The sequence below is a fragment of the Netta rufina genome (assembly GCF_964035555.1).
Source record: "Netta rufina genome assembly, chromosome: 2".
In the NCBI taxonomy this organism is placed as follows: Eukaryota; Metazoa; Chordata; class Aves; order Anseriformes; family Anatidae; genus Netta; species Netta rufina.
In genome coordinates, this window is record NC_140124.1 from 79,815,163 (window position 1) to 79,886,741 (window position 71,579).

A 71,579-nucleotide genomic window follows, 5' to 3' on the forward strand; every position below is an offset into this window, starting at 1 on the left:
GGGCAGGAAAACACCATCCTAATAAAGTTATGTGGCTGCTCACGAGTAGGAAAACAACTTTAGCAAAGCTTTCAGTTCCCAAGGTACATTGAGAAGGTTCACCACTGGCAAGGTGCCCTTTGCAGCAGCAATATCTTATGCACTACAACTAGTTTTGCAAGAACTCCCACATCTTGTTCCTTAGCACAGGAGTCCCTGTGCCAGCTACCTTCCTATAACATAAGCCTATGTTAAATACTGATGGACAGTAGGTCAGAATAAAGGTCTCAGAAGGCAGTTTATGCTTAGGGGACAGACCTTGGGACTGAGTCTTACTCAGTGTTGAGGAGGAAGCCCTGGAAATACAATCAGCTCCTATCTTTGTATTCAGGGTGATAATATCAACAGAACAGGGAGATAAAGAATAAAATAAAGGGCAAAGGTAGAATTACACAGAATTTTTCAGTCAGAGGTGAGAGTGGATATGGACAGGACATCAAAGACAGACAACAACACAACTGCGCAAAGAGTCAGAGAAGGAGATGTTCTAGTAGCCAGGGCAAGAAGAAAAAGAGTATCTGACAGAATATAAATTTTCTGGAATTGAAAGTAAGGAATACATCTCTTAGGTGTTATATAGGTCAAACAGCAGCTTTCAGATTAGAACAAGGAAACTGAGACAGAAGAAAAGAGAAGTCTAATCTAAAACCCACATCATGTTCTAGTTACATTGCCAGTGATAAGAAAACCAACAGTCTGATGCTTGTTTCTCAACCTTCAGTGTCTCACAGTGAAAATACTTCCCTGGTTGTACAATTTTATAATTCTCCAAGGTTAACAAAATTCCTTTTGCTAAAATAAAAACCCACCAGAAGTGACAAATACTTTATCAGTAGGAAACGGACAATAGAAAAACCTCACAAATATGATGTCATTGTCTGTTCCTCAGAATTTTTTTCTATTAGAGGAATCATAAAAGCAGGTCAGCTACTGATTATTTTTTTTTTATCCTCCAAATTGCAAAAGAAATGTTGTTTCAAGTAGTGATGGTTCAAGTTGCTACTAGCCTGTTGCCACAAAAATGTTTATAGAAATATTTCTGCAGTTGGTTTTGTAAGGTCTTTCTGTGGTATCATTCTCACCATCACTTCACATCCTACTCTGAGATGATTCAGTTCTTCCATAGGGATGTGGCCTTCAGGGCAAAATAAATTGCATACTTATGAGTCATAAGAACCTTTGCAGAACTGGCCAGGCAGAGTATAAATTCAGCCTACCCTTCGTGTGAACTGCAGAAACATTGGAGACACCCAGAGCAGCAGTCTTCCTCCCTGCACAAAACAAGGTAACTGTCATTATTTCTAGAGATTATTTATTTCATGTGCTCTTGGATGATGTTAATTTGTTGACAAATGCGTAGAGAAAAGGCAACAGGGATCTGAATGGGAAACAACAAATGCTTGGGAAAATATTTTACTAAGATGGTACAGGTATGGTCTAGAAGGGGCAAAGTCTTAGAAATATACAGGAAGATAAATTTATTTTACATAGTTGTGTAATTTCTAGAGCTTACTGGCTAGCATATATGTCATAGCAAAGTGAGAACTACTGTGTTTGCTTAAATTGGCTAATTTATACCTGTGCTCTTCAGTTCTCATGTACATGAGGACAGCTCCTGGTTTGCAAACTGCTGAGGTCAAGAACAATTTATTCTGTGGCCATCCTATACCAACCAGAATAGCTCCTAGTCCATGCCTAGGGCTTTCAGCTACGACCACAATGCAGACAGTAAATAGCAGCACATGTGGTTTACTGATTAAGGAAACCTTGTCATGCTGAAGACTGAGAAGTTAGGACCTGGTCTAGCACCATAAGACAGAGTTTCAGGAAATTACTGAAAGTCAAAAGGGAATTTAGGATTCTTACCATGCAGAAGTTGGGGTGGTGCAACAGTGTAACCATGCCGATTCAATGAGTTTTCATTTGTTCCTCCCGATTGTCTTTTGCGTGGATATCTGTCTCTCCACGTGAACTTCTGCTGAATGAAGGAGTGTTCATACACTATGAATAGCAAAGTTGGCAGAAACGAATAGTGTAGCAGCACTGACAGGCCAGCACACTTTCACTCAGTTCCCTGAGGTCATAGGAGAGATGAAGAAAATACCTGGCACAGTCTGGATTTTGCCTTTGGTCTAATTTGCATACACTACCAGTGAATCTCAGTCATGCAGGGGATCACTGTGCTGCACTAGCAATCTTATAAAGGACACAAATTTTGAAAATACTTTTAGAAAGCTTTCAAATCACCCAAAAATAAAAATAAATATATATATATTAAAAAAAAAAAGTGAAAAGAAATCTGTAGATACATAGCAGTCACAACTAATGCTTACCTAATAGCATCTTTTCTCCCTTTCTGTGCAGGTTCAGAATAATGGAAGCTTTAAATAAAGCAAACACAAACTTTGCTCTTGACTTTTTCAAACATCAGTGTCAAGAAGATGGCAACAAGAATATTTTGTTTGCCCCTTTGAGTATTTCATCTGTCCTGGCTACCGTGTATTTGGGAGCGAAAGGTAACACTGCAGATCAGATGGCAAAGGTGAGTCTGGGCCACGAAAGGTCTGAGAGGGTTGATCTCTTGGAATAGCATCCTCTATTGTGCAGGTCAAAAGATAGAGCCTACCGTAGCTTCCTCAACCAGAGGCCCCCAACAAATGGGAGCTGGTGAGTTTGCAACTGCTAAGGCAAAAGAAGTTGTCCCACCTGCTAAGGCAGCAGCTAACTACTGAGCTACAGGACAAAAGAGGGGCAGCATGGTCTCAAAGAAAGGAGAGATCTCCTGTTAGGAAGCAGGGAAAACAGAACAAAACAAAAAGGCATGTGTCTTCTGAGAAGTGCTCCAAGTTTAGATGTACCCCTTTGCAGCCAGAGTAAGGTCCATGTGCCCAGAGCAAGGTACTCAGGGCACGAATCTGCCCCCAGTGTCTTCTTGCTTTCTGATATGTAGCAGCTCTCCATTTAGACTTTGCTTTGCTAGTCCCTATCTGGAGATAACTGCCTCTTCCCAGTCATTGTCTTGTCAGCCCAGGGGCTAACTCAAAGCAGGCAAATTCCTCTAGAAATGCCAGGCACATGAGAGTTTTGCCCTGCAACCCTCAGCTTAGTGAGTTCAAGCCATTTTGAAAGCATGGGCCTCAAGCCTAACCAAATTCCATATTCAGTCAGGACCGGATGCAAGGGTAAAATCTGAATTTGGCTCTTTTCATCACCAATCCTATGACATCACTGAAATATTTTACTGAAACAGCAAAATTTCTGTTGTTGCATTTATTATTGTGATTTCCACTATAGGTACTTCACTTTAATGAAGTTGAAGGAGCCAGAAATGTCACCACAACCATAAGAATGCAAGTCTTTTCCAGAACAGAAGAACATCTATCAAATCGACGTGCCTGTTTCCAGAAGGTATCTCACCAAATCTAGCTATCATGCTATGGGCATTGTAACATTTTGTTTTCCTTCCATGTTTTCATTTGCATGTGTTTGCCTTCCTCAAATGCAGAGTACACAATTAATTGGTACAGCATCCTATGGTACCTTCACCTAATGCAATACTTACGACATACTTCCCATTTTTAGGTAGAATTGCAAAATCTAACCTCAAATTTGCTAAATTTAAAATCTAACGTGGCTGTTCCCTGTCAATAGATCTCTTGATCTTTTTGAAAAGGCATGGTCCCTGTCTGAGAGAACAAATCACAATAACAGAGCTAGTCTCCCACGTGTTTGATTGCAGCATCAACATAACAAAAAATAAAATAAAATAAAATAAAATAAAATAAAATAAAATAAAATAAATAAAATAAAATAAAATAAAATAAAGTAAAATGAAATAAAATAAAAAGAATTAATTTTTATAGGCTACCTATGCTTGATACACTTCAGAAATTAGTCTCCATTTCATTCAATAAGTTAGCAAAATAAATTGGCATATTGGAATTTCCCAAGGTAGACCAATAATTGCCATAAATCTTAGAGAAATGGAAACTGACATATTCCCGAGACATTTCTTTGATAGAATAGCAGGCATCTTTTATCAAATTAACTATAATTTAAGAAAATGGAAAAATCTGGAAATCAAGCATAATTCCTCTGAGTCAGTAAAAGCAGTTTTTCCTCACTGACAATTCAGCCATGGTGGTCTAAAGTTCTCCCTGCTATTTCCCGTCATACTTATTCTTCATGGAGTGAGCCATTTCCCTGAAGTCTGCCCACAAAACCCTAGTGGCAGTGAGTTTTGATGAATGGGAACTTGAATCTGCATCCCACACTCAAATCCCACAGTGGGAAGTCTTATTCTGGGGCCTATGTCAACAACCTATTTATTCTACATGTACAGGAGAGGGAGGGATTGTTCCTCATGATTAATGCTCATCCAAACTGTAAAAAATAGGGAGCACTGGAGGCAGGGCAAAGGGACCATTCTAACAGCTTAGAAATTTAAATGTCTGTTCATGCCTCTTACTCTAATGTAATGACAAGATGAATAGAGTACAGACTCAGAGGTTTAGTTTACTATTTCACAGCTTGATTTCCTTGAGGTGGTTTGAGAGTTTGAGTCCACATTCATTTAATCCTGTTATTTCCATATAAACAATTTACCACAATTGCTACAACATAAAGAACTTACAAAATATTAACATTTAGAGGAAGGCTAAGAAAGGTAGGGGCAAACTTCCCATGCAACTCGACTTTCATAAATCTTATCAGGAGTCATACAGCCAAATCTGCATGCATAGTTTAGCAATTACATTCTGTCTCTCACTCTCTGCATATACTTAGTTTTGCAACCTCCATTTAGAAACCCTTTAATGTTTTACATAGTTCAGGCTCTTACCACTTGCATTCCAAGGCTCTTACAGAGCCTATAGCATACCTAAAACTTTTAGTAATTTCAAATGATTCTTTTCATAGCTGTCCAATTTAGTACACCTTTTGCATTGCAGTACAGGCAATACTTTATACCGAGCTGCATGAGGAGAGAAATTAGAAATCTGAACAGCTTTACCGAACAAATGAATAACATTTTTTTCCCTTCTCTCAAAGACAGAAATTGGCAAATCAGGCAATATCCACACTGGGTTTAAAGCACTCAACTTGGAAATCAACAAACCCAATAAAAATTACATGCTTAAAAGTGTCAATCAGTTATATGGAGAAAAATCACTGCCTTTCAGTAAGGTATGTACGCCATTTATTCATAATATAAAGTGCTAATCAACGTTTATGTTCTCTCTATGACAACAAACCATAAAGAATATAATTTTAAATATTTTCATTACGTATGCCAATTGCATTATTATCGGTAACACACATACTTCCTGTGAGACTCTTCCTGAGAATTCAGACACTATAATTTTACTTTTATGGGGTGTGTATCTAATTTCAATATGATTCACAGATGTGGTTAGGTGAAAACACTTAAATTGCATTTTTCCACTAAAAAGAATAATTTGTTCTTTTGACAAAATGCTGTTGCTTGTAGCCCATGTCATTTTTATGGTGTTTTCACTTGGCTAGTTATTTATTGGCATTCACATTGGCAGGCAACAAACAGATGTCTCTCTTGCAATGCAGGAATACTTACAGTTAGCCAAGAAATACTACAATGCAGAGCCACAAGCAGTTGACTTCATGGGAGCAGCAAATGAAATCAGAAGAGAGATCAACTCCAGGGTTGAAGAGCAGACTGAAGGTAAGCTCCAGCCTCTCCTCTCCTAGTCCTAAAGGAGGCAATTTCACTATTGAACAATGTGTCTGTACCCCAGGGGCCCAAGGCAGATAAACAACTCATCTCAGAAATGTAAATCAATCACTACTTTTCCTAAAGTAGTCATCTGCTGGAAAGCCCTTACTAAAATTCTTCCTCTATCTGAAAGGGAGAGGAACGAGGCTTACTCTTCTTTATAAATCAAGGTTAGCGTGTATTTACAAATAATCTCAAGTTAAAAGCATGCCATATCAGCAATTATAATTTCCCTGGCTTACATCTGCAGAAATTGTTCCAACATTTACTCTGAAACAGTAAAGCTGCATAAACATGTAAATGTCTTTTGGTTTTCTCTAGGTAAAATTCAAAATCTGTTGCCTCCTGGATCCATGGATTCACTCACCAGGCTAGTCCTGGTAAATGCACTCTACTTCAAAGGAACTTGGGCAACAAAGTTTGAAGCTGAAGCTACCAGGCAAAGGCCTTTCAGAATAAACACGGTATGTGAATATAATGCCTTATATATTAGACTGCATGTGGAAAAAACAGTGAAAAAGATGGAGGAAAGAATTTCCTGTCATTCTTTAAATTCAAAGAGCATTAAAATTAGTTCTTTTAAATCATATGGTATAATTTCCTTACTACATCTTCAGTACAAAGACTGCACACACATACTAGCACCAGAAGCACAAGTATAATTGTCAGAAGCTGACTTGGAACAAACTTCCATTCTCCTCTTAAGGCAGGAAAAACAAGGTGAACAAAACCGTACAGACTAGTTCTATACATTTTCATTTTTAACTATACAATAAATCAGAGTGGAACACAACTTCCTATAAACATGTGTCATCCTAGACAGCTCAGGTAGCCTGCTTAGCCTCCAAGCACCTTCCCAGAAGACCAGGGGCTATCTGTAGATCCTGTGTCCCACCTCCAAGAGCTACAAGGATGTACCTTCACTGTGCTATTTCAACTTAGTGCTTTGCTGTTCAGAGTACAAATGTCAAACATTTCATTTGATTTGTTGCAGCATACAACTAAACCAGTGCCAATGATGTTCCTGAGTGGTAAATTTAATTTTACCTACATAGAATCAGTCCAGACTGATGTTGTTGAGCTTCCATATGTCAATAATGACCTCAGCATGTTTATCCTCCTACCGCGCGACATCGCTGGCCTACAAAAGGTAAGGGGCAGAGAACTCAAACAATGTGAGAAACAAGAATGCCATTATTTACTTATTTTATGCACATCCAAGGTAAAAGATTGGGCTGCAGTCTTATTTATAAGAAGGAGGGCACTGGTCAGACTCAAGGAAAAGCAAACCCCAAACTTTGCCCAACACTGTGAAATTGGACCTCTTGGAGATCTTTTTAGCTCTTGGCATTTGTGTGGTTCCTAACGTTGCTCATGGCCTCTGGAAAGAGGCAGCCCAAACCCAACAAGACTGGCTCTAATTCCAGATGAAGAGCAATGAGGACAGAAAGCCAGCCGGGCTGAGATTCACTGTCTGTACCAATTCAGACCTGTGATTTCATTCAAAAAGAAAAGCCCAAACTGAACAGCCTCCATTACTTTTAAGTATGTCCAGAGCTAACATATATATACACTGCCACCTTCTGTAAAGACACTGATCCTGCCTCCAGATAGTAAACTCATTAAATTCTCATTTATGTTAGTGGGTGTTCATAGAGTGGAAAAAAAAATGTTTTCAGTAAATTCTAAGCTGTACAAAAGACAGAAATGTGAGCTGTAAATCAACCAGGCTATTGTTAACACTGTTGTTTTATAAACATATAACCCTGCTATATTCCCTGACAATTACTGAGAACTGTTCAAATATTGCGTTGACCTACTATAAAGCAATATACTCCCTTCTAGTAGAAAAGATCTCACAGTTGGTATTTCACTACTGTTTTCTATATTCTTGTAACAGCTTGAAAAGCTCTCAATTTAAGAAAAAAAAAAAAAAAAAAAAAAAGAAGAAATAAGCTTTAGGGCCCAGTTTTTTGAACACTGTCTAATTTTCTGATTCTCTTCTTAACTAACTGCAGCTAATAAGAGAATTGACTTTTGAAAACTTGTCTGAGTGGACCAGCCCGGAATTAATGGAGAAAATGAAAGTGGAGCTGTATCTGCCCAGGTTCACTGTAGAAGAGAAATATAACCTCAAATCTGCTTTGAGCAAAATGGGGATACAAGATGCCTTCATTGAAGGTCAAGCTGATTTCACAGGAATGTCAGAGAAAGATGATCTGGTTTTGTCACAAGTTTTTCACAAGTGTTATGTGGAAGTCAATGAAGAAGGTACAGAGGCAGCAGCTGCCAGTTCAGCAGCTCTGACATCACGAAGCCTTGGTGCTGCTATTATTTTTGTAGCAGATCACCCTTTCCTTTTCTTTATCAGACACAACAGCACCAAGTGCATCCTCTTCTTGGGAAGGTTCTGCTCCCCCTAAAAGACTGACTGTTACTAAACCAGCTCCTGCAACAACAATAACAAACACAATCCACAGCATGAAGAGCTTCTCAACAGCCTGTGCACTTTACCATTTTCCTGTACTGTTGACAACCTCTGTTAGAAGAGAGCACATATTAAAAATAACTTAAATTAAAGCCTCTGGCTCACTTTCCTGGACAAAGAACCCCAAAATTGTAGAATGGTACTCTAAGCACCAAAATGTGGCAGAACAACATTGATGTGTCTTTTCAGTGCTTTCCAAACCAGAATTGTCACTATGCACAACAGACCAGGTTGATCTAAAAGAGTACTTCCCAACACACTTGCTTTGGCACGTAAGAAGAAAAGAAACAGGAAAAACTCCTTCCTGCAGAAAGCTGCTACATCTCTGCTAAGCTGGTTGTCCCAGGAGGGTCACCTCAACCACAGCCCTTCTCCTCCTCAGTTTTGTAAGAACTTCACAGCCTAGCACAGCTGGTAATGAAATAAAACTGCAAATTCCTCTGTGTTCCTGATACTGGTGATTTGTTCTTGTGTGCTAAGGGGCTAACACATGGACTTTCTAATCTCTGCCCTACATCAATTGGCAAATACTGAAACAACAACACAGAACTGGAGGAAAATAAAACATGTGCCTTGAAAACCTCTCCTTTGTCATAACCTTTCCTTCACTCAGCGGTTGCCAGCCCAGCACGGCACTGCTTTATTTTCTTTTTCCTTTGGCACTTATTTCACTGTTTGCAGGCAAGATCAAACTGGAGAATTCAGTCTGTAATGCTAACTCTCTAAGCACCTTCTGGAAGATTACACGCAAATCCCCCTCTAGGTGTTCACTGTTGTCATAGCTCTTTCTCCTAAAAAGGAAAGCATCCTAAACAGTCTTGCACATCTGTAGAGGATACTCCTAGCTCTCTGAATTTAGAACAGAGAGGGAAGGACTGGGTCTTGTTACAGCACATGCACATACCAACAGGATCTCACTAGAAATATCTCTTCTTGGGAAGGCAGGACCCCATTTTCCTTGCAGAGATTAGACTGGCGGCTGTCAGCGAGTCCTTTCTGCTTTCTTCTGGCTCTGCTTCCCAAATGGGAAGGAGCACAGGGACAGTGTTGTAAAGCAAGTGCTTTATTCCATCCCCATCAAGCCTCACAAGTGCTGCATTCTGTCTCAGCTGTGAAACATGTCACAGGATCTCTGTGTGTCATTTCCAAAATGTTGTGCTTTGCCCAATGGAATGGCTTCATGTCTCCATGGACAAGCCTCTCAAGCACTTTCTGGTGTTCCTCGGGAACATATAAAAGCCAAGTCTAGGACGCCAAGGAGAAACAAAACATTGACAACATGCATCCAAACTCAGGCACAGGCCTTTAAAGTCATTGGAAATATCAGTCACCTTTTCTATTTTAAGCACAGTTGCAAAGATGACAGAGTTAATGTCCTCTTGGCGGTGCTGGATCCTTACCAAGGGCAAATGGCAACAAAACTTGGAGGGTGAGTTGCATGCTGAGGAACAACATTTTCCCCTGGTGAGCAGCACAGCACTGGAGCAGGTTGCCCAGGAAAGCTGGGGAAACTCCACCCTTGGAAGGACTGTGGCTGACCTTATCTACTGATGGGTCTGCTCTCAGTGGGAGTTGGCCTCTGGAAATCCCTGTCAACCAACCTGTGTGATTCTCTCTCTTGTTCCTTTGCTGTCAACACCCCTTTTGCCTTCTCATCTCCATTTCTCATCCTCTCTGGCATTCTTGTGTCTTGACTAGCAGAGGGAGCCAGCTTGCTTGCTGTCAGCATACTTCTTTGGAACTTGGAGTCTCTCCAGCGTGGCCTTTCTCACCACCTAACCATTCAGTGAGCCTTTATCTTTTCCTGATTTCTTGATGACTCTGCTCATCGTACTAAAACCACCACTTGTTTAATTTCTGGCATTTCTTCATTGCCTTGCACAACACTGATTTCTGCTACTTTTCAGAAGGCTTGACCCATTCTGTTCCTGTAATCAGGCTTGCAGCAAAATGCTTAGCACACAGTATGGTTTCCTTCCCTTCCTCCATTCCCCTTCCCCTATCCCCCAGACTCTTACAGATGTTGCCACCACCTTCCTCTTCTCCCACCACCCAACACCAGCCCTGCTCTCTCCTGGGACAGCAGAGTGATGACCACTATGCCATGTTTGCCCCTCTTGTATTCTTTCACTCCATCTTTGCTCGAGACCTGCCACTGGGGTTGTTTCAGTCCTTGTTCTTCAAGGACATGCAACTACGGCGCACCAGCTCAATGTTTTGCAGTGTTTCTCATAGGTGTTTCCCAGCCAAGAAGGCAACAAGATTTCTTCACCAACACAAGAAGCAGGGGTGCCCAGCCTTACCTCTTTCACGGCTTTGCCTCTGCCTGTGCTCCTAATGATCTTGACTCTGAAGCTGGACTCTCAGAGTCTAATTCAGTCACTGATCTCTTGCCATTTAATGCTGATGTACCTTATTCAAAACCCAAGAGTAACAGCTGGGCAAAGCTGGAGAGGTGAATCAGGCCTACCATAACTTCTTACATTCAGAAACTAAAATCATATATTCTGGTTCCATAACCCTTTTACTAGGTTCATTTATTTTAAAAATAGACAGGCTGTCTACACAACATCAGGAGACCATTGGAGTAGATGAACAGTTTTGCTATCCTATCAGTAGACTACTGCCGTGGAATAGCAAAACTGAGATTATAATCTACATTGTCCGTTTGAAATGCCTAAAATTAAAATGTGACAAGGTCAACAAGGAGGACAAAACTGCATGACATCTTTTGGGGGTTCAGTAGAGAGCAGCTTTGTGTAGGCGGGAACAGCCTGGATGTAGGGGAGAAGGAAAGGGAGGTGCAAGCCATACCGTGTTTCTAAATTTATTCATTGCTTAACACACGGGCACAGAACCTGGCTGAGGACAAGGCTTAAGTCTTCTCTCTCACAGGATCACAGGTAAATATTTAAACCAATTTAAGTAACTTTTCTGATGCTTTTAAAAGGTGGTCTGTACCTTGTATGGCTGTATAAGTAAATTGTAACATACCAGTGTTATACTGCAATCGTTGCTCTTGATATATGCTTTTCTAGGTGTCAAGTTTTAGAGAAAATTAACTTGTCTGGCTAAGGAAAAGAGTTAGTTGAGGGCAGAATTAATCACAAGAAGGAAGATTTTCTCAGGGCAGTAACTGTCTTATTAATTAAAATCTTTAGTTTGATAAAGGAGTCCCATACTTCAGGTGAAGTAAAGGCCATTTTCATTCTGCAACAGCACAGCACTGTGCATTATCAGGCCAGGGACTCAGAGTAGTATACATTAGAGATAAGCAGAGAGATTTCTATCCTGATGCTTATTTGGCCAAGTTCTCAAAGGAAATCACACTGTGGTACACATTTGGTATAGATTTCACAGTGACTGCCAGAAGAGCTGTAGTGGTTTAGTAAGCAACCACTCCATAATTACCTGTAGACTTGAGATATTTCTGCAGTGCCATTCTACAGGTATCAATCTTTCTTTACATAATGATGACAACAATAACAACAACGACATTTTCTGGTCTCTTGATTGGAAAACATGAAGCAGGTACTACTGGGCGAATATCCCAAAGTCTGGAATACTTCTAGCTTCAAGGAATCCACCAGTTTCTGGGGAAAATAAAATTGTCAGAACATACAGAAGAGGTGTCAGTTAGACTTCATGAATAAAATACTGCAATCTAAAAGCAAATAACAACTTAGCCATACATGATACTAGTTGAAATGGGTAGCTAGACAGGGAAAGCCGATAAGCCTAAGAATTATGCATAAATACGTTCTCAGTATCAGCTCTTAATTCTATATAGATCAAAAATGAGGTAGCAGGAAGCTTAGATGTGTTATGACTCCATGTACTAAAACCACAGAGATATTTAGATTCCCCTGAGAACATTGCTTTGATAAATAATTTAAGAATGAAACAAAACAAAAATATGCAGCTTAAAAATCTGTACCCTTTTGAAAACCAAAGGCAGAAAGAAACACAAAGAAAAACGCAGCTCGGTAAAAGAGGACATATCTATAATTATAGAGAATTATCAGCTGAATAACAAAAACCTAACAAATTTCTGCTCCTAACAGGTGGCAAACAGTATCTGCATGGAAGATAAAACATATTACTAGGCTATTAGTTTTAGTAGGTGCCCACGCATTGTGTGGCACATGTAACATGTCTCACTAACATGCATTGCATGCATCATTTTAAACATTCAAACAGTAAAATTCCTTCTGTTGCCTCTTTCCAGATTGTAGCAATGGAACAGGTCTCAGAAGCAGTTGGCAAGTTTACAATTGATCTTTTCAAGAAGCTGAATGAGACCAACAAGGACAAAAACATTTTCTTTTCCCCCTGGAGTATATCATCTGCTCTGGCCCTGACATACCTGGGTGCAAAAGGCAATACAGCGAGAGAGATAGGAGAGGTAGGTTGCTGTGGTGCCCAGCATTGCCCAGCACTCCTGTTCAGACTCGGGGAAATGCCCAGTGTTCCTCTTTGGGGAAAACCATTGGGCTTTACACAAATGCATTGCTACTGCTGAGTGCAACTGCTGTGGAAGGGAGTTCAGCTTTGTGGCATGCCTGCATGAACGCTGATGTTCTGGGAGGGGAGCAGTGCTGTCCTTTGTTACTCTGTGGGATTTACACATACTACAACTTCAGCATCCCTTTGATTAGTCACCCAAGCAGAATGAATTATCGTAAGGAGTAAAACAAAACAACCATTTTATCTCCATTAAGCTTTAGGTCATGCAAGTCCCTTCATGCCTGTTTCTTACCTTCGGAAACTCTGTCTGCAGGTTCTTCATTTCACTAAAGCTGCGGGAGCTGCTGGGTCATCTTCTGTGGCCAGACCTTCTCGGGGGAGACCAAAAAGAAGAAAAATGGTATCTATTAGAGATAATAGATAAGATAAAGAATCTCCAGAATCAAAATGTCCAGATATAGCTTTGGCAGTCCAGTATTTCTCACCTGTATCTCTCATTATATTTGAAGTACAAAACCCAACATGCTTCACAACACATTCAAGTTCAGTTCTCTTCACTCAGACTCAAAAGAAGGACAAGCCGCTGGGATATTTTGGAAGGTTTACTGTATGGTAAATCAGTCATTAACAGAGCCCTGCAAACTGCAGTGGTGGTAAATTTGGAGAGAGAAAATATAAGAGAGAGGAACACAAATCTCTCCCCACATGCATCACTTAAAATTTCATTAAAAATGTAATTGTTAAATGTATGGTTTCTCTTTCCAAGGACCCTGAGCATGAGCAAGCTGAAAATATCCACTCTGGCTTCAAGGAGCTCCTGGCTGCCATGAACAAACCCAGAAACACCTACTCACTGAGAAGTGCCAACCGTATCTATGTGGAAAAAACCTACCCATTGCTGCCTGTAAGTTGAACAGTTTTATCTCACAGAGGATTAAGAAAAGCTGTGAAAAAAAAAAAAAGTTTTTCATTGTATTTACTTGTCATTAATAGAACAGGTTTGAAGCTGTCCCCCAGTACTTCACATAAAGAGCCCTGACTTCCAGTGATAAGCTTCACTGGAAAATACCAGTTGCCTTCTCCCAGTATATAAGGATCTTCTGACAGTAATGCAGGATTTCTTTTCATGCAGTATGGCTTTATTATTAGGAAATTTATTATTAGGATTTGCAACACATGCAATTGTAAATGGGACATTAAAATAAGCACATCCATGGGATATGCACTGTCTTTCTCCCTTCTCCAAATTAAACTGGGAAGAAGAGCAGGGAATTTTCTGTCCTTATTTCTTAACTGTTAACTCACAGCCCAATAGAGGGCAAAAAGCTAGATCCCACAGCCCTCTATGCACAAGAAGTTAACATGAAGTCCAAGAGCTAACAACTTCCTTTTTGGGGCTGAAAATATACAGTACATTATAGAACTTCTTTCTTTTTTTTCTTTTTATTGTCAATTTCCAGACATACATACAGCTCAGCAAGAAATACTACAAGGCAGAGCCACAAAAGGTTAACTTTAAAACAGCACCTGAACAATGCAGGAAGGAAATCAACACCTGGGTGGAAAAGGAAACTGAGGGTAAGTTGAGCTTGACCCCAACATCTTCCCTCTGCTAATAAGCCAGCCTGACGCTCCCTTTGGGCAGGTGCCCTTGAATGGGCAGCAAGCAGAGATGCAGTGGGAGGGCAGAGCAAGAGCAGCACTGGGACAGCCCGAAATACCTGATGCAGACCTCAGTGAGGTCTTTGGGGAACTTCCTCCAAGGCAGGTGGGGATGGATGCCTGCCTAGAGGAACTTTCCTGCACTGCCCAGAGGTGTGAGCCTCCTTGTGCCTGGCCTAACCTGCTGGCAGAGGCAGCACGCAGCTTTCTGCTCCCTGCTGCTTGCCATGAAGCTGTGGCAGCTTTGGAAACAGCAAACAGACTCGTTGATTTGTGCCAGGGAAGCGAATTAGGGGGTAGGGAACTGAGGCATGGACTTTTTCACTACGGAGCTGAACTGAAGGAAAGACAAACAAAACGCCCTCACCATGCTACACTGGAATAAAACCTGACTTTTCTGATTTCAAAAGGTAAAATCAAGAATTTGCTGAATTCACAAGATGTGCAAAGCTACACCAAGCTGATCCTGGTAAATGCCATCTACTTCAAGGCAGAATGGGAAGAGAAATTTAATGGAGGAATAACAAACACGCAACCCTTCCGACTGAGCAAGGTGAGCTCCTCTTTGCCTTCCTTGCAGCGAACAGCCTGGTGACAGCACCTCCTGCTGCACTATCTCCATTCATCAGTCCTTACGTATCCCTGCACTAAACAGACTCTATGAAAAGCTGGTTACAGCAAAACGTGGCAGTGGTCAGCTCACCAACATTTATGCAACGTCAAGACACTGCTCAGGCAAAGGATAACGATCCAGATAGATTATGCAGTTTCCAAAAACTAACTAGAGTCACGTAAGGCCTTTTTGCAAAACAGGGTTAAAATTCCCCTCATCATGAGCCCTTTGGCACAGAAACGAGTGTTGTCTTCTAAGGGTTGTGATGTGAAGAAAAACTGCACAACACTTGCTCTCTTAAACCATATTTTGTTTCTCTGCTGTAGTGTTGGGTGGCTGTATGCCATGCCTGCTCTGTCCCCCTTAATCTTTGCAGACATTTCTCTCTTCCTCCTTCTGTGGGCTGCTGTGTATGTTCTGGGGCAAAGAGAAAATCAGGCAACTCAGTCCCCAGAAAAATGCTCTGGGGCAAATGCCAAGATCTACAATATTTCCCAGTCAAGAAGAGCTGTGGAAAAATTATGACAAATTGCTGTTATAAGTCATCTTCATTCTTCTTTTCAAGGCATAATTTGTAACCCATAAATAAATACTTTACAGAACAAGTCTAAGCCTGTGAAGATGATGTATATGAGACATGTATTTCCAGTTCTTATCATGGAAACAATGAACTTCAAAATGATTGAGCTACCGTACGTGAAACGTGAACTCAGTATGTTCATCCTACTTCCTGATGACATCAAAGATGGTACTACAGGTCTGGAACAGGTAAAAAAAAAAAAAGCTATATCCGTTTTGTATCACAACCCAGATGTTAAAACAAAAAGGACAGGCCAGTGACCATATCTCCCCCTCTGAGGACATGCCGTTTGATCTCCCCCGTTAACTGAATTAATTCCTTTTAATACCTATCTCATCCTGCTCTTGACATCTGTACGTAACTGGACCAAGCCATTTGGCACACAGCTGGGAATCTCCTAGCAACTTCTTTCATGTGATGACTGAAATAAAAGAGAGGACAGAAGTACCTCAGAGGATGGCAGCTGCAGGCGTTGGGTGCCCTGTCTTTTTTCTGCAATGAATTTGACAGAGGTGGTGCTCAAAAACTTGCAACGCTGTGTCCCTTGTTTGCTTTACACTCTGTCTCTGATCATCAGTGAAACCAATTTGTATTTCGTGCTTTCACCTAAATGTTAAGTTTGCCACTTAAAAACTCATTCAGTTGGTGAAAAAATTATTTTATAATCAATTGCTTTTCCCTTGCAATTATCAAATTTCTCCTCTTTCTTGAACAACAGCTAGAAAGAGAACTGACATATGAGAAGCTGTCTGAGTGGGCTGATTCAAAGAAGATGACAAATACTCTTGTGGATCTGCAGCTGCCTAAGTTCAAGCTGGAGGAGAAATGCGACCTCAGTGATTATCTGAGCATCATGGGAATGCGCCTTGCCTTCACCAGCAACGCTGATTTCAGTGGAATGGGTGCTAAGAAGGATTTGGCTATCTCCAAAGTTATTCACCAGTCTTTTGTTGCAGTTGATGAGGAAGGCACTGAGGCAGCTGCCGCTACTGCTGTTATCATAGCCACAACTTCACTTATCAGCAATGTTCTGGCATTCAAGGCTGATCACCCTTTCCACTTTTTCATCAGACACAACAAATCCAAGAGCATCCTCTTTTTTGGCAGATTCTGCTCCCCTTAGAATGAGTTATTCCTTGCTCCCAGGCAGCATCTAAAGTTCACTTATCAATAGAAAAATGTGAACTGCAGCATTCAAAGCTCAGCCTTAAGCCATATAGCCATAGGTACTGAAAGTTTATGTCCTTTTTCTTTCCACACACCCCCAACTAAGGCAGCACCCAGAGACCACCCTGTGCCTCAAAGACTGTCATTCCGCAGCTGCTTTCCATTGTGCTAATGAGACAGCTTTTCACAGAAAGCAGAATGCTGAATTTTGCTCCCTTGCATCAAACCTGCTTTTCTGGCTTTGTTGTTCAAGAGTAAGGAGGAGTCATAAAGGCTTTTTGCATGCAGCCCATCATCTAGCCCCGTGCCTGGTGCTGACTTCAAGGGAAATGCAGCCTATACTTTTAGACCTCTCAAAGAGGAAAAAATCCCCTAAGGAAGAGAAATAACAATAATAATAATAATAAGTATTTAGAAATCTATACACTATACTCTCTTTTCCTTACTGGGAAACCTGCATTTGCATTAAAATAGTTTCCTTATCTTCACTGTTTTAAAGATTGTTGGAAGTTAATGAAATACTTAATACAAAACCAAATTCATCTCAAAATGCCCCTTATCTCCCCATCTCACCACATATACACAGGTACATCACACGCATTCTCTATATCACCCTTGCAGCTTCATGAAAAAATGAGGCAGTGAGGGAAAACAGTCCAGCCTTTAACATTTAATTGCCGACTTCTGTTCGTTTTGCAGTACATCCTAATTTCTCTAAACTTTGAAGGATAAGGTTGCTAAGAGTTCCAACCAGCATAAAGGCTAAGAAAACTACAAGCAACATGTCTTATTGCTTGCTGCCTCTTATTGATATGCAATCAAAAAACTCCAGAATCCAAATCTGCTTCCTCTTTTTAATTTAATGTAATTATACCTGTTTTCTTGGTAATACCTGCACAGTTTCCTGATATCAGATATCATGCATTGATAAATGTACAATTTGTAAGTTAAGAGTGCGTTTCAGCCAAGATCGTTCTGGTTCTGAGAGAAACACCAGTGAGAATTTGATTGATGCTTTACTTCATAATTTTGCCGTGATCTGCATTTAATCAATAAATGAACTCGGAGTTGTGTTTGTGCTACTCAAGGTACTGACTTACCCGGCTCTCTTAGAGCATCCTTTACAATGCATGGCTGACACACATTTCTACCCATGCCATTCCAAACCAACCACCACATCACCCCAAAAGACAAAGAGCTGGGTCAGTGTCTTAATACACCAGTGTCTTAATTCCTCTAGGCATCAAACAGCACTGAAAATGTTATTTTACACATACACAGTGTAAAATGTTATTTTACACTGAACATATTATTCTACACATTTACTAGACACAACAAATCAAATCAAACTCTGGTGAGCAATTTTTTGCTCAGAGACTCAAAGCATCTGAATTTTGTTTCATGGTAAGCATTCCTTTTCCCTTTTTGACCACAGCTTATTGCACTACCTGCCTCCATTTGAACCTACCGAGAAGGCTCATCTGCCTGTCACAATACACTAGAAATAAGAAGTCCAACCTTAGCCTATAGCCCTCAAAAGCAGCTTCCAAATATCTCTTTCTGTGCTTTCCTATGCCTATAAGGAACTGCACAAAGCTTTGTAGCCATTATAGTACAAAGCAACCACACATCAGAGAACATTATATCAGGCAACCAGGTTTGAGGAGGAAAGTACTGTAAAAACATACACTCTCAGCAAAATTCCACCTATAATTACAGCTCACCCTCCACCTCGACAAAAGGCAGTCTGTTTGGAAATATGCCTCCACCCAACAAAGTACACCTGCATCATCTTCCCTGTACAAAGTGCTGCTTCTAAAATCAGTGCCCTCCCTTACCTGTAACCCCCAGAACAGGGTTCAGCTGTCTGTCATCATGGACCTGCCGTGGTGCAGCCCAACTGCATACTATTGACTCAGCTTTATTAAGAAACGTATCATTAAGGTGTCAAAAAGCTTGTAAGTAATGGCCACACACACTAAGTCAAGTAAAACCACAAATAGAGGAGCTATTGTCAGGATTGAATAGTTAGCATAGCAAGGATTTAAAAGGAGAAACACTAACACAAAGAGGTTTTGAAACCTCAATTAAAAAAATTCAGTAATTGGAAGGTAACAACCTGCACCATCAAGGCTCGGCGTCTTCTGGGGAGCAACAAAGACCTCCCTCTATTGAGTAATGCCTGGCCAGCAAAGGCTCCTCAGAGTGGTAAGCATATTAATTCTTGGCCTTATGGCATATTAGTTCAAGGTCTATGCTGTGTGTATTCAACAATAAAAAGTTACTGGGAAAGACTAAACTTATCTTAGACTAACCCTGTTTGCAGAGTCATGCTGTGTAATAGCAGAAGTTGCCCAAAGAAAGATGGGAAGAGTCCCATGCCAAACCCAATAAAAGGTCCTTCCATGCTGAATGTTGTGCATCCCCTCACTCATACCACAAGTAAAGGGGAAAAGGGGAGTTGGAAGAGTTTTTTTTGTGACTCTCTGTACTGCTTTCATGGTAACCAGGGTCTGGCCCTCAGTTGAGGCTAACCCTTACAGAATCGTTCAGGCTAGAAGTGACCACCTGAGGTCATCTGGTCCAACTCCCCTGCTCAGGTGGGGTCAGGACTGTGTCCAGTTGGGTTTTGAGTATCTCCACCAGTTGAATGGGATTTCCCACAGTGTTAAAACAACAACAACAACAACAAAACATAACCAGACTTAGTCTAGGACTGATTTTAAATTGTGCTGCTTTTAAACAGATGCAACCACAAGAGAACTGATTGTAAAAAAAAAAAAAAAAAAAAAAAAAAAATGCCCAAAGAGTCCACTCAAATTACTGAGTAAGCCAATTACAGGTAGAAAGATGCAACCTCACATCCACATTGAGCAAGCTGGGGATGAAAGATGGCTTCAAAAAGTCCAAAATCACTTCATCGGATTGCCTGAGGAAAATGACTAGTTTTATCAGAAGACTTCTTATGACCATTTGTCAGAGGCCGATGTATTTGCAGACAACAGGTCAGGAGTTTGATACTGCAAAACACTGTTTCCAGCATTGTTTGCAGCAAGTCACTATTTCCTCTACGTGGCATGGCAAAACCAAGAGCACCTCCTCTTTCATGTGTTTGCTCCCCTTGGAAACTCTGCTCTCTCTTACTTAACAGGATCTTGCAGTGGATACCACAAAGGGTGTCTACACAATTTGGGCAACCTTTCTTAATCTTCCTGTATTTTTGACCAATCTTTGTAGCGTGTAGTACAGTAATTATCATCACTAACAGGTTTTTGTTTTTTTTTTTCCTTCTCCTATACATTTAGCTAAAAAATAGGTAACAGCAGTTTCAGATATGTAGCAAGAACATTTCTTAAGCACATAACTAAACATAATAGTGTCTGCTATATTTCTGAAGAAAGAAAACAAGATGGATATTCCTATGAAAAATGCAGACACTTAGAAATAAAATATAAAAAAAAGAGAGGCACATGTATCGCTCCTGAAACCTTGTATGGCATACATATCAGTCAGATTCAAAGTGGATATAAACACAAAATTGTATTTCTAGTTCTAAATATGCGTTTGAACTCTTTATACTGATGATTTTTCCATACAGGTTGACCGCATGCTGGTAATCTGTTTGTTCTGCATTTGTCATACTTGTGGGCAGGGAGCACTCCTAAGTAACCACACATGTAGCACAACAGATAAATAACAATCGCGAAGGAAATGGATCAATGCAGTTAATCTAAGCCACACAGATAAGAGCAGAGGAAAACTGGAATTGCTAATTACGTTGGTTAAAGTAAAATATTTGTATACAGATAACTGCCTTGTATTACATCTCTACTGATCTCTGACTTTACACATTTTGCTGTTTTCACTCTCTACTCCAATACAACAAACAGCTTCAGTAAAACAAGTCATTACAAGCAGAGCTTCCAAGCAGTTTTTTGTGGATGATCCAAACACCCTTCATTTGTAACAGAGGAATAAGGAGCTTGGTATGGTGCAGGGCCTTTAGTTATCTAAACCACCTTCACCTCCTCTTCTAGGAGCCACGTTCTGTTAAAGCACCATCCAACAGTTCAAGTGACCCCAGTGTTCACTTACACCTCATCATTTATTTTAGGTGACTGTGGTAGCACTTTCTGAGCTCCCTTGAGGATCTGATTTCTGAGACATAAGAGGACAAGTGTAAAACATCACAAAATAAGGGTTTTATGTGACCTGACAGACACAAGTATTCAAACCTTTCTCCTCTGAAATTTGACAACAGTCACACTTTGCCATCTGACAACAGCAATAACAACCTACTTCAGTACTCCATTTCAGTCAAATCTTTTAGATTAGTTTATATTAATTTCACAATTTCGCAGAGTAAGAAGAAAAGGAAGCTATAAAATTATTTCAGCGTGTCCCTTATCAATGCAGTGTGTCTCTATTCCCTTCTGCAATTCCCATAGTTTTGCAGGCCAGACACCACTGGGAGAAAGGCATACTGGCCTTCATGTTTCAGGATGCAAATCAAGTAACAGTGGTTTTGAACCTCACCCTCCTTCTGTCCTTCTCTGTAAATTCTGCAAGCTGGTGATGGAGAGAAGAAACGGGAATAAATGAGGGAACGGGCACGTTAATACAAGAGGAGGATGTAGGGAAGAAAAGGGAGGTGCAACCATTTCTACATTTCCAAAAGTATTCATTGCCTCACATACCACCAACAGATCCTGACTGAAGACATCTTAACTCTTCCCTCTCTCACAGGATTCAGGTAGTGTAAACATTCGTATCTATATAACCAGCTTTATTTTGGAAGTCTTAAAAATTTGTATAAATTCTTTGGAACTGAGCAGTTAAATGATGGCATAAATGTCATGCAGGGGTAGGGGCTGTTCGTTTTTTAGTACAAACTGCAGCGCTTTGGAAAACACCATGCAAAGGGCGCAGTGATCAGGATGCAAACCCAGACTGTGCAAAACCTGTGCAGCCTGAGAGGGCAGAAAGTTTCCTCACAGTAGGCAGGGTGCCTACCTTAATCACCAGGCTATGAGTTGGTTTAGGATCAGGGGAGTATAGACTGAAGGACAGAATGCTCTCTTAGAGACACATGACAGCATGACTCTGTAACACAGTATTGGGTGTATTGGCTCAAGCCTCTGCTTCATTCATATAAAAAAAGCTACTGGATCAGGCATCCAGATTTTTTCTTTCCCAGATGACCAAACTGTCTAGTAGATTGATGAACTTCACACAAACCTGCACTTGTTCTCTCTCTCAAGCCTGAGAAATGTCTGATTGCTGCATGCACATTCAGTTCAGGCACACACTGGAAATAGCAGAGAGATTGGTTTGAAATTCTTCAGGCAAAAACATTCATCCCAGCCCTGTTCCCTAGATATGCTCTGAGAGTATCTAGTTGATCAGCTCCTCCAGGCACAGCGGTAAGAGATATCTCAGCATTTTTAGGACAAGGTATGAGCAAGGCTGCAGGGTGTCCACCTCTGAAGCACTCCTGAGAAGGCTTGGAAGCTGTTTTGGAGCCTTGGGAAGCTTTGAAATCCAAATTCAAGGATCCTGGAGGCTCCAGGTATCTCTAACACTGCATGGCAACTGTCTTTAAGGACTGCTGGTTTTGATTTAAGCATGTAAATTGTGGGTGAAGATGGACTAAAATGTTCCATTGTTTTTGTTGATCTAATGCTTAGTCTTGCACCTGATGCAACTGTGCACTGTCTTTGGTATGAGCAGTCCTCATACTGTTGAAGACAATGGAAATTTCTGAATTTCTGGGATTGTAAGATACAGGAGTTTACTTGAAAAATAGTAATTAACAAATCCAGCTACAGGTACCAAACATAGATCTATCTCTACAAAGAACATTTAACAATGTACAGATCTCTAGAAGCCTTTTAGATACGAGTAAGGAATTGCATGAATTCACTACGTTTCTTTCAGTGGAAAATAACAGTTAAGGAAGTTTAAAGAAATAAGGAGAAGAGCTCAAAGAAGCACAGTGGGAAATGCTTCTGTTTCACAACATCAGAACCAAAGAATAATTATATGAAACTTAAGCAAATGCTTTCTTATTATTTTTTTAATATTTTCGGTTGTGAAAACATTCCTAGCTAAAATAGTGCTTATCTGATGATGGCTAAGTAAAAGGGTTGAAACAAGACTATAAATATTTAGGAGTGACGGGAAAGGGAGAAATAATGCAGGTCTTGAAAAGAGACCTGCTCTCTGACTGTATTTGGTATCTGTGCAGTATTTTGACCATTAACTTTTTATTATTTTTTGTGTTTATTTTTTATTTTCTTCTTATTATTATTTTTAATCATAAAGAAGCAGTCATCACCTCTGTCTGCCAATCATTTACCTTAGGCTGTATCGATGGAGTCTTTCTCAGCGTCAACCAACAGCTTTGCTCTGGACCTTTACAAAAAGCTGAATGAAACTTCCAAAGGCCAGAATATTTTCTTTGCTCCTTGGAGTATTGCAACTGCTCTTGCCATGGTCTATCTGGGTGCAAAAGGTGACACTGCAGCACAGATGGCTAAGGTAAGCTGTGAAATTAGCAGTATTAAAGCTGGTTCCCACATGAATTGCATTACCCACCTGCCTATGTGAAACAGAAAGGAGCAACATGGGGAAAACAGTGATTTGTCATCGTGTTGGGTACAAGAAATAATCTCATTCACGCTGCCTGCAGTCCTGCAGGTCATTTGTCTTCCAGTTTATTTCCAAGAGCTCCCTGCTCTACTACTACTCCTACATTTAGCTTACACTTAACAGTTGCCAGAGGGAAGTTATTGACATTAGAGACTACTGCAGTCTTGTTGGGAAATCTACCTTCTATTTAAATTGCCCTTGAAGAGAATAATTCACCTGACGTTGTGCTCAAGTAGTAATAAAGAGACATCTTTATTAACAAAATTAATATGCAACTAAGACACTACAGAGAAAGGAAAGCCAGAGATACTATCACTGCTTCTAGACCCCAGGTGTTCCTGAAAGTGGTGTATCTGTGTTCTCATTCTGCACACCCAAACCAGCGAGCTCTCCTGATTCCAAGCCTGACTGCACAGGAGCAGTACAAATGTCTTTGCTTGTAACACGGTTAGCCCACAAATCAGGTAATGTTTCTCCCATGCATAATGGGGACACACTAGCAGCGAAAAAATGATCTCATGATCACTTTTACAGAACTTGTTGGTCTTGTACTGTTTTATTTATGTACATACATTATTTTATTTATGTACATACGTTAACTTTAGAGTTTTACATTGGCATCCCAGTAGTAAGACTCTGAACTGCACTATGTTGTTTGTTCTGCTTAGTCACGATCTGAAAATAAATTCCACATAACTAAGCAAGAATTGACCATTGTTCCAAATAAATTCATGTCTGAGCCATGATATTGCTCTGTTATTAAGTAGTAAATATGACTAAAATAGATATAATTATGATATAATTATAGAGTATAATCGAGAGTAAGGTCTTGTCCTCATTAACTTCAGTAGACTAACTAATATTGTGCATGACCGGTGAATTTTCCTAAGTAGAAAATTAATACAAATACATATACTTGAGCACATTTATCTTCTTAAAACAAGCTGTCTTTATGAAAATTTGTCATTGTCACAGGTGCTTCATTTTAACCAGACTGGAAGAGAAGAAGATTCTTCTGAGACAACAAGGCCTTCTCTGGGGAGACCAAAGAACAGAGAAATGGTATGTATTACAACAAAAGACTCAGAGGAATAAATATCATTCTCCTTTTAGCTGGCCCAGGATGAATCCTCAGGATAAATCATTATGTCTGCATTCATTTTAGTAATTCACTGACTTTCTAAGTTGTAGCAAGGTCTGCCTGATGCGGTCCTCCAGACATCTCTCTCTGTTACCTCTTCAGCCTGTCCCCATTCCTTTGCAAAACTCAACCTCTTCTATCCTCTGATCACCAAGTTCTTTTCCGTGTGTCCTTCCTAGAAGCCCATGTCTCAGCACGAGTGAAAGAAGACCAGAGCAAGGAATGCCGCCTCACCAACCTAAGGTTAAGTCACCGTGCACCAGTTGCATAGATTCCCATTGTCAAAAGCTCAAAAAGCTCAAAAGCTGCAAGGCTGCCTTAACGGTCCTCGTGATACTCAAAATTAGGCCTATGACTGAAAACAGATGATCCAACCTCCTGGCTGCACCATCAGCAGATGACCCCAAAGGTCTAGGCAGCTCTGCAGAATCAAACCTTCACCCCACAGACAGAAACAATTTGTCCAGTTGTATGTAGTGCTGCAAATATGCTAGATACTCAAAAAAGAGCTCCAGCCCTTGGCATTCCTTTTAAATTAAAATGACCTGAGGCTTTTCAAATGACCACGGAAGGTGCAATGCTCCAGAGAGAAAAAATATTTCCATACTAATTGATGTCTCTTTCCAAGGGTCCTGAGCATGAGGAAGCTGAAGACATCCATGCAGGCTTCAAAGAGCTCCTGTCTGCCATCAAGAAGCCCAGAAACACCTACTTGCTGAAAAGTGCCAACCAACTGTTTGAAGAGAAGACCTACCCATTACTGCCGGTGAGTTGAACATTTTTGCTTAACAAATATTCTGAGTTTAAAAGGTATTAATAATAAAGGAAATCAAAATTTTCCAAACGATAGCACTGCGGTTCTAGTAAGAAGGTGAGGACAGCCATACTGGGCTAGTCTTACATGGACAAGAGGTCCACCTTGTCTCTTTTCAGCCTGCTTCTTGTTAGCATCGCTGTTGGTTTGTTTTTCCTCTAAAGGAAGCTTCTCTGTATCCCTGGTCATCCTTGTTCCCCTTGTCAGTGGTACTTATACTCCAGCATTTCTGAGATGGGGAGGCCAGAACTGCACAGAGAATTCAAACCATAGGCACACCATGGCTTTACAGAGCAGCATATTAATGTTTGTCCTTTTATTACTTCTTTCTTTCTAAGTCTTCAAGTTATATTTGCCTTTTTGACCATTACTAGGCAAGTATTTTTCACATAACTGTCCATTACAGCTTCAACACCTCATTCCTGAAGTGTAATCATGCTCTATATACTACCCTCCACTGCATGATTTACAGATGTTTCAATGTGTATATTGGAATGCAAATATTTAAATCTATGTTCTATAAATTAAATATTTTAGCACAGATCTCATCACTTATCCCTATAGAGCTCCAATAGCAATATTCATTTACCATGAACACTATTTCCTCCTCCTGTTGGTTTCCATTCTTTTAAATGGATGAGATCTTTCTCTGTAGTCCCATGGATACTCAGCTTCTTCAAAAGCCTTTGGTGGGAAGTCTTCTGAAATGCTTTTTTTTAATCCAATTAGGCTGTCATGGCTTAACCTTCTTACCCACAGGCTTTCTGACACCTTCAAAAAAACTCCAACAGATTTGTAATGTAGAACTTCCCATTACAAAATGCTGATCCGATACATCATGCTTATCCACATGCCCGCTAAACCTATTTATTCATGTGCCCTGTGGGCTCATGAGTTTGCAGTTCCCTGTATCTTTGACATCCTTTTAAGAACTGACATTGCATTAATCATCATCCAGTTTCTTGGAAGGTGGTTTTAAATGAGATTACGGTTCTTTGATCTTGGAGTTTGCTTCCACCTCCTGAGTAATTAGCAATTACTCAGTCATTAAACTAAATAAATCCTGATGAATGCATATTGCTCATTTTCTCCACAATCTCATGTATCTACCCTTTAAGACTAATTAGAGAATTTCCTGCTGGGAATCTCCCTGAACTGTCTCAGAAAAGACAGCAATGTAAAAGTCAATTCTAGTTTTCTGCCACAATGTTATCCTACCAGAACATTCCTTTTATGCCTGACCCTCTATTGTCCTCACAAACTCTTGGCAGGTTCCTTGAGTCTGAAGTAAATCTAAAAATGTTGTTTTAACTTTGTATGAGGCTACTCTTCCCTCTTGTACTGAACTCTACATCACAAAGCAGAAAATACTTCAATGATATGAAAAGGTCATTCTGAGAAATAACAATGATAAAAAAGGTGAAGAATGTTTATTTCATTTGACATTTCAAAATTACAAATTTCCATTTTGAATTTCAAGTACAAAAACATGACTTATCACTCTCCATGAGACAGAAGTACTGAATTTTGATCCATCCTTAATTAATATTTAGCACAGAATGTATCAGACCTTATTTTAAGGGTTATCTAATTTCAAATTAAACATATTTTCACCAACTGTGTATTAGCAGATTGTATAACCTGTTGAAGTGATTATTTCCACAACTTTTGTAGCTTAAATTTTACTACATAAGTATTCATTTTCCAATTTTATCTTTCAGAAATACTTAGAACTCATCACAAGGTATTACAAAGTAAAACCACAAGCTGTAAACTTTAAGACAGCTGCGGAACAAGCCAGAGCACAGATCAATTCCTGGGTTGAAAATGAAACAGAGAGTAAGTTAAGTACCACTCTAATGGCTTTTTCTTTTCCCATTTTCAAACTATTTGCATTTCCACTTGTATTTCTCCTGCAGCCAGGGATCCATAAGAGATGGAAACTCAGGGGAGGTGACAAGCAAAGTGCAGTTAAATGGCTTGAAGAATGGCTCCCTCCAAACCTAACTGCTGCTCTTTACAAGATCCTTCCTTTCATCCTTCCAGCCATGGCCACCTCTGAATTATTTCTGTTCATTGGAGGCAGAAATAGATACTGAATGGCTCCACCCTGATTAATGAAGTCTTCTCTTCTGAATGTTTTAAGCTGCATGCAACCAGCTTCACAGAATGTCCAAACTTTAACCAATTTCCAATGTCAGCTACTATAAAAACTGCTGTTAATAGATTTAAAAATAAGATACTTTTTACCATATGTGTACTATGAAAAATGTACAGGAAAAAAGTCTCCCAGGTGCACTTTTGTTAAATACATAGGCACAGAGAAAGCACAACTAAAACTGGTAATTCACACTGTCATACTGAAATAACAGTCGTATTTGTCTGATTTTGAAGGGAAGATCCAGAATCTGCTGCCTGCAGGATCTCTTGATTCTCACACCATACTGGTCTTAGTAAATGCCATTTATTTCAAAGGAAACTGGGAAAAGAGATTTCCTGAAAAAGATACTTCTGAGACACCATTCAGATTAAGCAAGGTAAATTCCTTCAATCTATCTATTACTGAAGAGCGACAAACCTCTAAATATTTCACCTGCATTTCATACGCCACTGCAACTCTACCTGTAGATAGGCACATGGTATAAATGCAGTGAGAAGAGCAATTGTAAAAAGAAGTCAGAATTATTTACAGAGATGCATGAGAATAAGATTTTCTCTCTAATCAGTAGCTCCTTGCTGCCAAAACACTATAGTTAAGTAACTTAAGCATAAGAAGAAATTTCTGTTAAGTGTTGAGGTGCCATTTTCAAAAGGGACTGAGCTACTTCGGAGAGCAGTGTTTAGACACCTAGGTCTCTTTTATGCTTTTGAGACAGATAGTCTGTAATCTGAGTTCAAGCAATCTGAACCAACTGTTCTTTCCTAATGTACCCTTGCGGTTGCGCAAAACCTGATGTGGAAGTTTCATGAGGGTTCAACATTTTAGCCAAGCGTGTGTGGACGATGTGTTTGGTATACGCTGAGGATATGATTGAGCTAACTGTTTAAACATTCATGCACTGACAATTCACGGTAGCTCATGCATGAGTATTTCTGGATTATGTCAAAGGTGAGCAAAAGGATTTGTCAGTCGAAACACATACCTTGTTTGACATAGATTATGAGTGCAAATATCTTTTGTATACCAGGTGATTTGAAGCAATCGTGTCGATACTGTGGCTGTGTATCTGATAGCTACTACACTACACATGTGGTTTTAGGATTACTCATGGTACACAGCGCACAGAGGGTTTAATTCACAGCGTATCTGATAGAAAAGCCTGCAAACAGATGAACTTTTGCACTTGTGTAACAATGGAAAGGAGAGAGTGGATGTATCAGCAAAGGTCTGTGAACATAATCACAGCTTGGGAATGCAGAAAATTGCTGGGTAATTTTATTCCATTTGCTAATCAAACCCTCTGTGGTTTGAGGAAGAGGAATATCCAGCACAGATCACAGATATAGTTTAGAGGCAAATTAAGAAAATCAGTATTGTTTGGGAGTATGCAAAAGAGTTGATGGCATCCAAGGAAAGGAAGTCAGCATTTCACCCCTTACCCTCAATCAACATATTCACTCCAACAGTGTACAGTCTGTGAGGAAACCTGAAATACAGAGTAATTATTTGCTTATCAAAGCTCACTCCTTGTTTTTAGAGTGAGAAATACATTACATGTAATTAAGTTAGCAGGTTGGTAGTATATGTGTCTATATGGATTTTTTTTCAAAGATTCCATTGATTTTGGAACAGGGGTGTATGTGATACTGTGTGAAGGAAACGGTACTGGAAAAATATTCAGATGTTGCTGAGTCTTACACTTGTTTCCAAATCTTTGCTTTCAGTTCAAAGAAGCAAGTAATCTTCATTACTTCTAAGGAATGAAGTAGTACTCCTGATTTTTTATGTCTTAATTGTTTCACAGACCAGGACTAAGCCAGTACAGATGATGTTTCTGAGAGATACATTTTTAATCTTTCAAGAGACAACCATGAAATTCCAAGTCATTGAGCTGCCGTATGTGGAAAATGAAGTCAGCATGTTCATTCTCCTACCAGATGACATCAGTGACAACACTACTGGTCTGGAGCTGGTAAAATTGACATACTGTTGCATCACATACACTATGAGACATTAATGGAAACAGATGAAAATAGCGAGGAAGAATGAGCTTCAAAATTATGGCAGAAAGGGATTTGCTGTGTATATAATTTGTTTCATAAGCTATAATACAATGATTTCTCAGCCTAGGATTCAGGGCATCTGTTAATGATGTGAACATAATATTATACTTGATACACCTAAAAAAGTATGTCCACACTACTGTCTTAGCCTATTTTGTATCCTCTTTTCTATTGCCAGAATAGCAGAACAAGGAAAGGGAAAAACAGATCTGAAACATCATGCCATAGAATTAATCTTCTTCTGAAAACTGCATTAATCATTTTATGTCATTTGCAGTCCGGATTTGCACCTGATACTTTGTGGTGAGGATTCTCAAACTAAGCACTGACCATCCTGACCCACTAGGTATCAGCAGCCACTCATGGTCATGCCAGGATCGGTTTCAGACTCTAAAGAGATCAGAGCAAACATTTTTATTTGTACCCAAGGTCCCATGCATCCTACTTACTTAGCACCAAGAGAATATACCAAGAGCCTATTAGTATCACCATGACATCGTAAAAAAGTAGTGCTTTTCACATCCGTAAAAAATAAGGAACTATTCTGCAGGTTCACTGCTACACCTTACCACCTTTAAGGAAACAGACAAGACTGTACGTCACGCAGCACTTTGCAGGATCACGTCCTAAGAATACAGAGAGCATCCCAGCTGCGTACACAGCTGGTAGCTGGACTTTATTTTACATCTTGATGAGTGTTACACCCTGGTGTGCATGTCTTCTCTTTGTCCTTTGCATTATGACTATTTTCTTCCCAAATTCATTGCAGGTGGAAAGAGAGCTGACCTACGAGAAACTGGCTGAATGGTCCAACTCAGACTATATGATGAAAGCTGAAGTAGAACTGTACCTGCCCAAACTGAAGCTGGAAGAAAATTATGATCTTAAATCCACTTTGAGCAGCATGGGCATACGAAACGCTTTTGATCCAGTTCAGGCTGATTTCACAGGGATGTCAGTGAAGAAGGACCTCTTCATCTCAAAAGTTATTCACAAAGCTTTCGTGGAGGTCAATGAAGAAGGTACTGAGGCAGCAGCTGCCACAGGTGTCCTGGTGATGAGAACAAGAACACCTAAAGCAACTTTTAAAGCTGACCACCCCTTCCTCTTCTTTATTAGACACAACAAGTCCCAAACCATCCTCTTCTTTGGCAGATTCTGCTCACCCTAGTCAGCATTACTCCCTGCCCTGCAGAGCAGCAGATAGTGGTTTGCCAACTCGGGGTAAAACCTGATACTTCTGCTGCAGCTGGAGGGATACCTGGACCTGGACTTCCTCTACCAGACCACGCACCCCACAGCCTGAAGCAAAGCTTCTCCTTTTGCTTCTCCTACACCAAAATGATAGCCATGACAGTGTCTAGGGGAGCACGCAATGCCTCGTGTTGACCGAGCAACCCTGGTTAGCACTCAGATTAGCCTGCTGGGGTAGCTCTGTCCCTCAGCCACTATCAGCCGTGGCATTGCCATCCCCCTTTCCCTCACTGTAGTGCATGCAAACGTGAGGCCCAGTCCTCGCCCTCATGACTACATCCTGATTCAGATGTGGTCTGCACTTACTTCCACCTTGCTATAATTAGCCCATTGAGCCCTTGATTAGGTCCCTGCATTGCAGCTATGGGCACCCCTCCCCCCAAAAAGCTAGCCGCCCCTCTTGTTTCTTACACACACCCCCAGACTTAAGTCTTCGTCATCTCTGAATTTTGCATCAACACATTCTTCCACAGATTGCCTCGAAAAATAATTACAAAAAACCACACCCCTGTAAGGGCTGTTTGCCTCACTTAGAGCTATGGGCGTGCCAGAACCACGCTCAGCCTCTGGCTACAGCAACAGCACGCCTTTGTTATTATTAATAATAATAATAATATCGCATAATGCTCATAGCCTGATGGTGTTTTCTGTCAGTTATACGAGGAGAAGGGGAAGAGAAGGTAGGAAATAAGTAGCAAGGCAAAGCCTGCGGAGATGTAGGGGGTCTGCGGCCAAAATGGCCGCCGCCCGCCCGCGGCCATAGCGGGGAAGGGGCGCAGCGGCGCAGCCCCCAGCAGCAACCATGAAGGTGGCCATGAAGGGGGCCATGGAGGCAGCCATGGAGGGGCCAAGCCCCAGCCCCAGCCCCTTTCCCCGGCGATGGGCGGCCCGTGGCCGGGCAAGGCTTCCGGGGGAAGGGCGGAGCGGAGGCTGGGGAAACGCCGGTGGCCGGCCGGCTGGGTGAGTGGGGCGGCTGCTGCGCTGTACTGCTTGCTACGGGCAGCGTGCGTTGGATTGTTTTTTTGAGGGGAAAAGGGGATTTTTTGGCGCCTCCACGAAGCTCCTTTCCCCTCATGGATGCCTGTGTCAGCCGGGGAGCTGCGGCTGGGCGGCCGGCTGTGTACCGGTGGCCGTGCCGTGGTGTCGCCGGGGTGCGGCCACAGGGCGGTGGCCGGGCCAGAGCCGCAGCTTGCTGGGGCTGGGCGCCCTGGGGAGCCCTGTCAGCTCAGAGCAGCCTTTCCCAAAGCGCAGGAGACACGATTTGGGGTTAGGACACCCCAAAATCGCTGCTGCCGGCACGGTGCTGTGTGCCCAGCCGCCTGTCAATGGTATGGTGTGTGAGGGGGTTTGTGGCAGGCTGGTGGAAATAGGCAGTGCGCGCTTGTCTCTTGGGTGTTCTTGTGCCTTACCCTGTCTGCATCGTCTCCAAAAGCCCTTTGTTGGGTTATGTTACAGTTCCTGAGCTGTGGGGAGAGTGTGGATAACTAAAGCTTGCCCTGCTGTTGCACAAACTGCAAGGAACAGCTGTTGCGCTGTTCCTTGCAGTTTGGATAAAAGCACAGATTTTGAGGCAAAGGGTGTGAGATGCAGCCTTTTGTCTGTAAAGGGTTGCCTGTCGTGGAAAGCCTGCACAAACTTCTGGTGCCTGCAGGCTGAAAACTTCATTGCTGGCAGTCTGACAGCGAAACTTCTGGTCCCTGGAATAACCAATGTGAACTGAAAATGCAGAGTGCCTCCTACACGCTGTAAAGCGCATGTGGTTACATCACTTCTGTTTCAGGCAGAATCAGAGGATTGTTTCAATCCAAGTTGTTTTTTTCCTTTTTTTTTTTTTTTTTTTTTCATTTGTGGGAGAAGAGAGAGACCAGAAAGTTCCTGTTGTTTTCTGTAGTAAAGCTGCTAGCAAGGATATTTTTATAGAAGGAAAAGAATGCATACACAAACTTGTCCTATTTATTTGATTCGACGAATCAGGAGTATGGATTAGGTGTTGGTTTTGTATTTTGTAGCAACATACCAACACTAGGCACTGCCTCAATAACAATAAAAACACACATATGCACATGCAAATTACTATCAGTTGATACCTTACAAAGTCTGGTGATACTTACTGTGGTTAACCCAGACTTCTGGCATTTAATGCTCCTTCTATAGGTGTGTGATCTAATGTCAGTTATCAGTCTGTGCAGCTGATGTACGTAAAGTCTGACATGTATTGAGTTGCATGTGTTGGAGCATGCAGGTACCATCAAGTTCTCTATGACCAGTCTATTTTATCGCACGTATTTCCGTGTTGTAGACAATAAAAGCCAAGCTGCAGTGGACTTTGATTTTTTTTTCTTTGTACTGCAGCAGGAAATTGCAGTAATCTGTCATGCTGAGCAGATAAATTTCATTTGAATCTTGTAGGTCAAGTCAGTCAGCTGACTTCTGCCAGGCTTGCTGTTAGGTATAGAATACAGCTTTTGCACAAACAAGTACGCTAAAGGTATTACTGAAGATACACAGACTTGGAGAAGGTAAGTTTGGAATTCTGCCATTTTAATGTCATTTTGCATTGGTTATTCTGTAAAGCAAATAATTGTCATTGCAGAGTCAAAGGAGAGTTGTTCTAACAAATGCTAAACAAATTACTGTCATGAATGCATATCTCAAAAGTAGTATGTATGTAGTATTATTTAGCCAGAGAATAAGCCCAATTATGCCAATGAGAATTGTTCCCTCTACTACAAGTGCTGGATTGAAATATAAAAGCAATAAATCCACCTAGTGCCTAGTATGGGATTTAAGACGTTTATTCCACCAAACCAGTTTTTCATAATATTATACCCTAACCAAGATATTTTGTGAATCGTTTATATTGGGAAACGTAAAACACAGAAATAGATTATCAGTTTGCATTCAAATAAATTTGAGCCGTTCTTTTCTTTTTGTGTTTTATCTACTAGGCTCTGAATCATGGATAGCCTCAGTGCAGCAAATACCACTTTTGCGTTGGACCTCTTAAGACAGCTGAGTGAGAAAAACGGCGCACAGAATCTATTCTTTTCTCCTTTTAGTATTTCTTCTGCTTTGTCTATGATTTTGCTGGGTTCAAAAGGTAACACTGAAGCCCAAATAGCAAAGGTATGTCTCTATAAACTTAGTGCACTGAATTTGATGAACAATACAGACATATGAACAATAAACCTGTATTATAGTCTGTGGCCTCCACTTACGTTAAATTGTTATAATCATTCTGGTCTTGGAGAGCAGAGGTCATCCTTTGGTATGTATGTAATCAGTACATGTGTTTTATTGTGCTTGTGTACTAGGGGGGCAGATTAAGAGGTTCCTGTTCTTATGTTGTGTGGGGGGTTTTGTTTTGGAGATAGAAATCTTCCTTAATATGTCATTAAGAGGTATCTGGGATTTTTTTTTCTTGTAGGTTTATATTTGTATAGCTAAAGGTGAATCTCCAGCTACATAAAATATTTTTTTCCTCTATCATCTTTTTTTCGGGCTTATTATCAGACTATCAGACTGTACATGTTTCAAACATGTAGCCAGGCACTTAAAAAAAAAAAAAAAAAAAAAAAAGTTTTGCTTTGTTTTAACTTCAGGTTCATTTGGTCTCTGGATTTTAACAGAGTTTTTGCTAGGTTTTCTAGGATAGGGATTATAAATACCCATTTTTCCAAGAAGAACTTTGTGCAGCATTAAGGAAAAGGCAGGATGTATCTAGACTCAGACTTCTTTGGGGACTGGGTGGATTCCTTAGAAAGCAGGGAGGTTGGACCAGATGGCCTCCAGAGGTCCCTTCCAACCTCAACCACTCAGTGGTCTTCTAATGCTCGGATGGAGTGAAGGAACCTAATGCTGCCCTCTTTTCTGCAACCTTATTTATTACTTGCACAACTTTTGAGTGGGTACATCATATGTGACTTGAATGATGAACTCCAAATAGGAGATACGATGAAAAACCTGTTTTCAAGTCACAGTGTTTAAGCCCAAAACTCATTTAAAAAAAACAACAACAAAAAACACACCACAACGCAGTTGTGGTGAAGAAATTGCTTCAAAGAAGACATGGACTATACTGAGGATATTTGTCTTTCTACAGGTGCTTTCTCTGAACAAAGCTGAGGATGCTCACAATGGATATCAGTCACTTCTCTCTGAAATTAACGATCCAGACACCAAATATATCCTCAGAACTGCTAACCGACTTTATGGAGAGAAGACATTTGAGTTTCTCTCAGTAAGTAAACATTAAATTAAAGTTTTTCTAGGTTGAGACCTACCAACCTGAAAGTTAATGCAGAAGACTGGGTTCTGAACTAGGTGGAGCAGATCCTTTTAGGTGACCCTGTGATCTGAATGCATAACTGATGCAAAGCACTATAAAATCCAGCAGACTCTAAATCTTCTGGATTTCATCATCCATTCTTTTTGGGGGTGCTATGGGCCAAATGGTTTATGAATCTCTTTTCCTTTGATCATATGTAAATATGGTGAAAAATAATTGTTACTGCTGTCCAGCATGGAAAGTATTTGGACTTTCTTTTCTCTGATAAGTAAGTCATCCAGAGAACATACTAAAAGGGGTACATGACTTAATATTTTCCTTATCAGAATATGTAAATAAGAATAATAGGTACTGTTATGTATGGTTCTTTAGGTGCTTTCCTAGAAATAAAGGTATTCATCTAGGGTTTTTTTGTTTGTTTTTTTTTTCTGGGAGTTACGAAGTTCTATGTCTAAGAACTTCTGCAGAAAAACAAATGCTGTTATGTTGTCACTATAGTACTTCCTAATTTACAGGTGTTTTTTAATGAAGAATGTTAGTTTTGTTGCTATATCAGATTAGAATTACGTGGATTATACTCTGAATTTTGCATCTGTGAATAAAGATCTAACTATTTAACTCTGAGAGAATTTTTCTGTTCTCTAAGAAAAATCTGTTTCCCCTCTACCCTAAAAGTTTTCATTAGCCTGGGAAGTCTGACAATGAAGTTTATGTAGAGACAAGCTTATAACATGTTTTCTCACTCAAGCAAAAAGAACAGACATTTTAGGCACATCGTTTCTCAGTTGAGTCTGTAGAACTTTGTAGCATATAAAAAGCCATTTGACTTAAATGGGGAAATAATTGCTAGCTCCAACAGGTGATACAACAATTAATAGAAATGTCATACAAAACATTAACAGCTTTATGTGAAGCTGGGGGAGGAGAGGGAATAAATTTTTCTCTGTATTTAAAAATAATCTGTGACTGAATGTCAGTAAAAGTATAGTGGTGAAAAGCTGTTTTGAATGTTTCTGGCAGTCATTTGTAGAATCAAGTCAGAAATTCTACCACGCTGGACTAGAACAGACTGACTTCAAGAATGCTTCAGAGGATTCCAGAAAGCAAATAAATGGCTGGGTAGAAGAAAAGACTGAAGGTGAGTGTTTTGCAGAGCTCCCTGCTGTGTTTAGTGGCAGTCAGGACTTGCATAAACAGCTACTTCAAGATGTCATATTGTGATGCTTTAAAAAAAAAAAAATCACAATTATTGAACTCTCTCTGATTGGTACGTAATTCCTTTAATTAACCAGTAATTAATACACGTTGGATATTATGTGATAATTTTTAACATTGACGTGTATATAATTGTGTTTTCTTTCAATGTATCCTAAAGGTAAAATTAAAGACCTGCTGGCAGAGGGAATTATTGATTCAATGACCAGACTTGTGTTGGTGAATGCCATCTATTTCAAAGGCAACTGGGAAAAAAGGTTTGACAAAGAGAATACAAACGAGAGGCTATTTAAAATTAACAAGGTATGATGCACTAACATGCTGACAATACAATGATACATCTAACTTAGAAGGAAAAAAAATCATTCAGGCAGTGTTACCTGGCTGCATGGAGCTTCTTACTGCCTGTCCCCTTGATAGGCAAAGAACTTTTATAGTTTCTGTTAAGTTTTGTGTAATTACTAGGATTTTTAGTGTACCGCAAGTATTTCTCCAGGATGAAAATGAACTGGTAATGTTAATTCTGTAAGAAATCACCTGCTTAAAACAAGCACTATGTGAAATTAAAGCCCTCATGCTTGATTTCAAACCGTTACTCTCACAGTGATGAAATGTATCGAAAAATGCTTGAAACTGCTCCACTTCTCATATAGGGCATTATATTACTCTCCCAACTTACATACTGTAGCATTTTAGAAACCACCAGACTGACTTGGTTCCTGTTTGGAAGGAAGGCTTGCCATCAGTTTCCTCCCAGAGATGAAACAAAGCCCAAGCTTATGTATTTGCTTAGGGCTCTTTCCTCTCCCTTCTGCAAAGACAGATCCAATGATGTATCTGGGGGTGAGGCCCAGCCTAGCTCTTAGATTACCTTTTTCTTTGCAAACAGTTTTATTTGCTTGTTTTTGAAGACTCTAGTCTTTGAGATTGAGATACAACTTTTTCCAAGTAACCGTGAGATTGAGTAATGCTGCCTTGGCTCAGACAAGGAACTCACTTTTAGATATGCAAACAACTGCAAACCTCTTCACTTGTTACAAACAAATGGCTTAAATTTATAATTTCATCCTGATAATGACTTGCTGCTGATGGTCTGCAGAAGTCAGTGAATAGGCTCAAATGAGCAGTTGGAAATCCCAGGTGCTAACCTGAAGCTTTAAGCTAGTTATTTTACAGTCTGTCCAGGATTAGAGTTACTTTAACATCCCAGTAGTCTTCTCAGAATCCTATGATAGTAAATCTTTGACTTTTGCACTTCTTATGACTTGCTGGATCATTTTTGGCATGCTGCGTGGCCTTTTCTTTGCTTATTCATCCTTTTCATGCGTCATTGATTGCTGTTGCAAAATCACTTCTGGCATAATCTAAGGGCATTGTTTCAATGGACTTTCCTTTTTTTTTTTTTTTTTAAAAAAAAAAAAGCAACACATTGCATGGTTATCTTGTGAAGGCAAGGGGAAAAGTGATTACATTTAACTAAAAAGGAGGAAAATGTAAGCAAAAGTAGCTGATGCTCCATGTGTAAATGGAAGGAGATGGTGAAAAATAAAACAGAAAAATCTTACACCTTCTTACTACCCCTGTGACTTTTAAGAATTCAAAACGATATTCTCAGTGCCTTAGCATTTTAGTAGCATATTAATATATTTCAGTTGTTTTGTTATAGTGCCTAGAGCCACATGGAGTGAAATGAAAATACCTAAATGGAAATTATTTTTTATTAATTTAAAGCAAGGAACCTAGGTCCTGCTGCTTGCCAGCTCTGCTTAGTGAACAAATACGTGTTCTTGCTTCTTTGCCTTAAAGCAAATTTCACATATATTTCCCCATTAGAAATTAAGGATTCCTGAGATTTAATTTTTATCTTTCTCTTTATGGAAGAGTGACAAGGCTGTACACTGCAGTGTGCTCAGGTTTCTGTACAGTCAAATTCTAAAAAGCTTTAAGTAACTGGTTACCTGCTTTGTATTTTAAGACCAGCGTACTAGCTCAGTAGTAACCGTTGATGTCTTTATTTTAGAATGAGACCAAACCTGTGCAGATGATGTTCAAAAAAGATAAATTTCCAATGACCTATATTGGAGACCTGGAGACCAAAGTCCTTGAGCTCCCATATGTTGGCAATGAACTCAGCATGATCATCCTGCTCCCTGATGCAATCCAGGATGAATCTACTGGCTTGGAAAAGGTAAGCTGTTGAGCTAAATCCAGACAGTTTGTATCTGGCCAGGGAAGCGAGCTTGGTACTGCATGCGGACCTGCAGTTCAGTCCCAAAGCTATGATACCACTGGTGCTCAGGATTGGCTGAAATACGTCCCATATCTCCCTGCCCCCAAAGTGGCATGTATTCTTTTCACCTGCCCCCGAAGTCAGAGGCTCCGGAAGAAGATGTAGCCTTCATCAGGAGCAGGAGTTAGCTGTGGTTATGGTGAAGCCCTAGCAGCGGATGAGAGATTTGGGGGAGCAATTATGACTTCCAGTATGGACTTCCTATAGCTTGTCCCATAGGTCTTCCTTACGGAACAGCTGGCACATTGTCACTGGCCCTCTACTTAGAAGCATGCTCACAGGGAAGTCTGTGGTCTCTTCTGTTGTAGAGATACAAGTTTTGGTTGCCTCTTGCTCTGGCCAAGCAATTAATAAGTTTTTCTAACACTGACTACAAAGTGTGTTGTAAGCAGGCTTTTTCACCAGCCTGTCAGCTGGAAGATACTGAAATAGGATCTTTTGGTTAAAAGGAAGAACTGGGTTTGGTTTCTTTGGGACCTTGTCGTCAGTTCTTCTGTGCTTTTACTTCTCATATGTAAAAATGTTTTTTACAGTCTAATGTGTTTTATAAAAGTAAGCTTTGAGATACTATCTCATAGTAATGTATCTACCACAGAGAGCACACAGGATTGATCTCAGCTGAAGCCATAGTCTCTAGTAGGTAATAAAGCTTGTATTTTGGCTTAAGACCCTGTAAGCTCCAGAAAAAGATGCATGTTATACACTATATAAACAGAGTAATCATCACTTATGCCTGCATAAAATTGTGATTCTTCTTATTTTAATTATGTAACTTGGTTTTTTGTTGTTTTTTTTTTTTTTTAGCTGGAAAGAGAACTTACATCTGAGAAGCTGACAGAGTGGATTAATCCAGAAATGATGGATATAACAGAGGTGAGAGTGTCTTTACCCAGATTTAAATTGGAAGAAAACTACACTCTCAAACCTCTTTTGAGCAACATGGGAATGCCTGATGCGTTTGACGTAAGGAAGGCAAACTTCTCAGCCATCTCAGCTGGTAACGAGCTAGTGCTTTCCGAAGTGGTTCACAAGTCCTTTGTGGAAGTCAATGAAGAAGGCACTGAAGCAGCAGCTGCCACAGCAGGAGTGATGTTAATGCGCTGTGCTATGATCGTTCCAGATTTCACTGCTGATCATCCATTCCTCTTCTTCATCCGGCACAACAAAACTTCCAGCATTCTGTTTTGTGGCAGATACTGCTCTCCCTAAAAAGATGTCTCGACAGAAGTGCTGCCATTAACACAGTAACTTTGTTCCTTTAGGATAGGATTACTCTTTTGCACTAACTGCCTCTTTCAACTGTGCCTGAATCTGCTTCTCTGGTCATTCATTTGGGCTTCAATAGAGTACCAGAGACACTTAGACATACACAGCAGCTGCTGTTTAAAACAGGTTTGCTATCCTGTGCACCTGAGTAGAGAGTTTTGTAACTTCTTACTGACAAGAAATAAGCTCAGTGAACACTTGAATCTGTGCTTACAGTTCCCACCACACTTTCTTTTTTGTGGCCACCAGACAGTAATCAGATAGTGACATCTCATAGAAAAGGAAGAAGTAGATTTTGTTTGACAGATTGGAAGACATCTCATGCTGTGTTCCCTGTTGTGTGTGTTCTGTTTTTTTTTTTCCAATCCCCAGTATTTTTTGTCTTTTATCGTTCTTCCAGAACATTTAACACTTTCATAAAGGTGAAGGGAGGTGAAAGGAGGCTTTGGCAACCTTTTATATGTTGTTAAGCATCCTGACTAGATTTGGTTTTTTGGATGATAACTGGATATCTCTTATACAAGAGTGGGAATAAAAGTATGTCTCTGTAACAAGTGACCTTGCAAGTTTTCATGGGGTAAAGATTGTTGTCTTACCACTATGTGACAGCTGGGTATATTAGCTATCACCTAGTTTATCAGTCCTTTAACAAAGAATGTAATAAAAAAGCATATGGTTCCTCTGTGGTATTTAAATGCTAAAGTTTTATTTTTTTCTATCTATATATTTTTCCTCTTCATGGTTTGTTAAACCTCTTACTTTAACTGAATGCCAAAGACAAAAACTGAAGTGACTTTACTAACAGTGATTTGTTTTGCTATTCCTGAAATAATAAATGAATTTGTGAGTGCCGTGGGAGTTCCTTTCTTTTGTGACCATAAGTTACACAATTCTTTTCACCTGTAGTAGGAAGAAAACAACTACTGCTTGATGGAGGGCAATCAGCTTTCACCTAACATTAGGAATTCATTCCTTACCATGGGCTTTGCCAAATGCTGCAGACCCTAGGTGCTGACTGGGATTACTGCGAAGTTTGGGGTCAGCCTTGGGACTCATTATAAAGAGCTTTTAAGGCAGGGGCTCCGAAGCCAAGCAGTCATTTCTGGCCAGGATACTAGTGCTGCATGTACCTTGGAGTGCATTTAAAGGGTGCTTGCTTGTCAGGGTGGGCACAGTGCATCAGCCACGCCAGGTGATGAGGACGAAACCATAATTTAGTGTCTGGGGGAAGCAGCAGCCACCAGCAGGCGTGGGCTGCACATCGCTGCTTGCAGCCCTGGCCTTTGCTCTCTCCCCGCCCTGAGGCTGCTGGACCACAGCGGGGCTCCGGCGCAGGTAGGTGGGCAGGCAGCAGGAGGGGGACGGGGCAGCCCCCACCCCAGGGTGTTTTCTGCAGGCACAGGGCCATAACGGAAGGAAAAGAGGAATTTTTGCTTCGCCCTGTATGGTGCTGCTGGTGGGCTGCAGACACTCGGCGCCACTGAAGCACGGTCGCTTTGTGGTGCTGTTAAGTGAAAGTAAAAGTACGCTTTTCCGTCTGCCTTTTATCTAGGCTATTTCTTAAAAAAATATAAAATAAAATAAAATCATGACTGTCTGGCAGCTGAAGCAGTATTTTCTTTTTTTTTTTTTTTTTTCTTTTTTTTTTTTTTTTTAGAATTTGTACAGAAAACCTGGGCTAGAAATCCCCAGATTTCAGCTCGAGCTTTTCCACGTAGCTGGGTCTGGGCGGTAGCGCTGCTGCCCTGGATGTGGGGGGGAAGGAGCACAACATGCTCACGGCGAAGTGAAACCTGATAGAAGAGAGAAGCTAGAAACCACCAAATCTAAAATCAAAGAGAAGGAGAAGTCTTCCTGCTCCAGCAGGAAGGTGTTACAGTACCAACCGGTACCACCACCTGCCTTTCAACACGTTTTCACACCTGACCCAGCCCTCACACCTTTCACCCCGCTTCCTAAGGGCTCCTGGTGGGGATGTAGCTAAAACGAGTCACGGCTCTGGCCGTGCAGTGCCCGCCCTGGAGCTGCACCTCTTCTGTGGGTTGCTCCTGCTCTCAGCAGCTCACAGCAGTCCCAGGCTCCCCGCCTGCACCCGTGGGGCTGCTCAGGTGCTTCTGTGCCCCGGTGCGAGCTTGGCCACGGCAGAGCCAGCAGGTGAAAGCAGCGGTGCTGTACACGTCCCAGGAGGTAAGCGTGAGTATGCCTCTGGTGGGCTCGGCACCTTTTTGCAGCGTAATTTGTGCTACCGAGGCATGCAGCTCTTCTCACGTTGTTAAATAGTGTCCTTAAAGTTGGCGTGCTGAGGAAGGGTGGGGTGTACAAATGCAAATAGGGGAGAAAAAAATGCTTTTTCAACGTGACAGATTCCATTTCTTTTTTTTTTTTTTTTTTTTTTTTTTATTAAGGTCAATTGAGAGTGAACTTTTTGCTGGTTCTGCATCCAGATGCACCCAGATGAATCCAGCCTTTGTGACTCACCGAGTCGCGTTAGGTCCTTCAGGAGTGCTTCCTGGAGCCCTTACCAAATGCTTTATTTTTCAGCTATAGCCATGGAGAGCCTGAGTAATGCGAACAGCAGATTTGCACTCGATCTCTTCAGGAGGGTTAATGAGACCAATCCAACAGCAAATGTTTTCTTCTCACCTGTCAGTGTTTCTGCAGCTCTGGCTATGGTCCTTTTAGGGGCCAAAGGTAATACAGAGGCACAGGTGCTGAAGGTTAGCAACATTTTCTCTCTTGTTTTATATTTTATTAACGTTAAAAGTCATTAAGTTTTAGAGGCAGGAAAGAGGCATTATTTTTATGAGCGTGGGGCAAAATTTTTGTCACGCTTGTTGGGTCTCTTTCTGCTATCTGTCTGTCCTTCTCCAGCGCTGTCTTTCCATCTTTGCCATCACCCTTTTCTCTCACTTAATTTCACTTAAGTTAATTGTTGAGGTGGTAAACTAATTGCACTAATTTATCAGTCATCATTTAAATTGACTGGAGTTTCCAGCAGCAAGTCCTTGCTAGTTTTCATGAGACATTTCCACAAAGAACTACTGCTTTGTAATACATGGCTACTAACAGCATGCTTAATAATACCAAGTGTATTTTGTAAGTAAGACATAATAATATAGTTTTATATTTCAAGCATGACAACTATGATAATGCATGACACTGCTACCTAAACATCAATATCGTAGTAGCAGCTAGACACCCAGATATCTGTGAGGAGCTGAGGCCATGTGCCTACTTGTACCGTAACCTTAGGTTAGGTAGGAGAGCTCAAAAGACAGTGGTCTGGCATGTTCACCTTGGGTTTTGCTGCAGACCCAGCTCATCAGCCCTTCCACGTCGGACAGCCTGCCCCATGAAAGCCGGGGCAAGCAGCTTCTGCATTTTAAGTTAGTCTTCCAGAGCTGGTGGTTTCACAACTCTGAGTGCAAGTTACAAAAGCTGGTGTAGGTAGGAGTGTACCAACTTCCCCTGGGTCTCCTGCACAAAAGGGATTCGGTTGCTGCTGTTTCTCTCTTTGTTAGGCAAATGTCTGCTAGTGCAAATGGGCGTATGAGAATTGCCGCTGCAGTCCTCGTAACGTATTTGCTTATGATTAATTTCACCTTTGTATTCTGAACTTTAGGAAGAACTGTTTTATACTATTAACCAGTGCTGTGCTTACTGAATAAGACAGTAAAATTGAATCACTACTTGTACAAACAGACTTTGAACATATATTTCTTATGATTCAACTGTTGGCCCCACCCAGGACAAATCTACTGAGATCAGAAATAACGCAAAAGAAGCTTGTGTGTGTTTCGGCACACTAACCTCCAGTAATGCATGTTCCCATAGCATAATGCTTTATTTATCAAAACACAGCTAATTAAGGAGACAGTGACAGATAAGCATGAAGGGCGGTTTACAAGCATATAGAAATTTGCTTCTATGGTCATAATCCTATTGTGATTTGTCTTTGTACTGGTCTTCCTGATCTGTCTGTGTGTGCAACGCAGCTTGAATTCATGCGGGCAGCAAGGCCTGACCCAAAACCCAGGGAGGTAAAATAAGGGCTTTGCTTTGGATTCAGTGGCTGTTCCACAGTAGTCTTCCCTACTGAGAAATACTTGATTTAAGTGCGGGTGAGATGTCCCTGCTTTGGTCTAGTCTTTGCTGTCAGTGAGGTCTGGTAGCTCTTGTGATCCTGTTATAAGACTTGGCTAGCCAGCCTCCCTCTGGGAAAGGAGGTACTGGTGTATAATATGGTATATACTTGCATATGGGGTAGCTGTATGTGCGTACACACACATATATGCACGTGTGTGTGTATATGTTTATATATATAATATAAAGTATAACTGCATTTAATTTTAAGATGATAGTTATTTTTTGAAAGTGCTTATATTTTCATGAAACCATCAAAAATAATTGTTCTAAATTTTCTCCAGACCTCGCCTTCCTCAAGAGTTCATATGAGCCCTGTCCTAGTTTTCACTATATCTTTTGAAAACCAAAAACCCAAGCTCCCTATGGCCAAAGACAGAGGCAAGAAACCTAAAGTGTCTTTGTGGCATCATTTTTCTTTTCAGTTTCCCACCTGGGAATAAGGCCTATCACCCAGTGGCCCAGGGAGGGGAAATACGCAGACATCGCTTGAGTAGGACTCTGGATTACAGTCAACAGCTTCATCCGGGGCTAAATATAAAGCAGTAGCTTAACACAAGTGACTGACACGGCCAACATAGCCCCAAGGCAATAGTTTCATTCATTCTTTGGAGTCTACAGAAGTCTCTTAAGCAGCTTCAAGCTTCTTTTGCTTTCTTTCTTCAATTCAACAAACCAGGCAGACTGTACAGATACTTTGCATATTGTTTAGAGACAGTATTAGCAGCAGTTGGTGTCTTTTATTTCAGACACTTCATTTTGATGAAGTTGAAGACATTCACTCCAGATTTCGGACTCTGACTGCAGATATAAACAGAAGGGATGCTTTCTATCTCCTACGGATTGCCAATCGGCTTTTTGGAGAGAAGTCCTACAGCTTTTTGCCGGTACGTTTATGCAGATCATAACTGTGTGGTGGAAACTCAGTCATCAGTTGCTTTCCTGTCTTTTCAGAACGCCCTATGGCAAAAACACCACTAGAGTAAGTCCAAATGTAAAACCTGTGACTTTCTGCTTTAGTAAGCAGTGCAACGCAGGCATTGCTGTCTTTACTGAAAATGTAGCCAGTTGAGAATATGAGGTAAAAATATTTCTTGGCATATTTCTAAAAGTTACTGGGCAGTCAATGAAAGTGTTGCATACATGTGTATGCATTTTCATATCTGCCGGCATCTGCACAATCTAAAGGATGCGCCTACAGGACATTAGGCAGCCAAGCCTTTTGTTTGCTTGTTCACTTCTGCTGCATTTTGGGCTCAAGGCAAAAAGGCAAAAAGTCTAGGTTGTTTACAGTAATTATAACAACATCCCTCTCCTATGTCTTTTGCTACCAGCTTTTTAGGATTTTCATTGTTCAGGAGAACCACATTACTTAAAATATTTTTGAAAACATTTAACTGGGATTCCCTGTGTGTCTAAACAACACGCCTCTTCGTGTATAGCCAGGTATTGCTATTTTTATCCCTTTATGGGAGTTTTTTTTTTTTTCCCCAAGTCATGCTTGAGCCTGTATGCTTGAGCCTGAATACTGTAAGCACTACAGATGTATATGTGGCAGATGTTCTATGAGGCTTACTCAGTGGTGTTTCAATCGGAAATGGCAATAAAAAACAAACAAATAAAAAAACCCAGACAGTGCACTGTCAGAGCCCCACCTCAGAGCAGGTGATAACGTTCAATTTGCATGTTGTCTATATCATAAAGAGATGTTTTCTTATCTACATGAAATAAAAGCTGTCCTTATCATTCCAAAATCTAGGATTTCCTGACTAATGTTCAGAAATTATATGGAGCTGATCTGGCTACAGTTGATTTTCTTCAGGCATGTGATGAAACCCGGAAGGAAATTAACCAGTGGGTAGAGGAGAAAACTGAAGGTAAACTACTTTCATTAATAAAGTAACAAACATTTTTTTTTCATACTTTAGGAGCAGGAGTAGGCTTTGTTTCCTGCCACCTACGGAGTAAATTAGTTTTGCCCCAGGGTATTCAGTTGATTCATTGACAGAACCAGAGAATACCTAAGCAGGGTACTTCGACAGTTACATAAATCCAAAGTAATTTTCATTTTTTGTGTTCAGGCAGGTGCTGGATAGTTGTATAAACATAAATTTGTAATAATGAATTGGTGAATTAGTCTAAATTTGACTAAAATGACACCCTAGTCCATATCTTATATATTTCTAAATCCAATAAGGGTAAATCTGTGTATTTTCTAGTCCTTGCAGAGTTGACTGCAGGTACTGCAGAGGAATTTGACTCTGACGCAATGTGCTGGAGCTCTCTGTGGCTTGGGTTGCTTCAGGTTCTTTTCATCTAGGTAGCTAGAATCAAATCATGAGAGATATACTGAGTCATATGTGACGGTTTAAGCTAAAATATTACATTTTCTTGTAACGGTATATCAAAAGTTATAGTAGTGTGTACTAGTAACAAGCATGGTGTGAAGTAAAGCAACAGGTGCTGAAATAAAAAATGTTTTATCATGGGAATGGGCTAGAGTTTTATACTTGTAGTATTTCTATAGCATCTGTAATTTTATGGATGATTTGTACGCAATCAATGTATTACGAGGTTTTATTGTGACTTTCCTTTTGTTGTCCCCTCTGAAGGTAAAATCCCTGATCTGCTGTCTGAAGGCTCAGTTGATAGCACAACCAAGCTTGTTCTGGTGAATGCTATTTATTTCAAAGGAAATTGGGCAGAGAAATTCGAAGAAGCCAACACCGTTGAGATGCCATTTCGATTGAATAAGGTAAAACTGTCGTGGTTCCGCTCGAGTGGGCAGCCGAGCTCCACCACAGCCGCTCTCTCACTCCCCCTCCTCAAAGAGGAATGGGGAGAAAATATGTGAAAAGGGCTCAAGGATTAAGATAAGGACGAGAAAATCACGCAATAATTATTGTAACGGGCAAAACAGACTCGGCATAAGGAGATAGTAAGATTTATTGCCTACAACTAACAAGCGAGAGAAGTGAGAAAACAAAGAAAAAAAAACCAAAAGCACCTTCCCCCCCCATCCACCCTCTTCCACCTCCTCCCCCCGAGCGGCGCAGGGGAACGGGGAATGGGGGTTATGGTCAGTCTACAGCACTTCTTCTCTGCCGCTCCTTCTCGGTCACTCTCGTCCCCTGTGCTGTGGGGTCCCACCCACGGGATGCAGTCCTTGATGAACTGATCCGGCGTGGGCTTCCCACAGGCAGCAGCTCTTCCAGAACTGCTCCAGATATGGGTCCGTACCACGGGGTCCATCCCTCAGGAGAAAACTGCTCCAACCTGGCTCCCCTACGGGCAGCAGCTCCTGCCAGGTCACCTGCTCCTGCGTGGGCTCCTCTCCACGGGCTACAGGTCCGGCCCGAAATCTGCTCCGGCAGGGGTCTTCCACAGGTGGCAGCCTCCGTCGGTGCAGGGCCACCTGCTCCACCGTGGTCTCCTCCACGGGCTGCAGCGTGGAACCCTGCTCCACCGTGGTACTCCATGGGCTGCAGGGGGACATCCTGCTTCACCATGGTCCTCACCACAGGCCACAGGGGACTTCTGCTCCGGCGCCTGGAGCACCTCTCCCCCTCCTTCTACACTGACCTTGGTGCAAGGCTGTTCCTCACTCCTCTCACTCTCCCGGCTGCTGTGTGGCGCAGCGTTTTTTCCCTGTCTTAAATATGCTCTCACAGAGGCGCAAAACAACATCGCTTATTGGCTCGGATCTGGAAAACAATGGGGCCCTTCCCAAACATGGGGCAGCTTCTAGATCTTTCTCACAGAAACCACCCCTATGGCTCCCTGCTACCAAAACCTTGCCACGTAAACCCACTACAAAAACAGATGCATTTTAGCATTATATATCTAATGACACGGTCCAAAAATATAGGTCTCAAATTGAAGCTTTACAAGATTTACTCACAAGTAATTTAATAAAAGAATGCAAATAGTGATTGTTTTCAGTTTACCTGAAAGAGGTTCTTTGTGGATTTTAGCATTTTTCTGTATTCAGCAAGTTTTTTGTTCTATCACTTATTGGAATAAAATTAGAAGTGATTCTTATGTGTAGGCTAGGACCCTGACTGTGCCTGGCATTCAAGTCATTGCACATATTGTTTGAGCCCCATTTTCTTGTTCTATGTTCTGCTTATGTTAACAGCTCTACAAGATGCTATAGATGCTATATCTACAAGATACTATCAGCTGATTTATGTTGAACGGGGTTGATCTTTTTTGACTTTTAGCACTCTCCCCAGTCATTTTTGCTGCTAGAGCAATGTAAAGGTCCAGCAACTTGAAGAAATCTTATTTTTTTCTTTTATTTATTTATTTTTTTTCAGTTTCTGCAATGACTATGGCATAAAAGCCAAAGGAAAACCAAAACTTCATTACACCTTTAGAAAAAAAATGTTATTAAACATGCAGCCAGGAGTCTGATGAAGGTTGTTTTATAATTGCCTGATATGGTGGAAGAGGGAGGGGTTGGGTTTTTGAGGCGTTTTTTGAGGGAGGGTTTTTGCAAGCATGCAATTCTTGTCAGTATACTATCAGATCTTTAAATTAGTATTTTAACATTTTCTGTACCTTTTAACAATCCAGAATGAAAGAAAAACAGTGAAAATGATGTATCAGAAAAAGAAATTTCGTTTTGGGTACATCTCTGATGTGAAGATCCGTGTTTTGGAGTTGCCTTATGAGGGAAGAGAACTTAGTATGATCATCCTGTTACCTGATGATATTGAAGATGACTCCACTGGACTGCAAAAGGTGACCCACCTAAGCTAAGCTAAAGTTATTTAATGGATAAGGTCAGCCATTCAGAATTAAAGCCATAATGAGTTCTTAGAGCCCCAAATCTATCAAGCATTTTTGTTTAGATAATGCTCTGCTAACACTGCAATATGGAACACATGCACACACTGAATCAGGGAGAGAAATTGTGGTCTGGTTTTGTAGCTTGTGTTTCTGTGTCCTTTAGCTTGCTGAACAGAACCACAAGGGAGATTATGAAAACAAAATTAACTTGCTTTGCTTTTTTGTTTGTTTGTTTGTTTTGTTCTGACAGAACCCTCCTTTTGCTACCTTTGAAAGTCTTTATTTTCTTAGCCTTATGATAGTTAAGCTGTTTTCCATTAAATAACCAGTAACATATCAGCATCTTCAATCTCTCTGATGATTAGTTTTGTTACTGATTTTAGCTATGTAATTCCACTCAGTTGGATTAAACAGGAAGAATGATTAGTTTTGGTTGCCATCAGTGCATGCTTTCCCTTCTGTGCATAGCAGCAAGAAGCAAATATTTGTTTTACTTTATCAACTAAAAAACGCACTGACTCCACTTAATTTTATTAGCATTCATTTGATCTATGTGGAGCTATCAAAAATGAGGGTATGGTCATTTTTATATAGTTATTTTGTAGTTGTATAGTACTATGTAAAGCCCTTTAAATGCTTTAAATGAAAGTGACAAATTTCTACACCCTGGTGATAGGTAATGATTTCTGTGTTCTTAATTCTAGCTGGAAAAGGAGCTCACCTTAGAGAAGCTCCAAGAATGGACGCGTCCAGAGCATCTATATTCAACTGATGTTCACGTGCACTTGCCAAAATTTAAGCTAGAAGAAAGCTACGACCTTAAATCGGATTTAGTTGCTATGGGTTTGTTGGATGTATTTGAGAGTGCCAAGGCTGACTTGTCAGGAATGTCAGGGGCACGTGACCTTTTCCTCTCTAAAATCGTCCACAAGGCTTTTGTAGAAGTGAATGAGGAAGGCACAGAAGCTGCAGCTGCCACTGCTGGCATTGCTATGCTCTGCATGGTTATGGAAGAGGATTTCAATGCTGACCATCCTTTCCTTTTCTTTATTCGCCACAACCCAACTCGAAGCATACTTTTCTTTGGCAAATATGCTTCTCCGTGAAAGATAACCTATCATTTGCAGAGTCACTCCTGCAGCAATTTACAGATACTTTGCTCATGAATGAGCTGGATTTTGACACAGAAAGTTGAGGATCCTGTCTTGTTTTTAGTAACTGTCATAGAGGTTCTGCATTTCCTGTGAAAACAATCCCAGAGAACCTGATTCATAATTTTTTTTTCTTTTTTCTTCTTCTGGAGATTCAGAACATCATTAGTCACTAGGAAATAACTGAGACAAACTTAACCGTAGGCAGAAGAAATCTTCTTTTGAAATTGGATGAGAAATAGAAATATTATTAGAAGAAATTTGTGACTTTTAAGACACCCATTCACCCTGTCTCTCTCTTTCCATGGGTTTCTCTGTGTTTGCTCTTAAGGCTGACAAACCCCTGACTTCATTGTTGACTGGTCCAGTCATTTCTTATGCATATGTATATGAAAAGCTATGTCTTGCCTAAAGTCTTGCTCTTCAGAGATGCATTAATAAAATACTTCTAGGCACCAAAAGGCATGCTCATGAACAGCTGAGTTTACCCAGTTCTGTCACGGAGTAGAAGGTCAGATAACATTTGTTTGGAGACATCTATTAATAGAGAAAGGATTAAGCTATTTAAACAAAAGCAACCCCTTCCAGACGTTACCCAGAAAACTTATAATACAGCTTTTAAATGAGGAGGAGGAGGAGAAACAAGTAACAGCTTCAGGTGACATAAAGACAATATTTCAAATACATGGTTTGGTGCCATTTTTGTTATTGAAAGATGTGTGAACACCTGTCAGGGCTAGGAAGCTTTAAATGCTTGGAGGTAATGGGTACCTTCCTACAAGCTTTCAGTACAGTATAGCTCCTCTCCAGAACCTGTGTGATCTCCAAAAGAAGAAACTCTTCCTCAGCTTTCCAGAGGACGACTACCAATAATCTGTGGCAAATACCTGATGTTACTTCATGTATTCTTTATGTACAAGGATTCAACAGTTATTGAGCTCTCAATTCCACTACCTCTTTATTAATTAATTCTTTATACTGTGCAACAGCCTTTTGCTGGGTAACCACTGTAATTACACTGTTAACATTGTATTTATTTCTGGATATTATTTACCTGTTTCGTGTATATGCTGGGTACCATTTCTAATGTTTACCTTTACAACCTCAGCTGTAAGTGGGGCACACACAATCACTTATATAGTTGCAAACTGCATAATAATTTTGTCTTTAAGTAACCAATAAAGACTTTATAAGTGTGTGTTCAAAATGGAAATTTTTGTACACAGCTTATTATTTCAGAGTACAAAAGTAACCATCTATGTGGCTGGAAGGCTAGCTCCAAAGAAGATTGCTGGCCCAGTAGGCATGTTCAGCTATATGAAGTTTTTGGCCTGTTCAGAGTAGGTGGAAATATTGAAAAAACAACCTTGGCTCTGGAAAATAGATTAATAACTGAAGCATTTGCTTCCCCTGTAATTGTAATGACCATCTGCTAGCACAAGGAACAGGAAGAAAATAACAGTTTATGTGAAATGACATGAGCACATTGGTAAACACGGCCATTCCCTCTAGTCCTGTTGCTCGTTACTTGTGAGAAGAGGTTAACCCCCAGCTCCCCACAGCTTCCTTTCAGGTAGCTGTAGAGAGCAATAAGGCCTCCCCCTGAGCCTCCTTCTCCAGACCAAACACCCCCAGCTCCCTCAGCTGCTCCTCACAGGACTTGTGTCCCAGGCCCTTCACCAGCTTCGTAGCCCTTCTCTGGACATGCTCCAGGGCCTCCATGTCCTTCTTGTAGCGAGGGGCCCAAAGCTGAACACAACACTCAAGGTGCAGCCTCAGCAGAGCTGCGTACAGGGCTCAATCCCTGTTCCTGATTCCTGATACAAGCCAGGATGCCATTGGCCTTCTTGGCCACCTGGGCACACTGCTGGCTCATGTTCAGGTGAGCATCAATCAACATCCCCAGATCCTTTTCCTCCGCACAGTTTTCAAGCCACTCTGCACCAAGCCTGTAAAAACTCTTGTAAGTGGGTAAAAACACCAGCTCAAAACCCATGTAAAAATTTGAAACTGTTTGGTGTTGCATTAGTTCTAGGTTTCTGGGCCTTTGGTTGTAGCCGCCAGGCAAATAAAGATTCTACTGCCACAGACAGATTTTTGATCAAGTAAGGACCATAAACTCACTTATATTACATCCTTATCTTAATCTGTTTAAACCCAGTCAACTCAGTCAGCACATGACCTCTGAAGGTGAGTGTACCAGGAGATTAAAGTAGACAAAGTTACACCGCTTTATACTATCACGCAAGGTTTTATGTAGAGACCTTAATTTATTACTTTGGTTTCAGGATTCAGTAGCTGAAGTATTACACAGAGACAAATTTGGCTTTCTACAGGCAGGCTGCAGAAAATCAAATCACAGCAATAAGAATTTCAATAAATGTCAGTACATTTTTCTTCACATGTGACCATTTTTAAAAGAGCCAGCAAATCTATGAACAGGTAATTTCCTCCTGTATTTTATGCCCCACAATAACAGAGTGGTGGGTGTTTTTACATACTTACTTTTTTTCTGTGCTCCTCAGAACAAGTGACAAGGACTGACTGTACAAGGGAAAAGTGGAATATCAATTATATTCACATGGCCAAAAAATAAATTGAAAAATGCTGCTACAACTAGCTCACACAATGCACTTTAGCTTTAGAACTACTGAATGAACTCAGGCTTCACTGCATTCAAAGCCTGGTAACTTTCAGTATGCTTTAACTGAAGGCTAAAAAATAAATTGTAACTTTAATGAGCTAAAGATAAAACAGAGATAAAACATAAAAGATAAATGCCATATCATAAGTCTCCACACAAAAACCAGGAACCTAACTATAGTTTTTCAGTAGCAATCATAACTCTGCATGCATAATATACAAGAACAACTTCCATATGAAGTTTCTTTATATTAACCCAAGGAAATGTAATATTCAAGAGGAAAAAATCAGACTGACTGCAGATGAATTTCCTAGGAGGGGATTGATAAATACATAGGAAAGAACTTCCCTGTTCAAAGCCAATTTGCAAGGGGCTACTAATTTAAGAAGAAAACATACAAGTTTCTTCTCCAATGGAAAAGAGAATTACAAAAGGTAAACCGCACCCTCCATTTTGCTCTCTCCCTAAGCACAGTGTGCTTTATACCAATTCAAAATTCAGAGCAATATATGTTCACTGCGATGTGATGAGTAAGACTGACTTGTATTACTGTTCACATAGACTCTTTATGATAGCCCTTTAATCTCAGTAATTAAAAAAGATAAAAACAAAACCCCTCTACCATTGGGCTGCTATCTGATTCATAGAATCTAAGTTGCTCTTCTTTTAAAGTAAATATCGTATCCTGGATAAAGTAGAGAGCTACATCTAGGTTTTAAGTCCCCTTACCTTAGAGATAAATTTATACAGAGCATGTTTAGTCAGACTTTCATTATTAAATCTTTTACATACTTATACATGACCAAAAAGCTGGTAAAGCACATAAACCTGATCAAATCCTCAGATCTTTGGCTTGTTTTTTTTTTTTTTTTTTTTTTTTTTTCCCCTCCAATGTGGCTTGGCTAGACAGAAATACAACAACTGCAATCCATTTGAGACTACAGAGATAAAAAGGTGCAATTGAAATCAGAAATTGGTTTTTAGTTGTTTTCTTATTTCTTAGCAAACCTGTCTAGCTTTGTCATGCCATCTTGTGGCACAAACTAAATACATATTCCTATCCATACTCATTAAGGGACCTACATGTATACAATCCCTCACTACTTAATAACAGAAAACAGCAAATACAGCCAAAGTCCTGCAGCACTGTCTGTCTGGAAACACACTGAACATGTGCAGTGGCTATTGGCAGTTCTGTAGGCAACCTCTTCTCAAATTCCTCACGTTAACCAGAAAATGATGCATTTTCAGGTTAAATAGAACTTGAAACAACCAGTTTGTGTAATTGCTTCTTTGTAAGCCATGTTATGGAAAGTGGCAGACAGTCTCTTTGGCGAAGAACCTTTCTTTCAACATGAGAGAAAAATCAGAGAAGGGAAAGAATGCAGCCCAGGGTTAACTGAGGATTTAAAATCTTTGTGCATGGAAAATAATACAAAAAATTAAGTAGGAGTAAATAATTTCATATTAATATTTAGCGTAAAAGCAAGGACAACTCCTTACTAACTACTAATTCATGTTTTTCATACATGAGAGTTGAAGTAGTTAAATAATGGAAGCAATATTCACTACATTATTTAAAAACAAAACAAAACACTACGATGTAACTAATTCAGGACATATTTAGACACTGTATCTGGTGTTGCTATTTGTATCTGACATTGATATATTACTATTGGGGAATTTGACTATTTTAAAAGTTGTACTGGTACAAGTTATTTCTCTAATGTACTGAATTCCCAAACTCGGTCTACAGCACCTTTCTTGTGGTCTGCACCAGTTCTTTGTGGAACAACTGATATAAAGAAAAAAGGAGATCTTGGTATCAGATTTTCACAGAATCACGGAATTGTCTAGGTTGGAAGAGACCTTCAAGATCACCTAGTCCAACCTCTGACCTAACACTAACTAGTCCTCCACTAAATCATATCACTAAGCACTACATCTAAATGTCTTTTAAAGATCTCCAGAGATGGTGACTCAACCACTTCCCTGGGCAGCCCATTCCAATACCTAACAATCCTTTCAGTAAAGAAGTTTTTCCTAATATCCAACCTAAAATATTAGGTTATAATATAAATAAAATATTTTGATAGAGTTCCTCACAGTGGAAGCAACTTTCACCTCAGATCACAAATCTCATCATCAATTTTTTGGGGAAATTGGTATTTCCTTAGAGTTCTACACTGTGAAGGTAAAGAAATACACCAGTCTATCAGCATGTGTTTTCTAAGAAGACTATTCTTGCCCTTGAGCGAGCTTCAAAAGCTAAGCCTCAGGGACTCAAAAGCCACAAAATGAAGAAATATACTTCATTTTTTATTTACTTATTTTTAAATTCTAAAACATAAGGAGAAAGTTTGAAGTTAATCTCAGTAGGAGTTTGGCCTCTGCTTGTTGACGGCAGTATCAATCCTAATTAAACACTTTATAGATCATCCTGAGAGAAAAAGGACATTTTGCCTTCGGTTCATTTAAGAGAGAGAGAGAAAATGCTGTGAAGTGTCCATTTATTAATACATCTGGTCCTGAAAGATTTCTTAACAGAGGACAGAGTTCTTCAAACAGTGGAGGTGACCCTATTTAGAGGGAATGGCTGTAAGAGATATGCATCATGGGGAGGGAGAGAGCAAAGAAAAGCAACTCTGTTTACAGTGTAGGATCACACTAATTACCACAGGGAAGAAGAGAAAAGACAATATTTTGCTGAAAAAGAAGCCATGAGGCATGGCAGCTTTGAAACTAAATTGTTGGTGCCAGCATTTTAGTAGGCCACTAGACGTCAATGTCTGCTGGAGCTGTCCTGAGGAGCTCCTTTCCTGCAGCACTGACAGAAAAGCCCATTGAGGAAATAATGAAGCAGCACCTCTGACCATTTTGCCAAGCTGTGCTGCCCCCTGAAGGTGAACACAATGCTGCTTAGACCTACTCCAGCACTGGAAACTATACCCTGACTAACCCTGTTCTGAAACAGGGACCTAGGAAGAGACAACCAAGGAAAGAGAGGAGGAGAGGAAAGAGATGGGTTCAACTCATCCCGCCCAGCACACACAGCACACTCTGTCATAAGTAAAAATATCAGTGTGCATCCTCCTCATATAACAGCTGAGCTACTGGCATTCTCCCCTGGCCTCTGCCACTTGCACACTCATGGATACACTACTTCAAGCAACAAGTCCTAAACCAAGCCACAAAAACAAGCAAGTGATGGGTTAAAAAAGAAAAACCACCATGCAAATTCAAGTAAATTAAGCTTGTCAGAAGACTTCCTTGTCTTTAGGAAGAATTTTGCTCAAAGCTTTCGCATACTATCAGCATTATTCACTTCCAGGCCTCATCTGAGGCCTGCAAAGATTTCTCAGGCCTCCTGTCAGCCTACTGACAGTTTTGTAACCCACTGTTCAGATCAGACAGGGAGGTTGTTGACCAAAACCTCTGGCCAAAACCTGACTTAAAGTTGAATTATTTTGGTAGTTTCAACTTCTTGCAATACACAAAAACTAACATTACTAGGAATGAGTCTAAAACGTCTTCCTAGTAATTCTAAACCTGTATTCACCCTTTGCTGGTATTCTTCATCCCTAAATCCCCTGCCCAGCACATTCCAGAAGCATGCACCAGGAATACCCTCTAGTATTTGACCCAAATAGCAACACTCAATGTCTTCCAAATACTAGCCTAGCAAAGAAAAATACAACTGTGTTTTTGTAACCGTCTTCAGCATTCATTAGTAAGTAAATATTGAGTTAAACTGGTCTCAAATAAATAAAAATCCGCTAGTGGATTTTTAACTAACCAATATATGTTCTAGGCCATGACACTTCTCATATGCATGTAACAACGTAAATGCTAGTATCTAAACCCTCACAGAATGGCAAGCCTTACGTCCTGCATTAGTATGTGTATGCACCTGGTCAGTCACTTCACACTGAAGTTCAGAGCTCCATAAATAATTATTTTCTGGCTATCGCATATATCCAGAAAGCTCATGGAAAGATTCTACAAAGTATGAAAAATTTCTCCCCTTCAAATGCTACATCTGGTCCCATACATTTTATCATTATAATACTACCCTGAATGTTTTGATCTGCTTTTTTCCCAAAGGTTGTTACTCTTTATTATGGGACAGACACTATAATTATCCATTAACAAATGTTGTCATATTATGATTTCACTCACCTGCATTGTTTTCCAACAGATAAAATGCAAAGTCCCTGCTAGACACCTGAACAGCTCACAGTTTACACTTACTGTATTTTCTTTGTAATATCAGGAATGAGGATTGATCCTTTGTCGGCATTTAACAGAACCATCTTCTGAAATTTCTATTAGTGCATAACTTGTCTATAAAATTACATGAAAGTCAATCCCCACATCTCCATCCCCATACATCACATCATACATCTATTGGTAAAGAATATTTCATTACCTTCATAAGTCTCACCTAAACAAACAAACAAAAAATCCTGCAGTTTCTAGAGAATTTACATATTCTCCATGTTTTTGTCTTTGTTCCCATTTATCTAAATATCTTGAAAGGGCAGAGACAAATTCACAGAAGTATTTTCTACCCTACTAAACCATCCCATTGTGATGAATACAGGTACTTATCTGAGGAAGAACACACAGAAGCGCATAAAGAATCTGACTCAAATCCTCTAACAGTAAACACCCATTTGATCAGTTTAATTTCAGAAACATTTATATTACTGTAATCCTTAACTTAAGTTCTATGCTTTGTTTGTGGAGTACAACTTAATATGGCTACCACCAGGCTGGGAAACTCAGAATAAAATCAATTTCAATACAAGTAACATTTGGTCAAGGAAAGACAGTAATAATTTTTTTCATGAACTGTTAGCAAAGATTTTTTGGGTTGTGTACTGAAAAACTTTCATCAAGGCTAGAGTCCAGCAAAGTATCTTAACACATAAGAGCAATCAGCTGGATTTCCTCCTCCAGGAAAGTTAGCTTCCTGACTTGGAACCACATCTTCAGACCACAAGCCTCCTGGTCTGCAAAAGCTGCTCTGAACGAACTCCAGATGTACAGTCGTGGCATCCCTTTTGATCTAAGCTTCATACAGCACCAAATACCTCAACTGTCAAGAATTGTCTGCAACTCGTGTGTACCAGGTAGCCAGCCAGCAGGTGGCTGGGTTGTATCACACATGCAGCACAAGAAAGATGCAAGGAGCTCAGTATCAGTTTTCCTCCCTCCCTAAAAAATGAAATCTTCATTTACAAATTGAGTTAGGTATCTGAATTTAAAGTTTTTAAGAACTGTCAAATACTGCAAATGATATAAAGCAGAAATCATTGTTCAGTGAATATAACATATTTGGAGAAAAAAAGATTCAGTATAATAAAAAAATCTGTAAGTAAACCTTTAGGAGGGGATTTAGTACCTTTCTGGCACCTCTCCTCTCAGAGAGGTCAGCAGAGCCACATCCTTCATTTAGTGGGGACGTAATATTAGTAGCAGAATAGCAAAAGATGATCAGAAGTTATACATAAAGCATGCTAAGTTTTGATTTCAGCACATTTGATTTTCAACACATAAACTAAGCAGGATCAGCAAAGGAATTCCTGATAGCCATCATGTAACCACTACAGGCCTGGTACGAAAAGTATATGGGGTATGTAGCAAGCAAATCCTGAGTAATTATTAAGCAAATCTAGCTGTAACTGCAGTGTGCTCTTGTGCAGGAGGCAATTTTCAGCCTCCTTTACACATCCTATTCATTGGTGGCCAGTCTATTCCATGTTGCTTTAACAAGTGCAGACAGTTGCCCCATTGGCTACTCAGCATCTCAATAATGAAAATCTTCGCAGCTAATTATCTACTGTGATTCCAGCCAAAAATGGTCCTCTTATGCTACCCAAGAAGTAATTATTATAGTCGTATGCTGTTTCAGCAGTTACTGGCTTTTCAGCAGACCAGACCACTGCACACTTACGATAGAAGAGAAAAAAAAAAAAAAAAAAGAAACCAGCACTTAAATGAAGGAATGCTGTCAACATCCGGGACACTGCCATGACCTTATGTTCCACTTAACAGAAATATTCAACCAACAATCCTGGATGTGGATATGTTTTCATTAGAGAATTTAGCTTTATCTTCCTGTTATAACAGCAGGAAGTCAATTTTTATGTCTCAACTTCCCAATTAAAAACAAGCGGAATTGCTAAAACACAACTCAAAATATGCGAGGGTGTTTTGCTACCAGAAATTTCCTTTTCAAAAGCATTTCTCAAAGTGTCATGACACAGTAACAATTTTAAGTGACGTAACTTTAAAAACAAGCATAATACAGCCATTTTCATGACTATTCTACTTCCAGAATCATTTTGGACTTGCTGTGGAAAGTAGGCATGATAAAGCTAAAGGAATTTAAAACTTTCAAAACTACAGTAATGTCACAAGAACATTTAAACATATGCAAAGACACTTTTCAACAACTTTATTGGTTTAATAAATGTTGTTGCACAAAATTTCTCTGGAACATCACGAAAGAATTACAGTGTAATTATATTTTGCTTATAATATTTTAACGGGGAGGTACAACTTTTTTTTTTTGAAAATAAACATTCTAAAATTTTGAAATGGATACTGATTTTAAAAAGCAGCATGATAATATTCCTTGTCTCTCAGCAAGAGTAAAAAATACAAGCCTCATTGTTTTGCACCATTAAATTTGAACCAGGGGATGACAGTACTATATAGGCTAAGTTTACTTTTGCATTTCCATATTGCTTAAGTGGAATTGCTTACAAAACTACTTTGGAATGACAGCAGTAAAATGAGAAGTATCTCAGAGGCTCAGTGCTTTGATACTTTCAGCCTTAGGAATACAGGGCTGAAACTATACAGGGAATTTTCATCCCAATATACATTTAGAAATCATAAAATGAAAAACATTCAGAGCAAGCCCATCATGTTTTTTGTTCCTTAAAGAAGTCCATTCCTTTCAGCTCTTCTGGGAGATAGTCCTGTTCTACAGGTTCCTTGTACATGGGGTTATATTTATAGCCTTTACCATAGCCCAAGTTCTTCATAAGCCTTGTTGGGGCATTTCTCAGGTGCAGTGGAACAGGTGGTAGAGGTCCTGTGTGCATTCTCAGACATTCTTTCACATTGTTGTAAGCCTTGTACACCTCTATAGACTTTGGTGCTCTTGCAAAATACACTACACATTGTGCTAGAATGACCTGGAAACGAGAAAAGGGAAAGCGTTAAGTGATTTCTTTTAAGCTGTTTGGGAAAGGAACTGTTATTCAGACATTTTGTGCAGCTTGAGAAGGCCTTTATTTTTATACTGACCTTGCGGGCTAGGTCAGTGAATATTATTAAACAACAATTCAGTTCTTTATGATATTGGCTCCTAGAAAAGAATAACTAATTTAGAATGTCAGAATATATGACTATTTGTAACGGAGGGAAAACAGAAGAGATAGATAAATATGAAATTAGTTCAAACACCACTTTTTAACATCAAACATGCAGTGAAATTCAAACTACAGCTTCTATTTTTAGAGCTACAATGCTCTGTTACTCAAAAAGTGTTGTGCAGAATGAGCAAATAACTAAATTTACCTTGCCCTTGCAATCTCTGTTTCTTTTTTACAGTTAGAGCTAGGTTTTACAATTTACAGTACTTTTATATCAATAAATTAAAGAAGCCTTTACCTCACATTCTGGCATTCCAATGAAGTGACAACCTTGATAGGCAGCAACTGCTTGTGTTAAAGCCAAAGGATCTGCCAGTCCTGCAGAAAAGGATCAGATGAAAGCAAGTTAAAGTCAGTTTACTTTAATTACCTTTTTTTTTTTCCCCTTCTTCTAAGAAGGACAATTATTCATGCACACTGCAAAGGTGCTGTGTCAGATGGCAGATCATCTGGTACAATACTTGAACAGTACATAAGATATACTTTCTTCATCCAAAACCTTCTTTTTTCCATGCTGTCTTCCAAAACAAAAACCTGAATTTTGTGCCACACAGTGACAGCCTGAGCAGTAGCAGATAGTGTATGATTCACTTACTTTTTGGAATTGAAAAAGTGGGGAAATGTACTGTATAGACTTAGCTTACCCAAATCTAGTAACTCTTCACCCATCACATGCACTAAAAATGTTGCTGCATGTATTACTTTGGAAAACAAAAAGAAGATGCCTTAAAACTACAGAGCCAGCTATCAAATCTGAAGTTTGTATGCCAGGATAGGCTTTTAGCTTCCACAATTACTAAAACAAATGAACAGAGAAAAACCCAGACATCCCTGAAATACACATTCTCTGTGACACCAGTTTATTAGAGACCTACAATCATCACCAAAGCTGGAAGAATATATATTAGTACACTGTCAAAACCTAACCTCAAGAAAAATCTTTGTTTTTCCTGCAGTAGATAGTCATCGCAATGACATCAAACACAGGTTTCGGTGTGCATATACTAAACTTTTGTCAGGTATTGTGCATTTCAGTATTTTGTACCTATTCCACATGTAGCATTTATTTCCCCCCTGTACCAATCTTTGGAAACCAGAATACTGGAAGATCTGAATTCAACATAATATTCCAACATGAAATACTGCAATCGCTTACCTATATCTTCACTTGCAAATCTTACCAGCCTCCTCGCCACATAGAGTGGATCCTCACCACCCTCAAGCATTCGAGCAAGCCAGTAAAGGGAAGCATTTTCATCTGAGCCTCTCATAGACTTATGCAGGGCAGAGATGCAATTGTAATGTTCTTCTCCTATTTGGAATGGGTGAGAAGAAATGTACAAAGCTATTTGGAGGAAATCAAGTGAGATACATTTAAAACAATAGAATATATTTTACCAAGTCACAGCAGGTAAACATAAGCTGCTTTTTCAAGTTCTTTTTATGCATATATCATTATGTTGTTCATTCAGCAATGAAGATGCTGAAAACAACCAGAACCATTCCACTAACTATATAAGCATATCAGAGCAACAGCAGATGAAAAGGAAAGTTTTTTTTCTTTTAAACATTACAAGGCAAACAATTTTATTTTGATATCCTATGACCTTTCCTTCAAAAGTAGGAAACAAAACTGGTATTTTAAGCAGTTAGGAAGAAGATCTTGTATCTCCTAATTCACAATAGGTAAAGTACAAGAATGTATAAACCATCAAACATTGATTTTTGACAAACACATGTAGGTAGCACTGAGGAGGCAACAGAAGAGAAAAATGTTGTGTACACTGGTGGTATTTTAGAAAAAGATATTTCACATCAAATAAATTTTAAAAATGAAGCGTGCAGTAAATGAGATGTGAATTTGCTATATTATACATGGAAAAAAGAAAATATTGCTGTAATTATATAATGACGACACTACAAAATTTGGAGGAAATAGGATCACAGCACACAGCCCTGACAAAACCACTACAAAATCCTCAGCTCAGATGTGGACAACTGCACCCTTTTAGGAAGGGCCCTGAAAATTATAACCAGTTCAAACAACATCAAAAAAATTAAAAAGCACCACCTCCAACAACAACAAAGACCAACCAACTATCTGAAATACCAGACTGCTAACTAAAAGGGAAACAATGATTTACAAAAAAAGTTTTGTTTTTTTTTTTTTTTTAACGTTAAAGCTTAATATAAGATTATTATATGAATTCGAAGCAGAAACAAAGCCACTTCACAGATATTTTAGGGCTATTGTTAAAAATAGGGGGGGCAATATTAGAAACACTGAGACCCCTCTTGCTTGCAACTTTTTTGCCATGCAGCTGGGTTTGATTCTTATGCATATCTTTTAATCAAACCTATAAGAGTATTTTGCTGTGATATGGTTTTTAAACTCTCCACATAATCTGATTTTTTTTTTTTTTTTTTTTTTACTTCTCAAAGTGCCTGGCATTCCTTGGCTCACAGCTAACCATATTATGAAGGCAACTGGCTGCATGCACAGCCATCTGTTAACATTTCTCTTCTTCCTACAGCTAAAAGGATTTACAGCCTCAGGGCTGTATCAGAACACATCACTGTCATTTATAGTCCCTGCAAAATAAAAGGCTGCACATATTAAGAAAACCAAAGCCTCCATACCAATGCAGTTGCTCCTTTCAAAGTCAGAAAGACTTCCACCTTCCAGATTAGAAACTGGGCCCATCTTCCAGTGTTGCTGCTCATGCTGCACTGCGGTTCTGTGGGGAATTCAGAGTGTGCACTCCCCGAGTACACAGGCCTGCAGACAGCTATTTTTGATAGGACTGCACACAAAGAGCCCTGCGGTATGTAGTCATTACTCATGCCAACATAAACAGCGTATCTGTGCTCTGTCATAGCACTTGAGTTAGTGGCAATAAACCCAAGCAGCTGGACTCGCATCATCATCTTGGGAGAGGCGTCCTTTGGTCTCTCAAAAGGAAGACAGCCTTTAAATATCTTGAAAGGTTGCATTTGCCTGGATTTTTGCTTTTTTTTTTTTTTTGGAGGGGGGGGGATGAAGTGCTTTTATACACTGCTTGGGCTACTGTAACATGTTGTGCCTTGGAATGCCAACTAGAGAGGCAGAAGGAATCCAGTGGATAGGTTAGGACTGGAGACACCAACCTTCAGAGTACATGGCTGAGCAAGGGAACAGTTTCCTCTCTTTATTTCCTTCCTCAGAGTTATGTGTGTGACTGACTTACCAACATAATGACAATATTTATATACTGGACAGACTTATTCAGAAAACCTGCGGAATTATTCTTTAAACCTCTTTGTCCAATGCATGTAACTGTATATTTTTCCTTCTGTTGAAACTGTGTTTTATGAATCTTTTTTAAATATGCAGTTTATACTCTATTAGATACCAGGAACAGTTTAAAAAAATTAGACAGATCTCTTTGGAGACCCTGTGTTTATTAGCCCTGTTTCTCATGCCAGTTAGCCACTACATAGATTCTGGCCTTACGAATTCAGCTTCCAGAGATACATATGCAAAGTTATCACTGCTGCTCTGCATCCCAGATGCCTCTTGAAATCAAATCTCTGAAGAGTTTTTGGAATCAAAACACAACTGTTCTATTAAGTTCCCACACAAGCAAATACCTTTCCTAAGAGAAACAAGACACTTCAGAAAAGGCTTCAGGGAAGATGGTATTTTCTAGAGCATCTAATGTATACAGACACATAAATCATGCTGATTCTCACTTTTGTGCCCTAAATCACTTGTGTGCTTCAGAAGAGTTTTCCAGATAATTTAAGATGTTAATTTCTCTAAGGTCTTATTGGTAATAGACAGGTTAAAAAAACAAACAAACAAACAAACAAAAACTTATTCACTGACCACAGTTAGTGTCTGGACTCCTTAACCAAGCCCTAATTATAGCGAGCCAAAGCAATATAACAGTCACTGTCTCACATTATTTTCTGTCTTAGTCAAAGGTATATCAACTGCTCACTGATAAAGTAGAGAATAAAGCCTTGGAAGAAAGGCTGAAGTAACAACATTGGTAAAAAGCCTTCTCGTTCTGGCCCAGCAGAAAACAATAAAGCTGGCAAATACAACGGAACAAGACATCTTCTCTTTCCTCCTTCATAAAATAGGGTGGCATAACATTACAGGTTACATTCTGTAATCTGGAACACCTTATCTTCATCTCAACTGTTTCTCTTCTTTACCAAAGTTAATTACCACTGTTAATACATAGATGGAGACAAAATCTTGCAATTAGTCTGATTTTTATTTTTGGTATTCACTATTAAAGCACTGGAAACAGCGAGCCACAATACATAAAAGGAAGAAGAGACCATACAAATCTTTCTTAAAAATCAGGTCTTTGTCCATCTGTAGTTAATTCATTTAGCTGCTGCATCATTTTCTCCAAAAATCAAAATAAAAAGGAACTACAATTAAAAGCTAAAATATGACTGAATACTTTGTTTTCTCCCACATTGTAAGGGCTGCAGGCTGTTCCTGGCAGTGAAATTTGACTGGTGGTTTCTTTGTTCTGCCAGCTAAAACACAGATTACCTACGCAAAAATCTTGGCTGTACCCAAATCAAAGCAATAGGCCAATGACTGGATTAAGAATAATTTCCTTCCTAGACTACTCGGAGAGAGTACATGAAGGCATGCATGACCATATACATTTGGCAAATACTGCTTAAGGTGAGCAAAACTAAACCAAATAAAAACTGGATTCCATATTTAAGATTGAAGCCCACTTTTTTTTTTTTAAAGAAGGCTGTAGATTCCAGCACAAGGACTGAGATTCAAAAAGTATTGAAGCATACTACAAAAATATTAATATTTATACAGTAGCCTCTATCCAGAAACACTTTATACATGAAACATAATAGCTATCTCTATTGTTGCCAGAAGTGATCAATCCAGCCCCAGACTATTCTATTTTGCAAAGGAAAGTTTAAAGGCACATACCCAGGCAACTTGCTACTGTGACATTAGCAATCACAGGCTTTTTACTATTTATGCAGCCAAGAAAGAGGATTTTCAGTGCTGCCACCCACCTCTGAAAGAAAATCTGACAAAAACCACACAAAGATCAAAAAGAACTATTGACACACACCACCTAGACTTCACGCAGGCCTTAGGTGGAGGCACTCTACCATCTCTAACTAAGCAAATAGGCAGAGGATGGCTGGGAGCAATGGCCACAAATGAGTTGTGCGACTGCAGCCACAAGGCAACAGCAATCACACAAGGGACCTACACAGCACATGAGAGTCATACCAGTAAACTGGTCAGATTTTCCCCTTCCTCCTTCTCCCTACCCATGACTTCTTTCTGCCAGATACGCCATAAAAATGTTTCTTCTCCCTCCCCCTCCCTAACCTTCCCTTCTCAGCTGCCAACGTATCCATATCTGCACAGCTGACTTTTATTGACAATGAGCCATCATTTCCTCTTTGTAGCAAGGCTGAGAGCAGGCAAATGCATTGCAAACAACCTCTACAAATTTCACCACAGCTTTTAAGCACTGACAGTTAATTCAGCAGATCAGATACAGTGGAAAAACACTGCCTGGCACAATTGTCTGATACTATGGCAGAGTAATTCAAGCATTGCCGAAGAACTAGCACATGCATTCAAGGCGATTCGTGTAATTTCAAACATTCAGTCTCTGGCCTTTAACCATCTGCATAAATAGGTACAGGCCAGCTCCTATGGTGCCTAACATTGCCAAGTTACAAGTAGAGCAAGAGTGGTTACCCCATTAAGAAGCCTGAAATGCAATTAGATTTATGTAACCTGTACTAAGAAGGTTACTAAATTCATTACCTCTAAAAGCAATTATAAAAATATAAGCAAACTACAACAGAGCATTTCCAACCCTCCAAGAACAAATCTCATCAAAATACTACTTCACCCTGCAATCCTCTTAGACCTCAATATTCTAATAACCTGAAGGAACAAAATAATTTCACCTGTTTCAACTGTTAGAAGGACTGCAAGCAAGTCTCTCAACTAAACTATGCTTCCTAAGCAGTACGAGGAAACTATTTAGAAGGAATTTCTGGATGAGCCTGCTATACCGTAAAGGAAATGCAGCTTTTTAGGCCAGATTTCAGTACAGCCACTGCTTCACCAGAGCACTTGGTATGAAAGAGGGAGAAGCAGTGGGAATTACAGAAGCTCTTCAGAATGCTGCATGGTGAAAACTGCATCAGCTACCCACCTGCTCGGTCATATAGGATGTGAGATCGTTGTAGACCTTCCTTTACATGTTCTTCTGTTATCAGAACTCCATCAGCAGAGCATCCTTTGGCAGTACTCACAGGAGTGGTCTTCCCTGCTGCCAGCCTGGCCTGAACTGCTAACTGAAGTCCGTTCAATCCAGTTCTTGCATCACCATCACAAAGGTAGGCTAGGGTACTTAGAGCCTTCTCCTCTATGTACACTGGGAATCTGCAACAAAATGACAAGATGTTATCCCAGATGTTATCTCATTGTGTATTGTGCTAGATACTACCTTTCTTTGCAAAGTCTGCTGAGAGGCAACTGGGCTTACGTTTTGTCCTTAACTCATCATCATGATTAAGCACTGCAGAATCTGGGATAAAATTGTGAGATCCCACCCCTCGACCGCCTGTCTAATTCATGTTAAATACAATGGCAGACAAAAAAAAAAAAAAAAAAAAAAGAACAGAAGCTCTCATCTATTTGATTTTTTTTTTCCTTGAGATTACCTCCTCTCACCAAGTTCAGTGGAAACTAAGGGTAGGTTTTTGCCAGAAGCGCAGTTCTGGCACCGCCATTTGAACATCACGAGGTTTTACTCCATCAGCATTTCATAGCTAGCAGTTAGAATTCCTTGGGGAAAGGAAAATGAGGAAGCTACCCAAATGTGTGAGATAATATAGTGATGCACAAAGTAACTATCGAGTATTTGAACTAATGGTTACTGACATTACGAGCTGTTATCACATGTTCTTTAAAAAGCTATGGCAAGAAGCACTGATGTAAATCATAAAGCATATATGCATCCCACCTTCTTATTTGAAATGGTGACAGGTACAGCTTCAGTCACTGGGGTAGAAAACCTATTGCAGCACAGAGAAAGGCTGTGGAAATCCCAGAAGAAATCCCAGTGCACACAAGTCCCTGTTCTTGCCATCCACTGCTTTAAGCACACCAGGGCTATGAGAAGGCATCATAACAAAAAGGCTGAATTCCAGTGACCACACAGCATAAATGAACAGGACAGGAACAGCTGAGAAACGCAGGAACAGGTGAAGGCTTTGCCATGGTCTCGTAGCTGATCTATGGCAAATCTGGGAAAGTAGATTTGCCATCTCTTTCTCTAGGTTTTCATTCACTGGGTTGCAATCCCTGCTCCCAGTGCTATGCAAACCACCCTGACTGCACATTGCACATGCACATTGTTGAGTATTTGACCCTCAAACTTCAGCTGCATAAACAAGTTAACTGCTAAGGTGTTTGCCAGACATGGGACACTGCTGATTTGAAAACAGAAGCCAATGGAGTTAAAGCATGACACAAATAATCACCTTAACCTGGCCATTTCTAGTAACTGGACTTGGAGAAGGCAATTTCTTATGAAGCTCTCGTGCACCAAGTTATTAGGGATTCACCAACAGCCCTGCACCTCATTCACCAGAGAGATTTACTGCTGCTATTACCAGTGGTTTACAAAGAGATAATGCCAGGGTTCCCAGACATGCAGCTCCACTAATCTTCATTATTTGGCCCACCCCTTTATGGGGCTATGAAAAATGCTTTTGTTAAGCATGCAGCAGCTGCAAGCAGCTCTGCAGCTACAGGTATTTGAGCAGCTCTGAACTCCCCCTTATTCCCATGCTAGTCAGAAGTAGCCTGAATGGCAACGTTAGCTTCCAAAAACTTGCACTTGGTGTTTGAAACACCCTCTGTGTCTGAACAGGGAAACAGCCGAGTGTAACACCACAGTGCCTTAATTCTGTCAAGTAGCTTATACATCAAGGTACTTAGAAATCAAGGTGTGATGCCTTCCACATACAGGCAAGCTGCTCGTGGTATATTGATGAAGGCAATGATTTGAAATAATGTAATGCTTCCCTAATTCCATAATTAGGGAAGAATCAGCTCAGCTGAGAATTTACAAATAATATTTTATACTCAGAATAAAGTGAATTCAGTTAATTTTTCTAAGAAATTAAGATCTTAAATCTCATCACTCGCTGTATTTGACATTTTTAAGCCCATCCCATTCTCAGAAGCTCAGGCACCCTACACCCTTTTGCTTTACCCTGACTTCCCCACACCCTCAAACTCTGAGGCAGAACAACTCCCACAGGTCCTGACCTCTTCACAAGCTCCTGAACCTCTTGCAGATGGGCAGACTTGTATTTTTTTCCCTCTCCAAAATTAACACAGAACACCCCCGGATGCCAATGCTTAATGTTACTACCTCGTAACCAACGATACTTGGAGACAAAAATAAAAACAAGCCACCAGGGACACCCCAGGATCTATCACTCACTGAGCCGAAGGTGATATACTAGCTCAAGTAATGGAAAACTACCACCATGGGGTAATAAATCATTCTTCCAGTTCCCTCCTTAACACAATATCCTCAACACGGTTTGTGCCAAGAACCAATATGAAGCAGCATCAATTACTTATAAAACCTGTACACAACCAGTGTTTGACACAATGAGAGCAGATGCAAGGAAGTCTAAGCAAGGACAACCTGTACAATGAAAGATTTAGAAGTAATTGAGCAGAGCATGCGATAAAGCATCCACTGCTGCTTTCACATATAAATCAGTATTTTATTGCATTCATAACGCAATTATTTTCACTACAGTTGCTCCTGGACAGATTGAAACAGTTTTATGGGCAAATATAATTCTTTGTCTTAAACGAAGTTGTATGATACCAATTATTCACAGCCTTACAGCACTGTCTTTGAAGAAGGCCTCATCCCAGCAACTCTATTTTCAGCAAGGAAATTAGATGGGTGTTTCAAAAAGGGAACAATTTTCAAAAGGTACTCAACGCCCAAGATCCAAAGGAAGCCCGTGTTAAATATTGATTTATAAACCAGCAAATTCAAAACCTGTCAGTACTCGTAGTATAGCCACTAACGAGCTGAATTGCGTGATGTCTAGGCTTGCCAACAGCAAACTGGGAATCTTTCGTTTCAATCAGCTGCATGCCTTCTGGGCTACCGAACTTCAATACATTAATCTAGCATCCAGTTTACCATCTGACAAATCAGAGAGAGCACTCTGAGGGCAGCACCTAAAAATAATAAAAAGCCAAGAATGAAAAGAAGAATTTGATTTCCTCTGTCAGTGACACAGCACAAGTGCACTGCATCAGTGTGTAACTGTACAGTTTGTGCTGTTACCAAGATGGCTAAAACAGTCAAAAAGCACAAGCAAAATCTCAGCAATATAAAGCATCTTTCATGCTCACGTCTCCTTACTTTTCTTCTTCATGACTGTAAACTTCCTTTCATAATCTCCCCTCTTTTAGTTTACTGCAGGCTATATGAGGCACCATTTGATGGCAGCAAAGCTGACGAAGATGTAACACAAAGCACATCTTATCCTAAAGAAATCCAGTAATTCATACAAAAAACATTAAAGAAACTTTGTAAGTGCAATGACATCACGCAGAAAAGGATACCAAATTCTGTAATGGCTTCCAGTGGTTCCAGTTCAGCTTTATGGCAAGAAAAGGATACAGTGGGATGAAAAAAGCCAGGTGATCTAATCCTATGAGAAACCTTCAGCAACAGAGGAAGCAAGACAAGAGAAAACCACTGAGGAAACTTAAGGAAACAGATTCTAGTAGAGCATGCTTTCCATTTGGGAACTGCTGCACATGCACACAATGCAGAGGCGGTGACACCTGTTGAATCATTCTGCAGTGGCTGCATTATCACTGAGCTCAGAATACACCTGTAGGAACTCTGGAAGACCCACCCTCACACTGCTCCTCAAGGTAAAAGAAGAGTCTGCAGAGAATCAAGCTCTTCTTCAACACCTCATGTAGGTCAAACATCATGTCAGAAAAGTGTTGTGATACCATCTGATAAAGTGATTCCAAGGAGCACATGCAGAACTTCATACTGCATGTGGTTTGGACTGGGAAACTCACTCCTTGAGGAGATTAAATCCATAACACAATGTCCATGCCTCTTCTGTCTTCTGGCTGGATCTCTGCATCCCTTCTAAGTGGGTTTGCCTCACATATGGGGACATGCTGCCTTACAGCACCTTTTCCAACTCTGGAACAGATGTGAGCACAGTGAACAATCAACTCCACTGTAATTTGTGACATACTATTGTTTATTCTTCAGGACAAAATGAACTCTTACCTGCCTGCATCTAACGCTAGCCCTGCTTCACAGAGATAGAGAGGTAAAGAGATAAGAGATACAGCTGCCCCTGCAGAGTGGTAGGCGGAAAGGAAACGAAGGATCAAAAATGGCACAGAGAGTGAAGCAAGAAGGAATTAAGGAGACCAAAAACTGAACTATGGTAAGGGACAGAGTGGATTAAAAAAAAAAAAAGTCAATCTCAACAGCAACAGTATGTATCAACTACAGACCAAAATCAGATAGTGGTGGGAAAGATTAAAAAAAAGTTGAACACATAACTGTAACAAAAGCTCTAAAATTCCTAATTCTATTTTCATTTTAAAATGCAGCCTGGCTCCTGCTTAGTCACTGGTATGGGGCACTCTCTCTTCATGGATAGACTTCTGAAAGCATGCTAGTCTGACAGCCTGCCTGCCAGACTTCTCTCAGTTTGATTAAGCACCACACCACGCTGCTTAAATCATCCATAGCTAACGGAAGGTTACAGATACGGGAGTCTAGCGAAACCCAAACCCAAACAACTGCAGCTGAAACTATGCCTTCCACTTTAATCCCATACATAAAGGAAAGTCTCCAAACCCCAGCCAGGGTGTAGCCACAACCACAGCTGTGCCACTACATTAAGGATGACATGCTGCACTGCCCTCTCTTCTGAAAGTCACACTGCTACAACACGCAAAAGCCATAAATGAGTAAAAGTGAGGCAGGGAAAAAAAAAGAAGGGGGAAGGGGGAAAGCGACAGCTTTTATTTCCTGCCCTGACCTCAGCATTCAGGTTATCACTTCTTATTGATTCTGTTCTGTGATAATGCTAAAAGGAAAAAGCATATTCCCTTCTATTTATTGTATGAAGAGTGCCTGCCCAATTAGCACCGCATTAATGAGCTGTAAATTACTAGCAGTACACATGAGCATCTCCATGAAGAAACTGTAACAACATCTTGCATGAAAGTAGCAGAATCAAGCATTACTCTTATTTGCCAGCTAGCCATTTCAGAAGGCAGATACATGTCCATAGGGGATCTGTCTTGACCATGGTATTTCCAAAAACTCTCCCAAATGTTTAACACGACTATCTGGTTTGGACAAAAAGGGTCAGACAAAAACAAAAT

The 71,579-nt window shown here is 40.1% G+C and overlaps 4 protein-coding genes across 6 annotated transcripts in view; 3 read left to right on the top strand and 1 right to left on the bottom strand.

Annotated features, from left to right (window-relative positions):
• The first annotated feature begins 1,288 nt into the window (after positions 1-1,288).
• Positions 1,289-17,825, top strand: LOC311206360 (uncharacterized protein). Its single transcript, XM_084281640.1, has 16 exons — positions 1,289-1,324; positions 2,404-2,581; positions 3,334-3,447; positions 5,089-5,223; positions 5,620-5,737; positions 6,110-6,252; positions 6,783-6,938; positions 7,807-8,195; positions 12,341-12,395; positions 12,505-12,681; positions 13,057-13,143; positions 13,510-13,647; positions 14,204-14,321; positions 14,816-14,958; positions 15,619-15,786; positions 16,317-17,825. The coding sequence occupies exons 2-16, from the start codon at positions 2,414-2,416 to the stop codon at positions 16,719-16,721; spliced, it is 2,514 nt and encodes an 837-aa protein (XP_084137766.1). The 5' UTR covers positions 1,289-1,324; positions 2,404-2,413; the 3' UTR covers positions 16,722-17,825.
• Positions 17,826-21,474: 3,649 nt separating this feature from the next.
• Positions 21,475-49,951, top strand: LOC311206362 (heterochromatin-associated protein MENT-like; the record flags this gene model as incomplete). Its single annotated transcript, XM_084281642.1, has 14 exons — positions 21,475-21,518; positions 23,090-23,305; positions 24,392-24,478; positions 25,186-25,323; positions 27,093-27,210; positions 27,766-27,908; positions 29,337-29,504; positions 30,365-30,746; positions 31,504-31,529; positions 44,801-44,938; positions 45,811-45,928; positions 46,664-46,806; positions 48,630-48,797; positions 49,550-49,951. The coding sequence occupies exons 2-14, from the start codon at positions 23,138-23,140 to the stop codon at positions 49,949-49,951; spliced, it is 2,199 nt and encodes a 732-aa protein (XP_084137768.1). The 5' UTR covers positions 21,475-21,518; positions 23,090-23,137.
• Positions 31,763-40,759, top strand: LOC311207226 (serpin B6-like). 3 transcript variants are annotated; one of them, XM_084283153.1, is made up of 8 exons: positions 31,768-31,809; positions 33,259-33,368; positions 33,798-33,975; positions 34,952-35,089; positions 36,158-36,275; positions 36,513-36,655; positions 38,373-38,540; positions 39,447-40,759. In XM_084283153.1, the coding sequence occupies exons 3-8, from the start codon at positions 33,808-33,810 to the stop codon at positions 39,849-39,851; spliced, it is 1,140 nt and encodes a 379-aa protein (XP_084139279.1). In that variant the 5' UTR covers positions 31,768-31,809; positions 33,259-33,368; positions 33,798-33,807; the 3' UTR covers positions 39,852-40,759. The 3 variants fall into 3 exon arrangements, with proteins under 3 accessions (XP_084139281.1, XP_084139279.1, XP_084139280.1); XM_084283154.1 differs by lacking the exon at positions 31,768-31,809 and adding an exon at positions 32,161-32,177; XM_084283155.1 differs by lacking the exon at positions 33,259-33,368 and having other exon boundaries at positions 31,763-31,809.
• A 9,208-nt stretch (positions 49,952-59,159) lies between the features above and the next one.
• Positions 59,160-71,579, bottom strand: part of WRNIP1 (WRN helicase interacting protein 1) — a gene marked incomplete at its 5' end in the record, with an annotated part of 21,955 nt that continues 9,535 nt past the window's right edge. Inside the window, 4 exons of the mRNA XM_084281643.1 lie at positions 59,160-59,851; positions 60,330-60,409; positions 61,248-61,403; positions 66,313-66,542. Of these exons, the coding sequence (XP_084137769.1) occupies positions 59,576-59,851; positions 60,330-60,409; positions 61,248-61,403; positions 66,313-66,542 (742 nt within the window). The 3' untranslated portion in view covers positions 59,160-59,575. The remainder of the gene's footprint in view (positions 59,852-60,329; positions 60,410-61,247; positions 61,404-66,312; positions 66,543-71,579) is intronic.

Excerpts from the sequence above, each read along its gene's own strand:
- LOC311207226 (XM_084283155.1), top strand. The coding sequence starts at position 33,808 with ATGGATAGCCTCAGTGCAGCAAATACCACTTTTGCGTTGGACCTCTTA. Across the intron at positions 35,090-36,157 it reads AGACATTTGAGTTTCTCTCA|TCATTTGTAGAATCAAGTCA; the intron begins GTAAGTAAACAT and ends TGTTTCTGGCAG. Across the intron at positions 36,656-38,372 it reads GGCTATTTAAAATTAACAAG|AATGAGACCAAACCTGTGCA; the intron begins GTATGATGCACT and ends TCTTTATTTTAG.
- LOC311206360 (XM_084281640.1), top strand. The coding sequence starts at position 2,414 with ATGGAAGCTTTAAATAAAGCAAACACAAACTTTGCTCTTGACTTTTTC. Across the intron at positions 6,939-7,806 it reads ACATCGCTGGCCTACAAAAG|CTAATAAGAGAATTGACTTT; the intron begins GTAAGGGGCAGA and ends AACTAACTGCAG. Across the intron at positions 15,787-16,316 it reads GTACTACAGGTCTGGAACAG|CTAGAAAGAGAACTGACATA; the intron begins GTAAAAAAAAAA and ends CTTGAACAACAG.